General features: G+C 43.2%; 1 protein-coding gene across 3 annotated transcripts; it reads right to left on the bottom strand.

The window, feature by feature from the left end:
- Window positions 1-21,793: 21,793 nt before the first annotated feature.
- On the bottom strand, window positions 21,794-68,284 carry SUCLG1 (succinate-CoA ligase GDP/ADP-forming subunit alpha). Of its 3 annotated transcripts, none has more exons than XM_085848428.1 (9): window positions 68,135-68,284; window positions 48,146-48,246; window positions 32,092-32,208; window positions 30,034-30,246; window positions 27,837-27,894; window positions 27,395-27,478; window positions 26,864-27,015; window positions 26,491-26,679; window positions 21,794-21,955 (listed from the first exon to the last, which is right to left on the bottom strand). In XM_085848428.1, the coding sequence occupies exons 1-9, from the start codon at window positions 68,193-68,195 to the stop codon at window positions 21,929-21,931; spliced, it is 1,002 nt and encodes a 333-aa protein (XP_085704554.1). In that variant the 5' UTR covers window positions 68,196-68,284; the 3' UTR covers window positions 21,794-21,928. The 3 variants fall into 3 exon arrangements, with proteins under 3 accessions (XP_085704554.1, XP_085704555.1, XP_085704553.1); XM_085848429.1 differs by lacking the exon at window positions 68,135-68,284 and adding an exon at window positions 66,949-67,161; XM_085848427.1 differs by lacking the exon at window positions 68,135-68,284 and adding an exon at window positions 63,202-63,313.
- Between the last annotated feature and the right edge of the window lie 3,805 nt (window positions 68,285-72,089).

The following is a 72,089-nucleotide window of genomic DNA, read 5'->3' as shown; positions in this document are numbered from 1 at the left end:
TAACGTTGATGTGCTACAAAAAAGTTAAGTTCAAAACAGGTGAAAAATTAAAAAAAAAATTGAAATTATTTTTTTATTTCACCTTCACTACATCAATAATATACCCCCCCAAAGGAACCTCCATGCCAAATATCAGCATCCTAGTATACATATTAAATGAATGGCAAGCTTCTAAATAACTTGCACCAAAAACTTTAACATTTTCATGCGCACGCTCACGCCGGGGATATCGCTATAGCTCTCATTCTTCGAACAGGCGAGCGAAAAATGAAGGATTATTTATTTGACAAGTTCCAACATACAAATGATGAGATACCATCCCAAGACCCACACATCATGTTGGGAGACTTTGATACTTTTATAGAGTCTTGCTGTGGGGAAGATGATGTGCGAGAGAAGGTGAGTGGTTCACATGATATTGGTGCAGTGAATGATGCTGGAAAATATTTCTTGAACTATCATTGAACGAAGCAATCATTTGCAACACCTGGTTTAGCAAAAAGAGTTTACACAAGCAGACATGGCAACACCTGAAATCCAAGCGATACCACCTCATGGACTTTATAGTAGAGCTTCAGAAGGACAGGGTCACAGGAGGAGATGCACTGAAATTGCAGTGAAACGAGGTGCTGAATGTCAGACAGACCACATACTACTCCGGATCAAGATGAAGATGAACAGAAAAATGGTTTCAGGTTAGAGAGGAGGAGGGACTTGCAAGGTATGATGTGACCAAGCTCTTTGAGAATAGTTGATGTAACAGTGATGAGAACATATGCCTTGTGTTGGGTGAATGGTTAGGGTGGTGGGCTTTGGATCCCAGGGTCCTGAGTTCAATTCCCGCTCAGCAGTTGAATTAATACCAGGTGGGATTAACTCGACCTGTCATCCTTCTGAGGTCTGCAAAATGAGTGCCAGCATGCTGGTATACTGTGTCGGAGTGGTGACCCATCAAGGATTGTGCCCAATAGCCAAGGAGACTGCTTAGGCAGCATCAATGCTCTGCACAGAGTATGGTCCCGATGGATGGATGGATGAGAACATACCAACACACTTTCAGATTACAGCGATAGCAACAGTCACCGACGTCTGGAAGGATAGCAGCTAAGTAAAGGAGAAGTGGTCTGTATTGTGGTCAGCTCTGACTGAGGTGGCCGAGTCGGTACTTGGCACAGAATGGAGAAGCCATTCAGTCTGCTTGTGGAGGCAGCTTTGAGATAGCTTGCAAAATAAACCAACTGTATTCCAGATGGTTGAATATGGGATGCACCGGTGACCAGAAGAGATTTGCTGAGGTACAGACTCACCTGGCAAGTAACAAGGGCGACAAAAATGCTTGGTGGGCAATGCGGAGGAGGCCAAGAATGTTCATTTCGGGGATGGAGGGTGGGGGGGGTAAGAAGGTCTGGCAATGCATTAAAGACTTGCAGAGAGGACAAAGTAGGCTTGTCCCTACCCAAGCAACCATTGTCAAGGTGACCTATGCAAAACAAAGGCAGCGGTGACACTTTACAACTATCTTCAACGTCCAAAGCTAGTACAGTCAGGCAGTGCTGGATGAAGGAGCCAAGCAGAGACCACTCAAATCACAAATGACTGATGAAATCACAAATGATTTCAAATCACAAATGGTTGGAGTGAAAGCAGTCATTAGGATAACACAGGGTTGGCTTCAAGAGCTCACCACAGAGTTGTTGCCAGAATCCCAATGTAGCTTCAGGAGGGAACATAGCTGCTCCAACAAGATAGCCACTGTCTGCCAGCTGTTCGAGAAAGCTTGCGAGCAGAAGTCCAATATCTTATTAGCGTTCATAGTCCAGAGGAAGGTGTGTGACCCAATACCGTGGGGAGCACTCTGGATTGCACTGAGATATCTGGGAGTACCATAACCCATAAATTTAGCATATCAAGTTTTTTGATACAGACATGAAAGATGAGATCTGCCTGGATGATACACTGCCTGAGGTGATAGACATGGATAGTAGACTGGAACAAGGATGTTGTATGGCATCTGCACTCTTCAACCTGCAAATCATTTCTTATTTTGGAAAAGTAGGCGATAAAGATGGAGGGAGTGAAAGGAGCTGGAGTCTATCTCAGATACAAGCACGATGGAAAACTCCACAGGAGAAACACCAGGAATGCAACTGAGACTGTGCTGACTGAATGTCAGTTTGCCAATGATACATCCCTTCTCACCACCACCAAAACAGGAGCCGGAATGGCCATGCGTGAATACACTCAGGTAGCAAGACATTTTGGACTCTCCAAAACCATCGCCAAGGCAATGGTCATGGCAGCTGGTAAATAATTTTCAGAGGATGACAGAATGCCCCTATACATGGATGAAACCAACCAAGACATCTGACAAAATGAACTCTGAAAGGAGGATCACACAGGCTTCCAAGGTTTTCGAATGTCTGCATAGACTTGTCTTCATGGACCAAGAAGTGACAGTTCAGAAAAAAAACAAAAGATGTTCTAAACAAGTGTCATGTCTGTTTTACTGCACGACTCAGCGTGCTGGATCCAACTCAGGAAATTCAATGAATTCCATCAGAGGTCTGTGAGAACCGTTCTTGGCATCTCCATCATGTAGCAGAGGACACACAGGATCACATCATGGAAACATAGGGGCAATACCTCTGGGTGCTCACCTGGTCGTGGCTGGATAAGATAACCAGGGAACCACTGGTAGGCATGGATGACCCACAAAATATGTAACGGAGAAGAAAGTAAATACCTATGGATTTTTTTTTAATGCCATGAACAAGCTTTGGCACATAATGGGTGATAAAGGTTGTGGTCAAGTTTCATGGAAATTGTGTGGTTTCAGAGAAGAAAGGAAATATCTATTTTGGGGGGCGATCCCCCCCCCAATCGACCCCAATTTCTTTAATGGTGTGAACAATCTTTAGTACATCACAGATGATGAAGGTTGTGGTCAATCTTTATTGAAATTGTGTGTGTAGTTTCAGAGTAAAAAAAGGAAATACATATTTTTGGGGGAACCCTACCCCCTCCCCCTTGTTGACCCCTGTGGAAGAAAAATAATTATATTCATGTATTCTCAATTATATTCACTTGTTGAATTATTGCTGCTACTTTATAAATTTAATTTTTATACTGTAGTCAAATTGGTTGTCAGTAATGTTTCCCTTTCCCAACAGTCTTTTGGCCTACATATTGATAAAAGGAATATCTTACTATGAAAAAGGTCTTGCTCGCTGCATAGAAACAGGGTGACCTGGTTGATAACACTGCAAACTTTTGCCATGAGTGTTATTCTCTCCCCTCCCACCCAAAGTGGCCACGTATTGCAGTTCTGAGTTATTTTGCCTCGTGCTTATCAGCTCATCCCGGAGATGAATTTCAAAATGTCTCACCCTCCCATATTTTGAATGTCAAATTGTGTACAAGAGGGATTAGTTCAGGCTTCTGTTTCAGTGAAGTTCATTCAAATGTTTCAGTGAACCATTGAATGTTCTTCCTCAGTATATACAAAATTAAAGTTTCTCCTTTGGTATGCTGATCCACCATGTGGAAAATCGAGTTATTTTCCACCACACTCCATTAATCCCCAATTTTTTTTAATGCCATGAACAATCTTTGGTACTTCAATGAGGGAATGGACGCAACGAACTGGTTTACATTCACACAAGGACATTTATTATAATAAAGCACGTATGCAATTAAACAAGGCAAAACACGTATGCAATTATACAAGCAACAAAAGCACGACAAAAGAACTACCACCGTCTATACTAAATGCAATGCAAACATTTACAGCACACGAAGCACTTAATTTCCTACTTATTAGACGGGCCCACGGACACACGTACGCACACGCACACACCCAAGAAATGGTGGCAGAGGCCTTTAATAACGGGTTCCAGCTCGGAGGACAGGTGAAAAAAAAACCAGAGCTAACAGCTAAAACCCAGAGCCTATCTCGAACCTCTCCACCTCGTGTGGTCTTCAAGTTGTTCGGACCCGGGCTCCAGCGAGAGCGAGCTGGATCCAATCGCCGTGAGCTGCGATCCTTCCCGAGCTCCCGCGAATCCTCCCGCGCTTCTCAACACGTGCTGGTGAGACGAGGCGCCGATCCTTTCTGTCGATGCGTCGCTTCCCTGAGGAACCAGCTCCACGAAGAGCTCGAAGACGGCAGGGTTCTTCTTGCTCTTTGCAGAAGAGGCGGAGGGATGTCTCCATTGTTCGTTCCCTAACTATTAAATCGATTTCCTAATCCTAATCGATTTCTGAACATTTAAACAATGGAAGGTGAGCTATCTAAGGAACAAGCACTTATCGACATAACTGATTAAAGGAACCTGTATGTTGTGTGCAATCGAATTCCAAATTCGATATATATATATATATATATATATATATATATATATATATATATATATATATATATATATATATATATATATATATATATATATATATATATATATATATATATATATATATATATATATCCCTGTGTCGTAAGAGGCGACCAGGGTTGCGTCAGCAAGGGCATCCGGCGTAAAACATGTGCCAAATCACTATGCGGATCACACGGATGATCCGTTGTGGCGACCCCTAACGGGAGGGGGAGGAGGAGGAGGAGGAGGAGGAGGAGGAGGAGGAGGAGGAGGGAGAGGGAGGAGGAGGAAGGAGGAGGAGGGAGGAGGAGGAGGGAGGAGGAGGAGGGAGGAGGAGGGAGGAGGAGGGAGGGAGGGAGGAGGGAGGGAGGAGGGAGGGAGGAGGGAGGAGGGAGGGAGGAGGGAGGGAGGAGGGAGGGAGGGAGGAGGGAGGGAGGAGGGAGGAGGAGGAGGAGGAGGAGGAGGAGGAGGAGGAGGAGGAGGAGGAGGAGGAGGAGGAGAAGAAGAAGAAGAAGAAGGAGAAGAAGGAGAAGAAGGAGAAGGAGAAGGAGAAGGAGAAGGAGAAGAAGGAGAAGAAGGAGAAGAAGGAGAAGGAGAAGAAGGAGAAGAAGGAGAAGAAGGAGAAGAAGGAGAAGAAGAAGAAGAAGAAGAAGAAGAAGAAGAAGAAGAAGAAGAAGAAGAATCTTTGGTACATCATGGGTGATGAAGGTTGTAGTGAAGTTTCATCAGAATTGTGTGTGTGGTTTCCGAGAAGAAAGCAAATACATAGTTTTGGAGGCAAATCTTGGAAATATGGTCTGCCGAAGAAAGATCATGGCTGATGGTGAGGCCCAAAAGTTTTAGTGACTTAACCTCTTCAAGTGGTTTGTTTACGAAGTAGATGGGAAGGTTTACCAGACGCCATTTTCCGGGAGACAGCATTAGTGTGGAGGATTTGTCCGGATTGAAAGGCATATTCCAAGTTTTGGATTAGACCCCAATTTTTTATTAATGCTGTGAACAAACTTTGGTACACCATGGGTGATGAAGGTTGTTGAGGATGTAACATCACCATAGGTGATGAAGGTTGTGGTCAAGTTTCATCGAAATTGTGTCTGGTTTCTGAAAAGAAAGCAAATACATATTTTGGGCGGCAATTCTCGTAGACGCCCTTTGGGCCCGATTTTTTTTTAATGGTGTAAACAAACTTTGGTACATCACGGGTAATAAAAGTTGTGGTCAGGTTTCACCAAAATCGCATGTGTAATTTCAGAGAAGAAGTTGAAAGTTTTTTGTGTACATGATGATGGTTCGTAGAAGAGCTAGAACAAAATGGAGGGAATTAAATGGAAAGAGATAACACCAATAGCAGAATAGAAGCAATTGGCATCAAGGGGAGGAGAAGGATATATGGGGGTGAACAAGCTGATTGAAGTACAGCAAGAAGAAGAGGAGGAAAGCAGGGATGAAACAGAAAAGGCACGAATCCACAATTAACAGATAAAAAGAGGTGAGGGAGAAAGGGGTGGGGGTGGGAGGGGTATCATAAAACCTGGAAAAAGGTCGTGCTTGTGAATGGGATCATTTGGGGTTGAAGAGATCATGAGGATGGATGGGGAATGACCTGAGATAGAGGTGAACAGCCATCTTCCTTGAAGCCCAGGAGTGAATAATGTGACTGAGCAGACTGCAGACGTTGGTTCCACATGTGAGAGAAAACAGTCCTGAACAAATGTGTAGAGATGAGCAGTTAACCTGGATTTTGGGAGTTTAAACAAAGAACAGGGTTACTGGCAGACCATGTGCACCCTGCAAAAAACTGGGAAGGACAGAGCCAAGAGAGGGGCAAAGGGTGAAAGACCAAAATCAATGCGGTAGAATACAGAGAAGCCACCAAGCTGTAGGTGATGTGAAAGTAACAGGCCTAGACACTCAGCTTTATCGTGGGAGATACCAATGATTATGAGCCTTTCAATGGCATCAAGAAGGGCAAGGTGTGAAACAGGGGTGCCAACCCAAATGGGAGAGCAGTACTCCAACAAACTGGGAATGAAGGCCTTGTAGGTTGTCAAAAAGTTCACATTGTCCAAGGAAAGACCTTGCATGATGAAGGATGCTCAGACGGCAGCTGGCTTTGGAGGTCATCTTGGAAATATGGTCTGCCTAAGAAAGATCATGGCTGATGGTGAGGCCCAAAAGTTTTAATGACATAACCTCTTCAAATGGTTTGTTTACGAAGTAGATGAGAAGGTCTACCAGATGCTACTTTCGGAGAGACAGCATAAGTGTGTAGGATTTGTCCAGATTGAAAGACATATTCCAAGTTTTGGATCAGCTCCAGATCTTCTATCAAGATCTGCAGAGAGGGAAGAGGCTGCTGCTTGCCTGTCTGAAGGATGAGAAATGATAGGCAGACAGTGGAATAATCAGCAAAGAGATAGGAAGGATTTTCCAGGGAAACAGAAAGATCATTAATGAAAATGAGCAACAAGACTTGGCCCAATACACTGCCTTAACAGGGAGAGGAGACAAGAGGATTCTGTGAACAAAATGCTGAACACGGGACGATAGAAAGTCAGTGATCCATGGGAGGCGGTGGCTTTGCATGCCATAAGTAGAGAGTTCGGAGATCAAGGCGGGGTGTCAGACTATCAAATGCTTTAGATATGCCCAGAGAGACGGCCCTGATATCACGTCTGAGATAAAGGGCTTCCGTTCATTGGTTGGAGAGAATGTATGATTTGACATCGACTGCATTGATAGATCCCATTACCTTGCTGATAATTGGAAGCAAGCAGAGTTAAGAAGATTCATTTTTACACCATGTTATTGTATTGCAGTGATGTTGGCTAACTTCCAGGCAGACTGTAAGTGACTCAGAGAGAATGATCAGGTAAACAGACCAGAAAGAGGATGAGCAAGAGCAGCAGAGCAACTTTTTGGGACACATGCAATGATGCCATGTGGGCCTAATCACAGAATCAGCATCAAGGGTTTCTAGAAACCTCTCCAACTTTGAAAGTGGGAGATACTATATCCAGTAGCAGTTTGGTATATGAGAGGGTGGGGTACATGTAGGGAGTGAGGGGTTGGGTATGCAAGATTTGGAAGCAAACACAGAATGGAGTCATTCGGCCATCTCATGGGCAGTCAGCTATGGTGTCATTTTAAAGAGGGAAAGGATGGATGGGGAGTATACATGAGAGACAGACTTGACAAGGTACCACCAGGTCTTTGAAGAGGGAGACAGGTTTGAGAGTTCAGCCTTGAAGTCAGCCAGATGTTGTTTTCTGTATTTCCTAAGCGTGGACACACAATTATTGTAGGCTTTGTAAAATGCTCTGAGGTTGCCTTTGGTCGGATTTGCCTTCCATGAAGAGAAGGCAAGTTGTTTGAAGGCAACTGCCTCACCACAGGATTCTGTGCACCATGGGCAAGTGGATAGGTATGATAACTGCAGACAAGATGGAATAAATCTGTACAGAAGGGAAAGAAAGCTTGTGTGGATGGATTCACAGGCAGTCTTAATTTTACGAGAGGTGGAAATGAAGGACCTGTTTTGATATGAGAGAGCAGCTTGCAGGGTACATAGCCAGTCAGCTTCAGTGAACTGCCAGATTCTACAGCGGTGAAGCAGCTCTCTGACACTAGCTAGAGATGTTGACTCTCACACGCACATGATCAGATTTATCTATTGAGGCAGAAGAAGAACAGGAGATATTAGAAAGGAAATTTGTCATTACCAAGTCCAGAAGGGAGGCCGTGCCATTGGGTGAAATTAGAGTTGGAATGTTCACTGGGAGCATGTCGTCTCAAATGGTTAGGTCAACTTGCACGGAGGCCCAAATATTGCATTCCACAGAAGCACCTCTTTGGCTGGCTTTTGCAACTATGACAAAGAGGGGGAGGCCATGAAAGAGATGGAGAGATGTCACCAGGTTGGACCTGCAATACCATCAAGGTCACTCAAGACAAGTGGTTTGAACTGGTCAACACCTCTAAACAGGGGTGGCATCCCATGTACCAATAAGACCTGGAGGAGAGAGAGCAATAAGACAACTGATCCAATCAGCGCCAGCCCAGGTCATCTGTGATGAATGAGGAAGAGCATTTACAAGAGAAGGTGAAATAAAGAAGATTAAGTGTACAACAGAACGTGAGAAACATGCCAGAGAACAGTGTGGAGCAGTGACGTGTGAAGTCTGTCACAGAGAATTCCTGAGCAGAGATGGTCTTGCAATTCATATACCGAGTCCAGAATAAAGCAGTGAACAGGAAGTTGGGTTTTTGCTGTCTCCAAATTGATTGGTCGAGATGATGTAAAATGCTGTAATATTTTGTCCAAGTACTTACTGCTAAACAAAAGGTTTTTGAAAGTGCCAATAAGGCGATTTGTGTTCTACAGTATTCAAGTACAAGTATATAGTACTTGCAGATGTACCTGCACATTGTGTGGAAGGAATCTATAGTTCAGAAAAAGAGTGTTAGGTACAATTAATTAATCACATATAATTTAGCAGGCAATAACAATAATAACTTGAGGCGTGATGCTTTATAACTGCGAGCAGTTATAGCCAGGTACCATCCTCCGCCCGCTACCCACCCCTCCCCCCACGCTGATACAACCACATTTCAATCAGACACCTGACCCGCAACATCCTCTTTATCCAGAGAAAACATCATTTCATTTTTCCCTTCATCCAGCACATGCTCCCATACCTGACCTTACCCAGAGAAGATGTCCAAAGTTTGACCGTTTTTCCAACATGGCTGCCACTCCATGTGACCTCTGATGTCATAATTATAATTTAAAAAAATTCTGCATGAGTAGTCGCACCTATGGTTAAAATTGTGTCAATCGGACAAGTCATTGCTGAGAAAACACGTTGAAGGAAATCGGAGCAAAAAAGGCTCAAAATGGGACAAAATAATGACAAATAGTAATCTTTTAAAATAATCTAAACAGAAACAATAGGGTACCACAGCCTGTAAGGCTAATGGTACCCTAATAATGCAATGATTAACACAATATATACAATAATTAATGTAACATAACAGGCAAAAATACAATACAATAAGGCAATACGACCCAATAATGACTACTCCAGTGCCTCTGCAGTGCAGTACATACTCGAGTATTGTGATACCTGTGCATTAATTTGAAGTGCAAGAAAAAGCAGCCGAGCAACTGAAGATTAATCGATTGTATATTTCAACATGGGGTGTGAGCAGCCAGTTTCATCAAAAACGGTCCGTCGAGAACTCCACAGAGATACCATAGTCGGGTTGCAGTGCACAAACCGCTCATCACACCAGGCAATGCATGTTTGTGAGTCCATTGGTGCAAAGAGCACAGGCAGTGGACTACCGCGGAGTAATGAAACGTGATATGGTCAGATGAATCATCCTTCACCCTGTTCTCGCCAAACGGACGAGTGCACGTGTGGCGCCAACCGAAATAACTCTGCAACCCTGAATGCTCGGTTCCAACAGTGAAAGGTTCTGGTCGTTCTGCAATGTTGTGGGGCGCATTTCCTGGCATGGTTTGGGTGCAGTAATTCCCTTAAAAGGCAAGGCAATGCCAATCACCACTTAAATGGCACTGAGTAATCATCTTCACCCCCATGTTGCAGCATTTTTTTTCCTACCGGGAGCAGTGTCTTCCAGGATGACAATGCCTCCATACAGAGAGCACGTGTAGTTGCCCAATGGTATGATGAGCATGAAAATGATGTTTTCCATGTCATGGCCTTCTCACTCACCAGTTCTGAACCCAATCGAGCATTGATTGAATATTTTGAAATTACACCCGAGACAGCGTTTTTTACCTCCATCAAACAGGTGATTTGATTCACTTTCTCATGGAAGAATGGTGCTGCATCCCTCCTGCAGAATTCCAGACGCTGGTGGACTCTATGCCATGGCGCATGCAGGCCGTGATGGCCGCACGTGGCAGATCAGTGACTGATTAAATGATTTTAAATCGGTGTTTCTAGATTTTTTTGTCTACTACCTGCAATACATGAAGCAAAAACATGTATATGACATGTGCATATAAAATGCATCGTGGATATATTGTTACGAATTTGGAAGCCTTGTGCACACAGACAGACAGCCGTACCCTATAGCTCAGTTATATCGGTAAGTGTGTTTCTAGTTAGGGTCCTGTCCCGAGTCTACTGGGAATTGGATGTTCATGCACTGCAGAGTTATTTTTATAGTTAGGATTTTTACATCAACAACGCCAATAACAACACTCTGCTCGTGGCATTGTCCATGCGAGGCGCGCTTACAAAGTGTTTCGTTCTGGCCTGGTGTCAAATAAGGGTATGTGTCATTTTGCGCCCAATGAGTGACGCGCGCGCAAAGCCGAGGCGTTCGGCCATTGGGAAGCCAGCGCGGGATACTGTTACTCAACTTCCTGTTGGAGGGGTGGTCCTTTGCAAGAAGGCAGAGCCGTGACACGGTCCGCCCAATGAGAGCAGGCCACGCATGAGCGGACCGTGCCTGAGAAGGACTAGGAAAGAGAACACAAATAATTGCGTCTGGTCTGCTCAAGCGCGCAACGCATCTCGCTGGCGCTGGGCGGAACGCATCTCGCTGGCGCTGGGCGGAACGCATCTCGCTGGCGCTGGGCGGAACGCATCTCGCTGGCGCTGGGCTGGACGCATCTCGTTGGCGCTGGGCTGGATGCATCTTGCTGGCGCTGGGCGGAACGCATCTCGCTGGCGCTTCTTCTGCTCTCGTCTCGTCACCAGGCTGGTCTGATCTCGACAAGAGCGCTGGTCTGGTCTCATCTCGACGCGGCTGGTCTCATCCTGGTTCGCTCGTCTCGGCCTAACCGCACGAGGCAAGAAGGTCCATTTCTCTTTCTGAGAATTTGTGTGTACGTGTATTTGTCTGGGGCCCCATCTTTAAGTAGCAACTGAATAAGTGCTTTTGCTTGTACATTGCATTTCATTTCTTATAGTCGGTTTAACTCTGCTCTTATGTGTTCCTTCCCCACCTATTGTAAATAAATATCCAGTTGTTGAATGTATCAGTTCGTTTCTGTGTTTCCTTCATTGGTTTAACACGGTGCGTGTTGGGGAATTTAAAAAGGCCGTTGCTGCTGTAGAAGTACATTTGGACCGATGGGACCACGGTAACCATCCGCTCGGGTTACGCACAGGTCGAGCACGGAAACGACTCTTCCCGTTTGAGCCCCATCGAGGGTGTGAATACTCGGTAGTTCGCCACGTGGGCCTCGAGGTATTTTGAAGTTTGGCAAATAACCCTGTGTCCACGCGGTTTATTTATTGACGATTCACGGTCCTGCAAGGGACCCGTACCTTCGGAGTTATCCGAGGGTAACGATCTGAATTCCGGGTGTTCGGTGGAGTCGACTCTGCAGCTCCATCTAGCGGTTACGCTCGTCGCCGATACCCGGCCCACAACAATATACCTGGGAGCATTCCAATCGCACTGTGCCATGGACTAATACGCAGGCCTAAGGCCTGCTGATTTGTATTGCTTCATGAAATGGCAGTGCACAAATTTATTGGGGTGGTCAGGCCAGCTGTCCAGCCAATTGGTGTAAATCAGTGCGGGGGGGGGGGGGTGGAGTCAAAGCACCTGAACACTGACCCATGTATAATGTGATATTTTCAATGTTTAAAAAGTGTATAAATGAACACTGACCCATGTATAAAATGACGAAATGCACTGAAACTCGAACTTGTTCTGCAATTTATCATAATGAAGTAATGTACCAAGTTTCAGTTGAATATGTTAAAGGGAATGGGAAAAAAAAGTCATGAAAAAAAAACAAACAGGTTGGATGGATGGACAAACAGCAAACCTATGGTTCCCTTTGGTGAAACCAGTAGGAGACAAATAAAATAAAGATTGTAAAGGCTGTAGGACAAAAATAAATTCTGAAGTTTATCACCATTGCTGCAGTGTCTTGTACACCATCTTATATACCACGTGATGTTAGTTCTTCGTACCTGTTGTTTGTCTTTTATGACATCCTCAAAAACAGTAAGTTTCCTGTTTGGAATGATTTTCAATTTTGTTCAACTGCCAGACAGGCAGACAGAATAAAAATATTATCTCACTCTCTTGCGCATGTGTGATCGGGACAAATTCAGAGCCAAAGAACTGATAAACTACAGGTTCATTTTCCAATACCTACTCTGATGTTCAAAAAATTGAAATCAAGTTGCTCCTCAATCATAAACTCACGCTTGTAGATAGACAGACAGACAAAGTCAACCAATTGCTTAACCCCGCCTTTCGCTGTGCACATGTGGGGTAAAAATAAACTGTGGTTTCATCCATCGAAAAAAAATCAAATTTTGCCAAGCTATGTTATTTATGTCCATGGCACAGCATGTTGAAGAGACAAGTATTGCACAACTGCCACCCTGCCCTGTGCTGTGAACCCCACCCGGCATGAGTCGATGACACCCATAAGGGGAGGTGGAAGTGTTGCGTGTAAGGAAAGAGGAGCGGCCCCCTGTGTTGCATGCATATTTAATAAAGGTTCTACATCTTCACACTGTGCTGTGTGGATACAAGACCGAAGTCAGCTATTAATTCGAGAGAATGTCATGGAGATGTCCCATGAGCATGGGTTTCCATCTACCCTTCCTCACACTGCTTTTCTCTACACATTCTTGTAAGGAAGGCCAAGGAGGGTTAATAACCTGTCTTTCACGAACACGTTGGTCAGTACTGATGCTCGATTGAAGGTGGCAAGGTTCCCTGAGATAACTCACCTACACTTTGCTAATGACACCATGGGATCTTGAACATTCACCAACGGACATAGCTCGCAGATGGCTCCTCTGCCTTAACGTCTGATAGATGGCACGCACATTGCTGCATCGCCCTGCATGTGAATCACCTGGGTGGAAGTTCATATCCAAGTCGAGATTCAAACCCAAGCTGGATACAGCAAGTGGTGCATGCGGGCTTCAGAAAGTTCAAAAAGTTTAAAGAACGGGGTAGACTGAAATCCTCGGTTTGCTTCTTTTCTTTTAAAAATATCAAATATACATATACAGTGGGGAGAACAAGTATTTGATACACTGCCGATTTTGCAGGTTTTCCCACTTACAAAGCACGTGGAGGTCTGTAATTTTTATCATAGGTACACTTCAACTGAAAGACGGACTCTAAAACAAAAATCCTGAAAATCACATTGTATGATTTTAAAATAATTAATTTGCATTTTATTGCATGAAATAAGTATTTGATCACCTACCAACCAGTAAGAATTCCGACTCTCACAGACCTGTTAGTTTCGTCTTTAAGAAGCCCTCCCATTCTCCACTCATTACCTGTATTAACTGCACCTGTTTGAACTCGTTATCTGCATAAAAGACAGCTGTCCACACTCAATCAATCAGACTCCAACCTCTCCACAATGGGCAAGACCAGAGAGCTGTCTAAGGACATCAGGGACAAAATTGTAGACTTGCACAAGGATGGGATGGGCTACAGGAAAATAGGCAAGCAGCTTGGTGAGAAGGCAACAACTGTTGGCGCAATTATTACAAAATGGAAGAAGTTCAAGATAACAGTCAATCTCCCTTGGTCTGGGGCTCCATGCAAGATCTCACCTCGTGGAGCCTCAATGATCATGAGAAAGGTGAGGGATCAGCCCAGAATTACATGGCAGGACCTGGTCAATGACCTGAAGAGAGCTGGGACCACAGTATCAAAGAAAACCATAAGTAACACACTACGCCGTCATGGATTAAAATCCTGCAGTGCCCGCAAGGTCCCTCTGCTCAAGCCAGCGCATGTCCAGGCCCGTCTGAAGTTTGCCAATGACCATCTGGATGATCCAGAGGAGGAATGGGAGAAGGTAATGTGGTCTGATGAGACCAAAATAGAGATTTTTGGTTTAAACTCCACTCGCTGTGTTTGGAGGAAGAAGAAGGATGAGTACAACCACAAGAACACCATCGCAACTGTGAAGCATGGAGGTGGAAACATCATTCTTTGGGGATGCTTTTCTGCAAAGGGAACAGGACGACTGCACCGTATTGAGGGTAGGATGGATGAGGCCATGTATCGCAAGATATTGGCCAACAACCTCCTTCCCTCAACAAGAGCATTGAAGATGGGGCATGGCTCGGTCTTCCAGCATGACAACGACCTGAAACACAGCCAGGGCAACTAAGGAGTGGCTCCGTAAGAAGCATCTCAAGGTCCTGGTGTGGCCGAGCCAGTCTCCAGACCTGAACCCAATATAAAATCTTTGGAGGGAGCTGAAAGTCTGTGTTGCCCAGTGACAGCCCCGAAACCTGAAGGATCTGTTGAAGATCTGCGTGGAGGAGTGGGCCAAAATCCCTGCTGCAGTCTGTGCAAACCTGGTTAAGAACTACAGGAAACGTCTGATCTCTGTAATTGCAAACAAAGGTTTCTGTTCCAAATATTAAGTTCTGTTTTTCTGATGTATCAAATACTTATTTCATGCAATAAAATGCAAATTAATTATTTAAAAATCATACAATGTGATTTTCAGGATTTTTGTTTTTGATTCAGTCTTTCACAGTTGAAGTGTACCTATGATAAAAATGACAGACCTCTATGTGCTTTGTAAGTGGGAAAACCTGCAAAATCGGCAGTGTATCAAATACTTGTTCTCCCCACTGTATATGCTTACGTACACAAAAAATATTTTTCATCTAAGAGAAAACTTCTGGAAATTGTTCTGGGACATTCATCTTACTGTAATTCACTGACTGTCTGTTCCGAGGTACCGCACAAACGGCTGAACCGATCGCAAACATTTTTTGGGTGTGTAATCCTGGGACTCCTTAGAGTAAAACTGGCATAAATATCATAACATGACCCCCTTGACGGCTCCCCTCGGGAGTGGGTGCTTCTGGTAAAAGAAAATTCCATTTAAACTCCAAGCATTATCCTCATCACAATTGATACGCTACCAAGGCAATGCTTGCCATCTGTTGTCATCTCATAAACATATTGTTACGAATTTCGGTCCGCCCGGCGTGCGATCGGCCACGTAACTCAAATTGCAACCGCGTCGCCCACCGGAACAGACAATTCAGTCGTGACCCTCCTTGGAACTACCGCCAGGAGCTAGTCACGGGTGGGTCTTTCGACCCCACCACAATCGTGCCAATCAGCCACCCAAGCAGGATAGGGTTGTTCGCCAAACTCGACCTACCTAAGTACCTGCGCGGGTAGTTAACCGGGCGATCGTACCTCGCTGCTGGCCGGCCTAGGACACGAACCGCTTAAGCGGTCCGTTCCGTGCTTCAGTGATAACAGAGCGGTGTTATCGCTGGCCCAGACGGACGTGATTATTTACCGGGTGCTTACACCCTTCTACCAATTCCTTCCGTGATGCAAGATGGAACTTTCAAAGGAAAGGACGCAACGAAACGGGGAACAGTTCGACAAGCACATTTATTACGCACTCAGACGCACTGGGAATCCTCCGTCGTGCAAAGTCCTTCCTCGGCCCTCTTGAGCTCCTGACCACTTACAAAGCTTTTGTCCGTAGCCTGATGGAGTACTGCTCTCCCCTCTGGGCTGGTGCTCCTGCCTCCCACCTTTCTCGGCTTCACGCTGTCGAAACCAGGGCATTTAAGATCATCGGCATCTCCCGCAATGAAGCTGAGTCTTTGGGCCTCTCACTCAATCACCGCAGGTTGGTCGGTGGTCTTTCTGATTTCTACAGACTCCTCTCCAGCCTTGCCCCCCCTGCTCTCTCTGCGATTTGTCCTCACCACATTTCCACAGGGCGCTCAAGGTCCCCCAACAACCCCCTTCTGGTAAAACTACCAAAATCACGAATCACTGCTCATCTTCACTCTTTCATTCTTCTTTTTTCCGGCCTTTGGAATAAACTTCCTCACTCTATTCTTTCCCATTCTTCCCTCCAGGCTTTCAAAACAGCTGTTCACCACCACCTCTTATCTTCCCCCATCCAAATCCTCGATCTTTTCTTCCCCCGATAATCCACCCAAGCCCACTTCCTTCAATTCCCCTGCTTTCCTTCCTGAAAGTCCCTGTAATGTCCATCTTCTCTTCGCCATGTTCCCCGTCCCATCCCCATCCCTCTCCCTTCCACAGTTCACCTAATGTGTCTGTTCCCCACTGTTTTGTCCCTTCCACTCCCGCCCCTCTTGACTCATGCCCCCTTGCTGTGAGTTGTGTGTTTGCTCTCATACGAGCCTCGACAAGGTATACAAAAAAAAAAAAAAGACAAGCACGTATTCACAGCCATACAGTAGGAATGCAATTTACAAGCAAGAGTTACAACCGAATAAAGCAATGTTTATTTACATGCACTTAAACAATTCTACTTACGGGACTCGGCGCCACAACACGCATTCAAACAAAAAGCAAGAAAAGACCCCCTCATAGACAAGGGAGTCAGACTGGGCCTGTGGGCCTAATGCGCGTGGAACCTGGATGAGCAGCCAGGTCCACGAGACCGAAGGATCTTACCCGCGCCCTCGTGGCGCGATGGCGGGCAAGCCGTGATGTCAGCGTAGCTGCACCTGGCTTCGTGCCCCTGGCGTGATCAGTGAGCTCTCTCCGGCGCTCCCCGTCTGCCTTTCCCGTCGGCTTCAAGCTCCGTCTCCCGACTTGACTGCCCCGCCGACACTGCACTCGACTTGACTGCCCCGCCGACACTACTGCTGCCACTCCACTGCTCCCACTTTTCCGCGCTCTCCAGACCCTCCAGACTGCCACTCTTCTGCCACTTGACTTCTGACACTGCTGCTGCCACTCCACTGCTCCCACTTTTCCGCGCTCTTCAGACTGCCATTTTTCTGCCGCGAGCTGCATTGTGCTCATGCTTTTATAGGCCAAGGGAGGAGCGTATATGCAGATTTCTGGATCACAGCGGGTTCGGAGGCGGGGCCATACCACCCGACGCTCAGTCATTGGATGGATGAAAAGGGGGCGTGAAGCATTCCTGATCCGCTTTTCGAGGCGAAAGGAACGCATTCACAGCCCATGGCCCGACGTGTGGTAGAAAGGCGGAGGTGGTGGGAGTTTGCTGCGGTGGTTTGGGAAGGGTGTTGGTGGTGGCGATTTGGTTGCTGGCAGGCGTCGTTTGAGAATGGCGGTGAAGCGATGTTTGTGGGGTGGAGTTGTGGAGGTAAAGAGGCAAAGGTGGTGGTGGTTCGGTGTAGTTGTTTGGTGGCGTTGTTGGTGGTGGCAATTTGGTTGTTGGGGGATGATTGGTCCAAAATAATGAGAAAAGAAAAACGGCTATCTCAAAGGATCGCAGCCCTGTGAACACGGAAATTCCCTCTAAACAACGGTGGGGAAATCTAACTACACATATACTTATCGTCATAACTGATCTAAGGACCCTTCATGGTGTATTGCGAATTTCCACAGCCGTAACAATATAATTGGCCAGTTGTTCCTGCAATATGTATAATTTCATACCTTGTTAATATCTGATATGGGTTTCTGTTAGATAAGCAACTACATAATGTGAAATGATGGAACTCCAACATTAAAGTAAAAGTAAAACACTGAAAAAAAAAAAACATTCGAAAACGTTTTTCTATCGATGTTTAAAATTTTCAATCTTGGACACAGCTGTATATAAACTGAACAATTTCACTTTGATACAACAATGTTGTTGTGTTATATGCAGCCTGTGGCTGCTGGTTGCATAATTTTCTGGAAGTGCAGTTGTGTCACTGATGCAGTGCCCCTGTTACCAGTAATCTGGGTACTCATTTTGCTGACATCAGAAAAGTCACAGGTTGAGTCAACCCACCTGGTGTTATTTCAACAGGCCTACAGAGGCTTGAACTCAAGACCCGAAGATCTTAAGCCAGCCACGTTAACCATAAAGCCAACACCAGGTATCATACAACAATGGCAAGTGCATTGCACTCTATCTGTAATATTATCACATTAAGAAGCAGGCAATCATGTTAAAGTTTGTTTAATTTGCATGTTTTATGATCACCACCATGCTGGTTATTCCGAAATTTGCTTTGGCACGACAGCTTATTTTGCTTCTGCAGTCCAGTGCATTCAGATGCTACATAATGAAGCATGCCTTCACTTTTTTGACCGTCCTATGTGATATTGTTGTGGGTCGGGGGTCGGTGGCGAGGAACGGCCGCCAGTTGGAGCAGTAGAGCAGTCTCCCACCGAACACCCGGAATTTAGGTCGTGACTCCCGGACAACTCCGAAGGTCACGGGTCATTTAAGGATCGTGCTCGCCAATTCTCTGACGTGGGGTAGGGTTAATAGCCAAATTTCAATATACCTAAGTACCCACATCGTCAAATTAGCAGGGAAGTCACACCCTCAATGGACTCTGTCGAGCCGGGTCGCTCTAGCGACCTCAGTCCAGTGTAACTGAGCGGAATTGCCACAGTCCGTCGGTCCAAACGACAACTGACAGCCAAATCGGCTTACTGGTTATCAAGCACGAACCGTGCTGGGTCAATATTAGAAAGCACAACAACGAGCTGGTACATTGAACAATCGGGGTTTATTTATAATGGGGCAGGGGAGCACAAAAAGAGCAGAGTTAAACTGACTATCTAGAAGAAATGCAAGTAATATACAAGGCACTTAAACAATTGCTACTTATAGACTGGGCCCACAGACACACATGCACACACCCAAAATAAATGGTGGCCAAGGCCTTTATTTGGCCCTTCAGCTCGGGAGGGAAGGCGAGCTGAGGGCAAGAGTCTGTACTTGCACCTGTCCGCCTCATGCAGTCTGGTCGAGCTTGTCCGGTGGCGTGACTCGAACCCACCGCCTCAACGCAGCACCAAACACCAGGGACGAGGGATAGAGCGACGGACGCCAGCCAGCATGAAGCTGGACGAGGCAAGAGACAAGTCGAAGTCGACAGGCGATCAAGGCCAAAAAAAGCTTCCACACGGATTAGACGACACCAGGCGAGGCAGACCCAGACAGCCCGACAGAACGTGCCGATCACTGAACCTCTCTTGAGGTGGGAGGGATTTCTTCCCTGGCCACTCGCCTCCTGATTGGACGGTTGGGTCGGGCGATTCGCTGGCCGTCCCTCATTGGACAGGCCCACTGTAGGCAAAGTAACTCCCACCCTTCTGGGTGGAGTCCCGATCTGAGGCGATGAGCCTCCTGATTGGACGAAGGGCGTGCCCTTGCCCTCGTGGGTGGAGTCGGCTCTGGATAGAGGGGTCCCACCCACGTCCGCAGCCAGAAACACGTGTGCTATGGCGTCGGTGGAGCAAGGCAACGGTGCCGCTGTTGTTGTAAAAAAAAAACCTAACTAAAAAATAACTCGCAGCGCACACACAAAATTTCCGTTAGACACAGGGGATGGATTCTAACTATACACATATACTTAACGAAATAACTAAACTTTGGGACTGCTGACTGTGTGCAAGAGGCTTCCAAATCTGTAACACTATCACCTGCTGGATTTTAAAATATCCCACAGTAACTTTTACAGAGGATACACCTATGCCAATACCAGATAACCAGAATTGGTGTTGTAATGGTGAGAGCATCCTCTCCGAGTTTGTGAGGTCAGTGGTTCGAGCCCCATCCGAGTCAAACCAAAGACTTTTTAAAATGGCACATGCTGCTTCCTCGCTTGATACTCAGCCTTTAAAAGGATAAGAACATGGACAATCCCCATAGGCTGGCATCCATGGGGAGGAGGAAGTTTCTCCTTCAGAAATTCCCCACTGAGTGCGGTGAGAAAAGTGGCGCCACTGTTGTGACGTCACTGGTACACAAAGTATATTGGAAAGTGACGGCATTTTCTCCAAACTCAGTGGCTGTGTCTGTCTTGTCCAACAGTCTCGTGTTGGCGGGTATGTTCGTTTGTATGTCCATGTGTGTTTGGCAGCTTCACCAGGAGCCTTATACCATGTTAAAAAAAAGTTTTTTGTTTTTTTTAAGCCTAAAAACGTCTGTGTGGGTCAAGTGTCTGGTGACATCCCTCAGGTCCTTTCCTCATTTGAACTCTTCATTTATCTAACCTCACAGCAAACGTAGGCCTCCAACAAAATAAAATTATATCTTCCGATTTAAATGCACCGTTCAGTAATAAAATCCCTCCTGCATTCAAAGCATTTGACGGCAAACATCCTCAAGATGCAAAATTCCCAACCTTACCCGATCATGGAATTGTAACGAATTGCCAGCTTAATGTCGCCATCACCTTTGCATCCTTTGAACCACTGCACAGCAGCAGAACCACCTTGTGGACAGCATGAGAGTACTTTTAATCAATATACTGATCAGGAGTACATGTTACATTCATCTGGTGAACTTTTCTCCAAAACTATTAAATCAACAGTGTTGCAAAAGTTTTTTGTTCAATATCGTTGCGAACAGAGTGGTCCATATAGTATACATCGATGGCAAGTTAAGCTGGTCAAACACTGTGGCCATTCGTCCATTACAATTTCAGGGCAATTCGCCTCAGTCTCACTGGGGCGTAACCCAAGAGTCGCCTCGGGTTTGCATCACAATCGACCAAATGTTTGCTTGGATTAAATTCATCCACAAATGACTTCTCTCACCCGAATACTGTAAATCAGTGCTGAGTATGATGTCCTACAACATAAGCAAGGCCAGTGAGGAAATGCCACACATTTGATATCTCTCGAGGCAGGGTGAGTTTAGTAAAGCTGTCTGTGAGGGTTGAGTAGAGCAGTCTGCTAAAAACAAATAAATAAATAAGCAAGCACATTCAATCATTGTATGCCATGTCCAATTAGTTAAGAGTTGGCTGCCATAAAGCATTGGCCCAACGTTTTCACAAACCAGCTGGCACAGACTGACGTTTGACTCAGAATCACCACTCTGAGCAACCATGGTAATTGAACCAAAACCTGTGAGAGAAATGCAACAAGACTTTATCCACTCGACCACCAAACCGCTTGAGCACCTTCCATACGTTTCTTGTTCAAATTTTATACAGGAATATGAAAATGCAGAAAAACCGTGTCGATGCATTTGAAATTCGCTTGGAAAGCTCTTCCAGTTTGCACCAGTGGATGTTTGTAATGCTGGCATCACATAAATGTGTCAATCCTTCCTGAACAATTGCCATGGACACGTGAACCTAGTGTGTGGTTGGCTTAAGAGATGCAATTCTTGACTCGCAACTTATAATACATGAAGACACGGAAACATTGTGCAAGAGGTCAAGGAGAGTGAAGCCTTAACGGGTGCTGTTGTGGTGATATCAAACGTAACTCAATAATCTGTATAATCCTGCAATACACAAAGCACACCTCAAAGCCTTCCTGGTCTAGTGTTCGGCTCAACAGGATGAGAATTACAGCTGTTTGACCTCCACTGCCGATGCCAAGGAGTAAATTTGTTTTGTGTCACAAAAATAATTAATAGAGAGGAAATTGAAACTTCTAAAACATCATTATCATCACACTAAGATGTGGCATCATGCCAAAACAGGCAAGTTGAATAACACTTTTATTTTGTGAAGTAAAACAAAAGCTGGTAACCGTTGCCTCGTCAAGGAAAAGTGCCACATTTCTTAAACATGCAACAATTGATGGAATCACATGTATTTGGTGTTGGTTGGCAGACGTCACAGCATCTTCATTTTCTCGAACTCCTACGAATGTTAAAAACAAAACAAAAACAAACAAACAAAAAAACAACATTCAGAGCACAATAAGTAAAATCAGATAATCCTTCATATTCATTCTTATTTTGTTCTACATTGGCATTTTACTCCATTGCACACAACAAACATTGTATACACTTTCAGGCCTTCCAAAATAGCAAAAAAGAAACTTCATAAGAAATATCTTCAGTGAGATAGGATCAAAACATAATAATAATTAAAAAAAAAAACTTCACCGACCTGCAGCTGCCGCATTGGTGCAGAATCATTAATTTTGGTGATCAAGCTTGGAGAAATCATTACAAATCATTTGTTTGAGGTAATCTTCCATTTAATTGGAAATCTGCCAACATCACCACACGACATTAAAAAGTGCAAAAACTGATCCCCTTAACTGCAGGCCTATCAGCTTACTTCCAATCATCAGCAAGATCATGGAATCCATCATCACAGTTTATATGAAAACCTTTCTTTTGTCCAACAACTTCATCTCAGATCACCAATTTGGATTCAGACCAGGCCACTCCACCTTGGACATGAACTGGTTCGACTCGCACAACAATAGATGAAAACCCTCAATGTCACATGAGATCAGGGCCGTCTCTGGACATATCGTGTGCTTTTGATACAATCTGGCATCCTGCCTTGCTCTCCAAAATGTCTGCCTATGGAACTCCACTCTTGGATTACTGACTTCTCGACTCTCATAGCCGTGTGGCACTCAACTGAATCCTTTCATCTCCTCTCCCCATCAAGGCTGGAGTTGCCCCCAAGGCAAGGCTCTGAGCCCAGTCCTATTCCTGATCATCATCAATGATCTCTAACTCTGGAAATTCCTCCATTTGCTGATGACTCCACTCTGTGCCATGACATCTGTCATCCTTCAGACAGGCAGGCTGCAGCCTCTTCCCTCTATTCAGATCTTGACAAAAATAACAAGCTGGTCAAACACCTGGAATATATACTTTGACAAATTGTATGGAACCTCATCCCGAGCAAGCCAGCTCACAGAGAAAGGTAATTTTTTCTCGTCAGTCTGGCAGGCAAGCAAAATTGAAAATCATTCCAACAAGGAAACTTGCAGATTTTAAGTGTGTTATAGAGGACACAAATAATGAATGCAACATGTTAAATAAGGTGGTGTGAAAGACACTGCATCAACGTCGGTAAACTTCTAGGAATTTTTTTTTTCTACAACTTGTACAATCTATTTAATTTCAATTGAATGATATACTTGAATACCTTAGAACACGTCAACTTTTGAGCACTTTGAAAAACTTGGATTGGAAAAAAGTACTTGGATAAAATATCACGCCATCTCGACCAATCAAACGTGCCAGTCGTGCTCTCAGCATTGGAGAATATCGAGATTTTGACAAAATCGTGGCTCGTAGGAAATACAGACAATGCTCGGAAACGCAAAGCAAGAGTTTTAAAAGACCCTTCCTATGGCCTTTTTCTCAAGACTGCTCGTTAAGTTGTTCTATGAACTCTCTACTTTATTTATTCAGCAGAACTGTCTCACGAATGGTTAAAAAGTAGTAAAAAGAAAAAAAAAATGCGAAAACATGCTCACCAAGTAATTAAATGAACAAATGAATGGCCCGCCAATGAAAAGATTTGGCAAAACAGTTACGTGAAAGCTTCAAGCAAGAGTGGTGGAAACTGCAAAATCGATTTGAAAAAAAAAAAAATCCTTTCATCTAATTCAAGAGGCAAACTGGACCAATGAAGAACTAGATATCTGCAATCACAAAGCGATAGCCAATGGTATGTCTCCCCCAACCAGAGGAGACTTACCCTTGGCAAGCAGAGTGTAAATTAAGAAAACGTGTCCCCATCTACAATCTATCCATAATACTCAACATCATGAAAATTAGTCAAGTTGTAATCAAAAAAGGTGTTTTTTGTTCATGAGGTCAAAATCTGAAAAAGTAGGTAAAGCACACAAATCAAATATCAGGTACACAACAGCAGTGCAGGAAATGCTATGATGTTGTAAAAGCATCTTGGAAGGCGAAATAGTCTTTGAGATTCCACATTGGCAAAATTTAAGCTCTAACAAAAAAAAATAAAAAACTAAAATGTTTTTTTTTTCATTTTTTTTTGACCGCCATTTGACGGTGAGCCGGAGCGGTATGATGTAAATCACGTGTAAATAGGCCTTGCTCTGCACTATCTAGAGAGGGCAATTTCATTCCAATCGGACAAACCTAAGTTGAGGAGTTATGGTGAAAAATGTTAAAATGTCTATAATTGGGTCATGGCCTCAAATTAGGTCAAATTTCTCAATCCGGCAAACTTTTTATTTCTATTGTTGATGGAAATTTTCATTCCGAAAGAACCAACTATATCTGAAATACAGTTCGGAATTTGGCAGAAAGGGAGAAAAACCTAAATGGTGGCTTAGCACTCCTTGGCTGAAAGACTGACCTTCAACATGGAGGGATATGATGTAAATGAATTGTAAATGTGCCTTGCTCTGGGCTATCTCGAGGACAATTTCATTCTGATCAGACACATATTAGTTGAGTTTTGGTGAAAAATGTTAAAATGTTTATAATTGCGTCATGACCTGAAAATGAGGTCAAGGTCAAAAAAATTACGTCAACCCCGTGTACTTTCTTTCCCCATTATTGACGCAAAATATCATTCCAAAAGTCCCTGCCAGCTCCGAGATACAGCTTGGAAATTGGGAATGTTGAAAGTGAAAAAGAAAAAAAAAAATTCTAAATGTTGGTTTCATACTCCTTGAGGTCTAAGAAACTCTGTGGTACGATAAAAAAAAAACATTGGGGGCACCAATTGTAGAAACAAACCCAACAAGAGCAATGAGCCTTCCCGTATGCTATATATCAAGTTTAGTGATTTCTCTATCCAAAGTTAATACACTCAGGCTGACTTGCACAAGGCCCACTGGAATCGAGAATAAAAAGCAAGAGGAAAAGTGAAGAGGTATTTATCAAGTGGCCAAAAATGGCAGGTAGAAAAAAAATGAGCTCAAACAAGGCTGCGACTGGTTCTCCTAGGTTTCCTTGTAAGAACGCCATGGAACTGACAAGCAGGAGCAGACTTCGAATATTCCTTCGATACGAGAGAGATAAAACCAAGAGCCGTTTGCCAAATCAAATTGCTTGTCTTGGAGTGAAGTTTCATGTGCTGATCAAAATCAGTTGGAGCATAATCAGCAGTGGATTTTTGCAGTTGATTCACCAATGGATTCTGGGAGTAGTTTGCAAAATATGAGTTAGAGTCAATATTTTCAGCACTATGTAATAAAAATCCAAATAAAGGATGGCCTTTTAGCTCAACGCCCAATGGAATTGTAGGTTGTGATACTGGATTGTCAGGTGGAAGGTTTAATGCAAGTCAACATCCTTTACTTGACAGTGCAAATCCCATGGATTAGAAGGAGGATCGTGTCCAAGCTAATGGCTTGTGCTAAATCTTCTCAAACTCCATTTTGGGTGAATATTTTGCTAATAAAACTGTGAATGCCGATCAAGTTTCATGATTTCTCCACCCAAAGTTGACACGCTGGGGACAACTAATTAACACAATGCAATAATATTTCTAACATTTTAACATAATTTAAGTGTACTCAGCAAATTATTTGCAATTTGAAAATGTGCGAATAGTCCACAGAAATAGGAATGTTTGAAAAAGTAAGCAAAAGCAGCTGTTTTAAGAGCAAAACACACACACACACACACACACACACACACACACACACACACACACACACACACACACACACACACACACACACACACACACACACACACACACACACACAAAGCGATAATGAACCCTGCTTCCTCATTGTCTGAGGTCGCTCACCTGCATGTATATTTTCATGTACGGATGCTTTTCGATAGTTCTGTGATTTTTTTCCTCCGGTGTATCGGCTTCAATGTCCATCGGCATGCAAAATTTATGCTTTATATGTCACCCAGAAGGTACCGAACATGAGTAGTCAGTCAATGAATGAGTGGTTAAAATAAAACACAAAACACAAAAAACACACGCACACGCACACACACACACACACACACACACACACACACACACACACACACACACACACACACACACACACACACACACACACACACACACACACACACACACACACACACACACACACACACACACACACACACCTGTCTGACATTCTGTCCCACCCAGGACCATGGAAACACTTCATGGGGGAGAAAAAAAATTCACTCAAAACCACTTCAAATTAATCCAAACTGACTGGAAAATTATAAAATTAGACACAAATGAACCTGGGTGGCAGAGCACTGCATCAATCACTGAATAATTTTTTTCTTTGCTGTTAAGAAATACATAACCTCCCATTTTTGAGCTTTTTCAACGAGCACAAAAATAAAATGCTTTCTTTTTTTTAATACCGTGGTATTTTTTTACCACGGGCTTCTGCTCGTCAATATTAAAAGATATCGAAATAAAAATTATTTTTTTAATTAATAAACCAAAAATGTGCATGAATGAAGCCCCACCTTATACATCATGCTGCCAAGCTGTGCAGGAGACTTGCTGATCAAGACACCAGCTGACTGCAAGGCCTCAATTTTCTCTTTGGCACCGCCCTTTCCACCTGCGATGATGGCTCCTGCATGGCCCATGCGCCGACCCGGTGGTGCAGTCAGGCCAGCGATGAAAGAGACAACAGGCTTGGCCTTTGGGCCCTGAAGAAATTAAATTATACATCAACCAGGCAACCGAGGTGGGGCAACAAAATATTTGAATGTTTTAAAAAACATAAAAATCCTTCAACCACAAGGTTCATCCAAAGGACATTCAGGTAAATGATGAAATTCTTCAAGATGGCTCAACAATTGCATGGGTTTACAACAATGTGCGCTCACTCACAGTGTTGTTCTTCCTGAGGAATTCTGCAGCATTTTCTTCAGCTCCACCACCAATCTCTCCAATCAGAATGATGCCCTCGGTATTGGGATCATTGAGGAACACATCCAGACAGTCGACAAAGTTTGTCCCATTGAACGGGTCACCACCAATACCTGCATGCAAAAAAGGGAATAGTCGATAAAACGATCTGTTGCAGCACGCACGCACCACAATAGATGTGTCCACAGAACAAAAAAGCTCTTAAAAATAAGGGAATGACATTGGATGGTATCATCTTTCATACGGAAAGAAAAACATGAAACTCTTTTGAAAGATGACTTTTGGTCAAACCTGCTCTCAAAGTAACTGTTTGTTACAGCTGGTAAGCAACCAAGTCCAGAAATCTAGACCAATGAAGTAGGAAAGCCTTTTTTCTTCTTCTTCGTCTTCTTTTTTTCAATACATATTTAATAAGTTGCTTTATCAAAACTGAGCAGTCAATGCAAAAATAGAATATTAAAAAAAGGAGGCAGAAGCAATGTTTCCACGCACCAACGCACAGGGATTGGCCCAATCCAACTTGTGTGGTTTGGTATACTGCCTCATATGTCAAAGTCCCAGACCGAGACACGATTCCTGGCATAACAAAGTGATGGAAGTAACCATTAGTGCAGAACAAAAATAAATAAAGAAGCACTTCAGAGAAGTAATCCTGAATAGATAACTGATTTCTGAGGAAGATAGTCAGTTAATTTAAGCAGGTGCTGAATTCACGCTGAAAGGCATCACAGTTTTACAGGGAAGGTGACAAGGCAATTTGAATTTTAGATTTTTTAATATCTACTCTTAAAAAGGATATTATATTTTTTTAATTTGCACTATATTTAAATAATGCAGTAATCGAAACATTTTTGGCAACCGCATTAATTCTATCACTTTATCAAAATAAAACATTCGCATCAAGACCATATCGAAGATTGGAATGATGCCTCACCTATCCGTCCCTTCTTGTGGATGTGTCCCGGCATTATACCGATCTTGCACTCATTTGGCTGCACAGACATGATGAGATAATGATCACATAAAGGAATGAGTAAACACAAGTGGACAATTAAAATCGGAGTACATTGAGATGGACTCGTAATTGAGATTCCGTACACAGATTAAAAAAAATAAGGTTTCTGAACATGCCCAACATGAAAAAGGTCATGCACAGAAAAACGTAGCATTTGAACTAAACTACCGGCACAACTGAGGCATGGAGATTCTTGCTCTCAGCTCTCGATTACAAAGGATTCACCACTTCACGGTTGCACAATCAGCATGCTGTAGAACCAATATGTCACTCTTGCAAAGAAAAAAATATATACATATATATATATATATATATATACACATATATATATATATACATATATATATATATATATATATATATATATATATATATATATACACACATATATATATATATACATATATATATATATATATATATATATATATATATATATATATATATATATTATCAATTAGGCCAAGGTGATCATATTATGAAAATAAATAAATAAAATAAAAACATGGAATACAGCTTGTATGAAGTTTTGATGTTTACCAGAAAACAATAGTAAATGTCATACTTAAAAGTATGCAGAATCAAGTGCAGATTTTACATCTGTGCTCCGTCGTCATTTGATGCTGTTGTTTGAAAGATTATCGCAAATGAAAACCCTTTCTTTCAGGAAGATGTTGTTACTGGCCTGCGATTGAACACAACGCTGTGTGGAACTGTTTGATCAGGCTAAGATGTCATTGCAATTTAAGACTAAACGCGTTTTGCGTGTGGCAGCATTTGACAACCATTATGTCGGACAAACCGGGGGAGAGCGTTTGTTAAAAACGTTTAGGAAATAGTCATTAGGCAAACATTTTTCCATCAGTTGCGATGACTACTAAAGATTCACAAAAAACTTAGTTGACAGAGCATGAGTCACAAGATAATCTTTCATTAATATCATGTCCACCGACAATTTTCAGATGTTTATTTTCTCGTCAGCATTGTGTGTGTGAGACCTCAAGTCATGAAAATGTATCAAAGATATATTTTGCAATTTTAACCGAAATCATAAAATTGTCCAATATTGAGCAAGAAGAATTCTTCGTCTTTCTTTTTTTTACAACATCAAAGTAATGCAGCCAGCACACACACACACACTCACACACACACACACACACACACACACACACACACACACACACACACACACACACACACACACACACACACACACACACACACAGACACACACAGACACACACAGACACACACAGACACACACAGACACACACAGACACACACAGACACACACAGACACACACAGACACACACACACACACACACACACACACACACACACACACACACACACACACACACACACACACACACACACACACACACACTTTCCCGACTGCATGGATCATCAGCTGGACACAGTTCTTCCTCAAGGTTTCGATCCTTTCAACCCAGAACCTCTCCAAACAGCGGATCCACAACCTTGGTCACGGATCCACATCAGTAGATTACCTACATCAGTAGATCCACCATCTCAGTTGCGTCCAGGCAGTCAGTCCACCCATGATTTTCACAAATACACAAGAATCATGTAAATACATAAGAAACATAAGCATCTAACAGTACAGCATGCACGCACACATGCACACGCACACCTGTTAAATTTGAAAAACAGCCATTGAGCTTGGTGGGAAGTGCCATCACTTCCCAAGGTACTCGAGAGCCCAGCGACATCACAAAAATGGTGCCGCTTTTCTCACCACACTCAGCGGAGCATTTCTGAAGGACAAATTTCCTCCCCACCATTGATGCCAATCTATGGGTATTGTCTGTGCCCTTCACCTGTTAAATGCTGAACGTCTGGCAAAGAAGCAGCATGTACCATTTTTAAAGTCTTTGGTGTGACTTGGCTGGGGTTTGAACTGCCGACCTCCCAGAGTCGGAGTGGACGCCCCAACTATGACAACACCAAGTCAAATGAACTAATCTCTCCTTTCCACAGTCATCTATGAGAAAATTGGTTATGTAAATCTGAATGGGTTAGCGGAAACCCTTTTACGAAACACATTTTTAGGTCACGCAAAAATTTCAATTTGTGCAGCTCTTCTACACTTACACTGATCACTCCAGGACAATTGGGTCCTACAAGACGCGTGGTCGACTGACGCAGGAGCTTGTGCTTTACTCGCACCATGTCCTGCTGGGGAATGCCTTCTGTGATACATACGGCCAATGGCATCTCAGCTTCAATCGCCTCAAATATAGCTGCTGCTGCAAACGGCGGTGGTACGTATATGACCGTTGCCTCAGCACCTGTCTTCTTCTTGGCCTGATGAACAAAAAAGAAAATCACACCTTTGCTTATAAACTGTTTCGGAAGAATCATGTTAAATGTTCTCATTTCTGTACAATATGCACAAGCAAATATTAAAGGAAAGTGCATAAAGCCCGAACAATGCTGTCTGCTGTCAAGTTATTACAGTGGATAAGAGCTTTGCCATAGCCACAAATAAGTATCAGGATATGGCTTTTGATTTGTCATGATTACTCAAACTGCGTATAATGTGCATCCTCTATACCAGTGTTTCTCAAGGTGGGGCGTGGCAATATTTTGGTGGGGCATGAGGATTCAGAATTAATGAATTAAGATATGATCGCTTTCGAGAGAAAGAGAGAGAAAGCTAAGAGAAATTGACTGGAAATCATGAAACGTGGTGATTTAAGGCTGAAACTGACAAATTGGTTCCTCAAATCAAACAAATCTGCAGCCAGCGCCAAGGGCAGGGCTCCCATTGAAGTGAGTAGCAATTGAATAAAATTTGCAATAAAGTTTTTATAAAGCCTTTTGAATACATATGTAGTATATACTGCAGTGTCTCCAATCATGGTGGGGCGTACAATTTTTATGAAAATCAAAGTGGGGCGTGGAACAAAAAAGGTTGATAAACACTGCTCAATAGTCATCGACCTTATTTAGACGATTTGTTTTTCGTCCACAGAACAAGTAAAATAGATAAGCTCACTGATAACGAGTGTACCTGCTTTCAGATACCAGTTGGAAACGGCCATGATAATATGCCTAAGTCAGTAGCGCCATCTGATGTCAAGATACTGAACTAGCAGACAGTGCCTTCTAGTGTAGTACAGAGGGCAGCACACATTTGATGTTGGACTCCACATCCAGATACAGGTTATTATTACAAAAAGTAATACCAGAATCATAATTCTAAAATCAAACTACTCGGTTAACTTATGATCGATCTCTCATATGATGGCTCAAAGCAAAATTATGCATTGAAAATAAATCTTAACCCAACTAGACATCGACATCCATCCATCAGGACCATACTCTGTGCAGAGCGTTGGTGCTGCCGAAGCAGTCTCCTTGGCTATTGGGCACAATCCTGGATGGGTTGCCACTCCGACACAGGATACCAGCATGCTGGCACTCATTTTGCCGACCTCAGGACAACAGGCAGAGTCAACCTCACCTGGTATAAATTCAACAGTCGAGTGGGATTTGAACTCAGGATCCGAGGATCCCAAGTCCACCACCCTAACCATTAAGCCAACACCAGTCATCCATCGACTAATGCGTGACAATAACTTGATCTCCAATAATATTACAGTGCATGTTCCCATCTTGCACCAACAGGGTGGATAAAGAAAAAAGTTCATTTCGACACCTTCTCCTGTGGGGTCCCTTTCCTCTTCATGAATAAGATTTCCACAGCAATACCAGGAGGCTAAAATGACTCTCTCACTTCTTTACTCACTTATGGTGCTGTCGTTTTATGCTCCATTACAAGACCAAATCCATAAAGAGGAACTTAAATATAACCAAAACAGGATTCAAGAAGTAAAATTTAAACTTGAAAAGGTAAATGTGCAAAATGTGTATTTCTCTCTATTTATGCATCCAATATTAATAGCAAAACATTACACATTGCCAAATAATACCTGCAACTTTAATATTTTTTAATACCCCCTTTGGCAACCCAACCATCAGGGTTTAGCAAATCAAAACATCGATACATCAGATGTCCATGCCTTGTCAACCCAAACGTTACTGATAACATTAAGCTTTGTGCAACATATGATAATCTTATGGCCATGCTGTCACGAGCAACAAAAAGGAAAAATTAAAACAGAAAAATATTTGCTCGACACTCACGTCTGCAACATTATCGAAAACAGGTAAACCCAGATGGGTTTTCCCTCCTTTCCCAGGTGAGACCCCACCAACAATTTGTGTCCCATACTCCAGAGCTTGCTGGCTGTGAAAAGTTCCCTGCAACAACACAAGAAGATTCATTTGCACTGCACATCAGGAAGAGACTCAAAAACTTCTGGTTAATGATAAAAGTCCAAACAGAAATGATAAAAAAAAAACAATTGTACAGCACCATTTTGCATCAAAATAGATGACCAATGGTTCTGTAGCTCACGTGGATAGTTGCAAAAAAGTGGAGTGACGAGGGGGTCAGGGTAAAAATAAGAGCTGGATTTCGAATACACATATATAAGGTTAGGTAGTATTGACGTGAAGTTCACAGTCGTGCGACTCCCGACTGTCTGAGACTGTTCACTTCTGGTATTATGAAGTCACTTCCTGTTGTGTCAAAATTGGCCTTATTCAATAAGGTGAAACTCCAAGGTGTCTGTAATTCATATTTTGAGATATTGCCTGGTTTCCATATTATGACGTCAATGGTGGCCATATTGTGTTTCGGTTCAGCTTCATTTAATGAAATCTTCCCATTCGTACTTGATCATATATTTTAAGTTTCACATTGATTGGTTGAGCAGTTTCTTAGAAGATGAATTTTAAAGCTTTTTCTTTAATCCATTATGGCTGCCATACCACATGACGGATGACAAAGTCGTCAAAAACAATATTTGTCTTGGGTAGTTGATCACAAATATAAAGTTTTCGCATTGATCAGTTTTAAGCGGTTTGAAAGAGGAAGATTGTTTAAGGTTTTCCTGTAATTTAAAATGGTGGCCAAACTAGATTGAAATTCAAGTACTTTTGGGATATTGAAACATAATGATGACAAAATTATAGGTGGAGGGGGTTAGATGTCATGACCAAATTTGAGTTCTCCCACAGCAGAGATAATTTTAACCAGGTTTGGTCACAATTCCATCAGCCAGTTTGGGGAAGAAGTTGCAAGTATTGATGAATGGACAGACTGACTGACTGACTGATGACACGCCATTCCATCAGCTCACCTAAACGATGTTGCAGGTAAGCAAAAAAACAGACATTTTATATATATATATATATATATATATATATATATATATATATATATATATATATATATATATATATATATATATATATACATATACACACACAAACATATACATACATAGATAAATATACATACATACACATACATATACATACATATATAAATATACATACATACACATACATATATACATACATACATACATACAGGTAGAAGACATTTTCACAAAGATCCACCAATGCGACGCACCATTGCTCGCATCCGAGATAAGTTTGAAACAGATGGAACTGTGCATGACGTCCATAAGGAGCGTTCAGGAAGACCACGGTCATCAACTACCCCTGCAAAGGAAAGTCAATTGCTGGAAACCATCCACCGATCCCCACGGAAATCTGTACGACAAATGGCTCATGAGACAGGAATCCCAAAATCAAGCGCCCATCACATTTTGAAGCGAATTAATTGGAAAAGTTGCATTCCAAAATTAATCCACACTCTAAATGAAGACGATCCTGACCGGAGAGCTGAATTTTGTGAGTGGTACCTGGACAAATGCGAAGAAGATGCAGCATTTCCATCCAAAATTGTTTGGAGCGATGAGGCCAGCTTAAAGTTAAATGGCTCAATTAACCGACACAATTGCACCTACTAGGCTCCTGAAAATCCACATGTTACTATGTAACACCATTTAAACTTACCAGGGGTGACTGTGTGGTGTGGGATATCAGCATTGGGCATCCTAGGGCCATTCCTTTTTGACCAAACTGTCACTGGGGATGTTTAGGCCTAAGTCACATTTGCTCTACGGCGAGGATACGGCGGCCGTACGCCCTCCGAATTGACAAAAACGTGTGGCGGCTGTAGAGTTTCTGCGGTGGCCTCAGGGTGGCCCTACGCCATTTGGCTGTATTTTACAGGTCGTAGGGTCGCCGTGTAATTATAACGCGGAGTTATAACTTTTTTCATTTGTACGTTCGCCGTAGCAATTCGACAAGCCGAAAAAAATAAATTAACCCATTCGTTACCGTCCGACTGGCCGCACGTTCACCTTAGGGCCCCCTGTGGTCGCCTTGCGGGCACCTTGAGGCTACCTTGTGTCTGCTTTGAAAATTCTATGGCCGCTGCAGGGCCCCCTTAAGGTCACCGTGCAACATCAAATCAAAGACCGAACGGCAACCCCACGCTTTCGGTCTCCACAATTTCTAAGACCTAAGGCCTAAGTCACATTTGCTCTACGGCGAGGATACGGCGGCCGTACGCCCTCTGAATTGACAGAAACGTGTGGCGGCTGCAGAGTTTCTGAGGTGGCCTCAGGGTGGCCCTACGCCGTATGGCTATATTTTACAGGCCGTAAGGTCGCCGTGGAATTATAATGCGGAGTTATAACTTTTTTTCATTTCTACGTTCACCGTAGCAATTCGACAAGCCGAAAAAAAAATTAACCCATTCGTTACCGTCCATCTGGCCGCACGTTCACCTTAGGGCCCCGCTGCGGTCCCCCTGCAGTCGCCTTGCATCTGCCTTGAAAATTCTATGGTCGCCGCAGGAACACCCTAAGGTCACCATGCGACATCAAATCAAAGACCGTACGGCAACCCCACGTTTTCGGTTTCCACAATTTATAAATATGCCGTGCAGCTCCCCGAAAAATAAAAACATATGTGACTGCTACATTGTGTGACCGTGGAAATACTGCGGCCGCCGTGTAATTGCTCGTGGCTGTAGATTTTGGAGACCCCATGGCTGCCATGGCAAATGTGACTTAGGCCTAAATACGCCGTACGGCTCCCCGAAAAATAAAAACATATGTGACTGCTACATTGTGTGACCGTGGAAATACTGCGGCCGCCGTATAATTGCTAGTGGCCGTAGATTTTGGAGACCCCACGGCGCCGTGGCAAATGTGACCTAGGCCTTACTTAAACTTGCTGCAGGAATCCGTCGGTCCACGTGTCGAAGAGATATTTGGTGATGAAGAGATTTACTTTCAGCAAGATGGAGCACCTCCCCACTCCCACCGCGATGTTAGGACCTATCTCGAAGCAACTTTTCCGAACAGATGGATTGGGCGAAAAGGTAGTGTTGAATTCCCTGCGCGTTCCCCAGACCTCACTCCAATGGACTTTCTTGACCAATTTCTTGACCAAAAAATGATAATAATAATAATAATAATAATAATAATAATAATAATAATAATAATAAAAAATCCAATCCCCCAACACATTTCTAGCATTTCCTCTGACAATGACAAAAAAACATCTCCAAAATGATTTATTCAGCACAAAATCATGTTATCTGGTAAGGTGGTACTGGAACCGAACTCTAACTTGGTGAATTGCACTTCCGAGCCAGGTTTGGCTGTCAACTCGGCAAATAACTGAATATTTTGTCACATGAAATGAAGCAATTGCAGTTTTTGCAACTCATGTACACGGGTAGAAATGTGCATTGGAACATGATCACATGTTTCTCTTTGTGAGGTTCAAAGCAAAACATTACCATAATCTGACACTGTAACTGTTAACTGTCTGGCTCTGTTAGACATGATCATGAGTCTCGTAGTACGACGAGCTATGAGACTCAGATCAGCTGCTGTGGTTGCTGTTGTTGTTTGTGTGCTCCTTCCATGTACTTTTATATTGCTTTGAGATTACTATGCACCGCTGTCTATGTAAATTTTGTGTGCCCCTTCCGTGTCCTTCTAAAAGGTTCCTGCTTTTATAGAATAATACATGTTTCCGGTTATGTATGAACCTCTGCATGCATATTTCATGAGCACTTCTTCAAACTCAGAAAGAAGCTTTCAAAAACAGGCAACTTCGTAATTAAAGAAACGCATTTTTGTTCAAAGTAAATCGATTACAATGAGCCCTCACCCTTCACAGTGGGTTAGGTCTCTACGATCACTGCGAATGGCGAAACCACGAATACTGAAACTAAGGCCTTATGAGAAAAAAGGGGGGGGGGAATAGGTTACTGACACAAAAATAACCATATTTCAAACAAGAATAAATGGTTATAAAAGTGCAATAAACATGTGATTAATATCTATGTGCAACGTCAAATAAATGCAGAAAATAAAAGCCTTTCACTGAACGTATTGTTTGCGGTTGGGTCTGCCCAGTTGCCCGGTGCGAATCCCGACAAACCACATCAATGCTGCTTCTGCTGCTCTGAGCTGGATCACGGGCCTGTTTCCAATGATACTGAGCTCCAATGGACAAATCGAGTTCATCAGTGTGACGGCTGATGAGTGCCGTGCATCCGCTCATGCTAATAGCGACCGAGCAAATTGCCGGATGCAGGCATGGTCTTGGACTCTGCGCTATTTGCCCAAACCCAATCGGTCCTTTAATGGATGTGTATAACTCATCCAGCGATCAGACACTCAAATCACACAGACACCAAGTGGTTTATAAAGTGTATTGAAGGAACATTGGGCAAGAATACAAAAGGAAGCAATAGCAGTAAAAACTAACCCAAAAAACCAATACACACCCCAAGTCTATGAATGAACAAAGTTACTTAATGATCCAAAGCCTGCAGGCCTCATTCACACCTCAGGAATACCACAAACTGTGACAGGTGGGATGCAGCCTAGTCCGCTGGAGACACGGCTTGGCAGTCAGTTTGTGCCACAGACTAAAGCTGGAATGAAGAAGGGTGGGCGCGGTCTGCTCGGCGTGTGGCTGTCAGGTTGCGTTAGGCAAGGCTTGTTTCGAGGAGACCCCGATGCAGTTCAAGTGCAGGATTCTCTGTAAGCTCGGCATGAATCTGGCCCCGTGGAGTTGCGACAAATCCTTGTGTAGAAATAACCCCCGCCCTCAGTCGAGGCTCAGTCAGTCCCTCCCTGCTGAGCCGCTATTAGCCTGCAGCTCAGTCTATAAGTGGGCCGACCCTTCCCCACGGTGGTGCGGGGTCGATCGGGATGGTTGTGGTCGATGTTTTCCTGCCTATGCTTGTGCCGACAGCCTGTCAGCACACATGAAATAACATTTAGGACAGATTACAGAAGGAAGAACCTTAAAAAAGGTTGTCAATGGATGGTAGTTTTTGACACACACTGGCGGAAAGGGGTTGATTTGGGAGGGGGGGTGGAGGGCGGGGGATGGGAGGAAGATGGCATCTTTCTATACATATAGCATTGCATATCACACCAAAATAACCTAAATTACACTAACACAATATGGGTATCACAATACTATGCAAGGTTACCAAGAAGAAATTCTTAAAACAACCTACAAGTAAGCAACCCAGACGTCATGCTGAGCGCTTCTATTAGAGCAATCTGAAACAGTTACATTTAGAATTCCTCACATGTCATTATTAAGCTATCTTCTCACACGTTCTGTCTCTTATCTGCTGTGGATGCAACATTGCAATCAACGAGGGCAAGTCCCAAACAACCGTTCCTTTCAGAATGACCCCATACACACGTACCTTTCCATTTTTCCTTCTCTGCACCTCAACTGCATTTCATTGCACCTCTTCTGACCACACACCTTAGACATCCTCAGTTTTCCTCCCATCCTCACCCTCATAAGCAGCTGGGAAGCGTGGGCCAGTCGGCCGTGCCAGGTATAAAAGAGGTCGCCAACACCTCGTACTTTTTCTCTCTCTCTCTCTTGCTCTCTAACTTTCCCCAGGGTTTGTTTCTGATGGCGTCCATCTTGGTACCAGTTAAGAGTGTGTAAGTTTGTTATATCGGGATAATTCTGCACTGTCCTTTATAAATATTTGCATTCCCTTGTTAATAATAAACCTGTGTTATAAATGTACTTAGCTCGCAGCATCTTTTCCCTATTGGTCCAGCACAGTCTGCTCACAGTATACCCGAAAGTTCTGCCCCACGTAATTTGCTCATTAGCTGGTGAGTACTCGCAGCTCCGGTCGGCTACACCTGATCCGGTGAGTAATTAGAGTCCGCATCGAGGGCACGAGACTCCCCCCCTCCCCCCCCACCCCCTTGGTGCAGCCATCCACATGCAAAGTATTGCAAGGTGGTGTAACCCCGCAGGATTGGCAGTACTAATTGGCACTCATGGTTGCTAAGCAATCCGCCGGAGCACAAACTTATTTGTGCCCGATAGCCTCAGGATAGTTCTGGAGGAACCTGAAAGCTTCCCTTCGTGGCCAAACTCGAACCCTGGATCTGTAACAGCATGAACTGTGATAAAGCATAACGCTTTTAGAAGAGATGCCAACCTTGTCAAATATAAGCTTTTTAATTGGTTGACACATTAAAAGCCTAATGTTTTCTTTTAAAATAATTACAAAAAAAAACATGGCAACACTCAAAGTCTCAGACCAAACAAAGGATACCACAGCAACAAACCGCCATGCACTGTTTTAGTTAGGAAAGAAAACCACAGAATCTGCCAGCCAATCTCTCTTAATTGGAATATGAAGGACAACATATCTCTTTGGAGAAAATATATGATAAAATAGCCAACTGTTTTTTATGTGAAGGTTTGCAAACCATTAAAACATTCCATTCAACTGCATTTTAAACTCTTTGGCAAAAGTTCCAATCAATAAAGAACATCCAATTATTTTGCCTTTTACACAATGCTCCTTTATTCAGGTGAGATGCTTCAGTTTGAAAAAAATTAATGAGAACATTTGAGAATTGCGATAGTCATCGTCCTCCTACTTCCTCCTCCCTCATCTCCTCAATATCTTGCTTCTTCAACATTTAATACAGGACATTCTTGGTTAGTGTGGGGGGAAATTTTATATTAATGTATTTTAAATTGCAACAAATGGAGTTTCAGAAATGTAACTTTTATGCTGCAAGTTGAATTGGCTGTCATTTCTGGCCAAAAGACTTTTGCCCTAAATGATAAGAAATGTGTTGTTCTGGAGCAGAGTGACCGAGCTAATAAATGAACCTTTGCTTAGAAATGTACGAAGTGGCTTTTCGTCTAAAGGACACGTCTACAGTCTGGGTGAATATCCCCCAACCTCTCTCTCACGAAAGTATAAAATGCTTTGAAATCTAAAATTGTTTTCAGTGCAAGCACGTGAGGAAGTATAGTTTCTCAGTGGCTTGTACTCCTTGGAACTGACCAAGTACAAAGTTAGAATAAAACTCTCTGATGTGATGTAGAAGTGAATTGAATCAGGTTGGTCTAACTGTTAACTAAAGTAAGAATAAATGAAATAGAACCAAATAATATTGCAATCAAATGGGGATTCTTAAGTTCATTGTACAAGGGTGAGAAGTGTATGGTGTATAATTAGGAAATAAATTGTTTCACAAGGAAGGACTTGTGTGGACATCAGTTTTATCAGTGTCGATAGGGTTTTTGTAGGATTTTATAATCAAATCGGACAAACGTTAAACTCTGTCTGAAGTCAAATAGGATTCCACAATCTGCCAGTTAGAATCCTTCAGGAGGACAACGATCACAACAAGGTGGGTTTAAAAAATCCACATCACTACTTATGAAAAGTTCATCCAATTATTTTACAAACAACTGCAGACAAACAATTGTTCTAATTTCAAATCTATTCGTCAAAGTTAAGCAGTTTCTCAAACAATCAACATGTTTATTTAAAACAAACGTGAGTGTGACCAAGAATACTCCCTTGGGAGCTATCCAGTCAGCCCCTGATCATATCTTGTGAAGTGCGCTTCCAAGGATGTGTTTTATCAGGTGTTTGTTTTGAAAACCTTTCAACAGCATTCTGCCTCTCATGCAGGCAATATAATTGGTTGACACAATAAATTCCGAATGTTGGATTTTACAATAATGACCAAAAATTTTTTTTAAACATGCTGGCTGTGCTGGAGTCTCAGAGACAGGCTACTGAACCACCTGTTTGGGTGGTTACCTTCTGGGGTCCGCACAGGCACCATAGCCAGGCATGGCCCCAAAACAGCACTCAAGAGTGGTCCTCACGTCAAACCATTATCGATGCCCAGGTGCTACCAAAGCAGTTTTTTGCAAGGGTTATGAATGGGTGGTTTGCTATTGCCATTTTTACCCCATGGGGTGGAAGACCCCACCCACGGGGTCTCTTTTCTTGTGTACAGTTCTTTTGAACGTCTATTTTTCCATTATTCGGGAACAGAATTCAATGAAAATTGACAGGCATATACTGGACACATATGCGCAGGTATTAACTGAGCCCAAAGTGCGATTGTGGCCCTTCAGGCCAAGGAATGGCCCATTTTCTTAAAATTATATTTCTCGGTTATTAGTGAACGGAACCGAACCAAACTTGACAGGTATATTCTAGAGACCATTCTGCAGGCATTATCTGAGCCCAAAGTACGATTCCGGCCTTTTGGGCCTGGAAACGGCCCTTTCGGACCATTTTCTTAAAATTGTTACTTCTCGGTTATTAGTGGACATATCTGAACCAAACTTGACAAGTATATTCTGGAGATCGCTCCCCAGGGATTAACTGAGCCCAAAGTGCGATTCCAGCCCTAAAAAAACAACAAAACAAAACAAAACAAAAAGCCAACAAAGGGAAGCCAATTCCGTTGTTGTGGCATCAGGGTCACGGAGGTACTACGAGGGAGGGGAAATCCCTGGTTTCTCCCCGGACTCACCGGGAATCGAGGCCGTCACACACAAATAAGTTCATTGCGCAGCAGGTCGCTAATCGACCGCTTATGCCATTAATTTAACCGCGTGAAACAGTGCCCTCTGTCGACTGTTGAACTGGGCACATGTTGTCGACTGTCTCTGTCTCTCTTTCGAGACAAAGAGAGACAGAGAGATTAATTGCTCCCTTTTTATGGAGCCTGAGCAAGGGAGGAGCAAAAAAAAACATTAGATCAAAGATCCTGTAGGGGGTCCCGAGCTCCCCCATAGGCGCATCCAGTCACCCCATGCAATTGCCATGCCCCACCAAGCTTCAGAAATGAAAATGGATTCAGTTGTCCTTGAGCTTAGCCATGTGTTGGAGCTTCGTAATTAACATTGGGAGAGGGTCTTCGGGAGCGCTCTCCGGCCCGGAACGTGTGCTGGACTCCATTCGAGCGTGGTTATTTGGTGAGACCGTGGAGGTATCCGCATGTCCTCGAATGTACCCCAGCGAATGCTTGAGTCTCGAGTTAAACAACGATATACCCGATTTTCATTGTCCTCATTCCTTCAGCACTCTCAGAGATTGTGGTGAGCGTCCGGGGGGGGGGGGGGGGTTGATGGCAGTTGTGGCAGTTATAGGGAGTTGAGGAAAGCGTTGTGGCGTTTGTGGAAAAGAGGTTGGGGTAGATGGTCGTAGGTTGTTGTGGGGATTTTTAGAAGGTGTTTAGAGTGGTTATGGTAGCGTTGTAGCATTGTAGTGAGCATAATAATGGTCTGAAGTGAGGCGTCAGTTGAGTTCTGGCGGGCAGTTTGAGCGGAAAATGGCACGTGTATGCAAATGAGCTTCAGCTGTGTCTTCTCAAGCTCTTGGTATTGTTACCTATCTGCATGCGTGCTTGCATAGTTTGTGTACGAGATAAATTAAAGTAAAGAGATGGAATAAATGAAAGAACAAAGGATTGAAGACCCAACGAAAAGCCCTACGCAATGCATCTTTCCCATTTACCCAATGGACATATGGAAATGGCTAACTCAACAAATACGAATGAGATAACCATCTTAGGATTGCTATATGTTGGGTGCCATTGCCTCAGAGGAGTTTCCGGTTGTACAGAACCGCAACACCGTATTTACCAACATAGACAGACCGTCTCCTGCCTGGCAGACGTCTAATCCCGGTAACATGCTTGCAAACTTTTGTACCCGGCTAACTTCGACAAAAATACCTCATAAAAAAAACTACCATGGGAGAAATTCACATAATTGTGGCCATGATACGTTAGCATTGTACCCCATCTGGATGAAATGGGGTTACAAAAAAAACGAATCAGCACATCGGAATAGCAACTCAATTCCCCATAGTCATGGCATGCGTTTCTGGCGATGAAAATACGGAACACTCCATATGGGTCATTACAAAAATAAAGATTGCCGTAGACATACGGAAGAATTTCACCCACGGGTATTACGAGAGTAACTAGAAAGAAATCATTTTATTTATAAAACTAGTACACCAATTCCCTATGGAAGTGGCAGGAAGGGTCATGTTATTCTCTGCTCTGGGGTACATCGATTTTATAGTAGATCTAAAGGCCCGGTCACACCTTGACGTTTTAGCCAACGTATGCCGATTTTTGAATTTTTTTTCTAAAACGCTGGCACACGTTGAATACGTTATGGGTAAGTTTTGATAACATTGAGAGCATGCTGAAAAATACTGCCATACGTCGTGTACGTTGGCTTTAAACGTTGTACTTTTTGGTTGTCCTCAAATTTTTTCATGCTTGAAATTTCACGACGTATGCCGGCGTATGACTCACACGTTCCGCTACGCTGGCCACAAGTTGTATGCACGGTCTGCGATCGTTGACAGACGTCAACACATGCTACTTGTAAGTTAATCATAAGTTGAGACACGCCGAGGTAATGTTTAGCAAACCCGAAACTTATTTCTAATCTATGATTAACGTGTTGTTGGCACGTTACGCGATCGTTGCCACACATCGACAGACGTTACTTTTAAGTTACTCATAGGCTGAAAGACGTCGGCTGAAAGAAAGGCATATATATATATATATATATATATATATATATATATATATATATATATATATATATATATATATATATATATATATATATATATATATATATGCTGAAAGACGTCGGTATAATGGATCGTCCTTGCGTCAGCGTCCACCGCCACGGCTAGGGCACTTATTTGCAGCATTCTTCAAACTTTCTTCGGCATGACGAGGATGTTCACACTTCGATGTATAGCTTGGCTATGATTCCAATTGTCCATCGGCAGCGTCTATTTAAAATAGTCGAGTTTGAGCGTTTTAACACGTTCAGAAGAAACGCTTCAAATTTCCAAACCCCAGCGTCAAAAAACAAAGGCGAGTGACAGCAATTTAAATCGTTCATTGTAAACAATGAAAATAGCTGAGTGGTACCGTTTAAAAGTCGTTGAGTGTAAAAAAAATCCAATTGTTGAGCGCAAGCGTCTACTTTCAATAGTGGGGTTTCAGTGATTTAGTACGTTCAATAGAAACGATTAAAATTTCCGAGCGCCAGCGTCAAAAAACAAAGGCGAGTGACAGCAATTTAAATCGTTCATTGTAAACAATGAAAATAGCTGAGTGGTACCGTTTAAAAGTCGTTGAGTGTAAAAAAAATCCAATTGTTGAGCGCAAGCGTCTACTTTCAATAGTGGGGTTTGAGTGATTTAGCACGTTCAATAGAAACGATTAAAATTTCCGAGCGCCAGCGTCAAAAAACAAAGGCGAGTGACAGCAATTTAAATCGTTCATTATAAACAATGAAAATATCTGAGTGGTACCGTTTAAAATTCGTTGAGTGTAAAAAAAATCCAATTGTTGAGCGCAAGCGTCTACTTTCAATAGTGGAGATGCAGCCATTTAAATCGTTGAGTGGCAGCCTATGAATAGCAAACCCTACGTCACCGGCAAAGATAAACTGCCGCACGATATGGATAAGTTAGGCTATCGTTGGGCATAGTTTGTGAACGCCGGCTTCACGATAATTATTCGTTGGTATATCGTATCTATAAGTAATCAAAGCGCTCTATGCACATTATTAGTTCATTGTGCATTTGTCCAACCCGTTATGAATAGATCTAAATCGTAAAAACAAGCTATAGCTCATTGTTGAAAAAGCCCCATAAAAAATTAGCCACGAAGAACTTCGAACAATGGTGAAAAGATGTCTCCTACCCGTGGACACGCGGACGCAAGGACGATCCATCATAACCCACACCCTCCCCCTCACACTGCCAACATGAACAAACTACTACTAATACTAATACTTATACTGATACTGATACTGTTACTGCTGACATGGACATCGACTCAAAAAGGACTCGAAAACACTGTTGGGTTCCCCTTTTATGAGCAGCATTTTTATATACCAATTCCCAAAACCGCTGGGAACACGTCTTTATATGGCAGTTGTAAGCTAGAAACACGTTAATTTATTTTTTTTGTCGACCGGAAGACGTCATTGGAATACGTCTACATACATCGATGTGTGTTGGGACTACGTAAAGAATTGGTTCAAAGCACGTCAAACATAAGTTAGAAATAAGTTTCGCGTAAAAAAGACATTACCGCGACGTGTTTCGACTTATGAGTAGCTTATAAGTAGCCTTTGTGGACGTGTGTAAGCATCCACATATCGTGTGTAAAACTTATCCCCATCGCATGCGGAACGTGTGTCATACGCCGAGTACGTCGTAAAATTTTGAACATGTTTAAAATTTCTTGACGTACTCTACTTACTACGACGTATGATAGCGTACTTTAGCGTTCTACTCACGTATACCAAACTTACTCATACCGTATTTAACGTGCCCCAACGTTTTAGACACATTTTTCTTAGGTCGGCATACGCTGGCAAGATCGCCAAGGTGTGACCGCGATGTTGACACTTCCATTTCTACAGCAGTTATGATTCGAATCGTTGTGCGTCAGCCTTTTAATAGGCTACGTCACGACATCGTCGGAGATGCGTGCAACGCGCTATGCCTAAGTTAGACTATCGTTGGGCATCGGTTGTGTAGGCCGACAACAGGTTCAGCATTCGTTGGTAAAAGTTATCTATAACACAACGAAACGTTCTGTGTCTGTTACCAATGCGTTATACATAAGACCAAGTCGCTATGAATACGTCCGAATCTTTGAAAAAAAAAAAAACATCAAAAGTTCAACGTAAGCCAGCGTTTTACATACATTTTAATACGTTGCCATCGCTGGCTAAAACGTCAAGGTGTGACCGGGCCTTAAGCTTGGGTCCGTTAATCTGTTTGGGATGTGTTAAGCAGATATAATGCTTCAAGAATGTCAGGTTTCCTCCCTTTCAGTTTTGTGCTAAACAAGTAACGACTGTTTAAAAAGGTATTCATAGGTGTTTGTGATGTATAATATTTTTACTTCTGGTAGGAGTACACTATGAAACACCACGATAAGCTATTTGTACACGTTAATACGGCATTTGTCGAAGGAGCAAAAAGAACAAAAAAAAAACCCTTGTGGAAAGGGTGGGGGGGGGGGGACAGGTGCATTATTGGTATTAATAATTTTGTAATAACATTAATATTATGTTATTATCATTGGTGTGATTACCCTCGCCAAAGGAGAGGGTATTGCATCTGGGTCCGTTTGTTTGTCTGTCCACACAGAGTGCAAGTGTGTGTATCAACAATTACATTGGACCCTTTAGAGCCCTAACAACCCAAATACCCATAAAGACCATGAAGACCATGAAAACCCTAAAACCATTTGAGCTCTTTCCCCTCCCCTCCCCCCCCCCCCACCAAGACCATTTACCATTTAGACTCTTTGACCCCTCTCTCACCTTCACACCTTTCAATACCCTGTAGATACCTTGTATATGTTTGAAGACCCTTTAGACCCCTTAAAACAATTCTGACCCTTTAGACCTGAAATTAAACCCTTTAAGATCCTTGAGACCATTTCAAGCCTTTCGCCCAATTTTAGACCTTACAACTTTTCAGACCTTTGACCGTCATGCATTTAGAACTATACCATTTCGACTTTTCATTTGCAATCAACGACCTTTCATTTAGTAAAACCTTCCATTTATTTGTCACACAAGACAAGTCCTGGTGAGGGTCTGCAATCTCCGATTGCTCTTGTTTGTTACTGTTGTTATGAGAAGCGGCCTTGGAAAAATGCCACGATAAGCTCTCTGTACACCTGAACATGGATTTTGCCCAAGGCGGAAAACCCCTTTGGGGATGGGGGAGGAAATCAAGTCATTACAACCGACATCATGTGACCCACGGTCCTCCTGTCAAGTTTGGTTCCGATTGGATAAGTAATGACCAAATGTGTCATGGTCAGACAGACAGAAAGACAATAAATTATGTATCGTTACGAATTCGCGCCCGCCGGCGTGCAATCGGCCGCGTAACTCCAATCGCAACCGCGTCGCCCACCGGACGGACAATTCAGTCATGACCCTCTTGGAACTACCGCCAGAAACCAGTCACGGGTGGGGGTTTAACCTCACCACAGCCCAGTCCACATTCAACCCACGTGAAATAGGGTGAATCGCCGAATGTCGATATACCCAAGTACCCACACGGGTAGCCTAACGAAGGGCTGCACCACGCCGCAGGTCAGCCTGGGACACGAACCGCTTAAGCAGTCCGTTCCGTACTACAGTGATAACCGAGCGGTGTTATCGCCGACCTCGACGGATCCAATTCTCTTTACCGGGCGTTCAAAACCCACTACACATTCAACGATGCAAGATGGCTTTTCAAAAGGGAAATAGGACACGACGAACAAGGTACATTGCACACAAGGACATTTATTCACGATACAGCACAACACAAGCAAGGGCAGTCATGCAATATGCAAGCAACAAATAGAATGCAAAAGCAATACGACCGACTATAATTATTATTTACAAGCACAGTCACTTACACAGGTTTTAGCTTAGGGAACATGGCGCCACAGCATGCATACCAAAACAAAAGAAAACCCCCCTCACAGGCAACGGGGTAGACGGGGTCCGTAGACCTTTATGGTCGTGGGCCGTGGATGACCGAAAAGGCCCACGAGACCGTGCAGGTTACCTGCCCCGTGTTTAGTGGTCGTCAAGTCCCTCTCCCACGACTGTCAGCGTGGTCGCGCCTGGTTCCAGGCCTCCCACTCGGCCGGCGAACCCTCTCCGGCACCCCTCGTCTGGACATGCAGGTCCACCCCACAGCCGGCTCTGCTGCGCCTTCCGACCGTGTCTCCACCAACTGGCCACTCACAGGGCCACGAGCGCAGGAACCAAAAGAGAAGAGAGAAGAGGCGAGCCTCGAGCATGAACCAAGAAGAAGCGTAATGGATCACAGGGCGAGAGCATGAACCAAGAAGAAGCGTAATGAATCACAGGGCGAGAGCATGAACCAAGAAGAGAGGCAGAGCGAAGCCCCAAGGGGTGACCAGCACCACGAGACCAAGAACGAGAGCCCGCGAGCCTCGTGCGTGTCCGCCCTTTAAACGCGAGGCTCCGCCCTTCGCCACACCCCACTTCTGGCTCCACCTCCCTTCGAGAAGCTTCCCGAAAAGGGGCGTTCCTTACTCCCGACCGCCTCACGCCGTGCATCCACCAATAGGGAGCTAGCTGCCCCACCCCTTTCCTTCACACCAAGCGCGGGGGATTCAGGCGGAAGAAAAATCCGTGCATTCGAGGCACTTCCTTGTTGTTTCCCTCCTTGCGTTCTCGACGGTTTCCCACGCGGAAACCGTCGTAACCTGGTCCGTGGAGGATGGCGTTCGGAAGCGGGCATAGTGGCGAAGATGGTGGTGGTTGTTGTGGGGGTGGTGTGAGCGTGATTGGCATTGTGGCATAGTTGGTGGTAACGGTTGTTGGCGTGGAGGTTTGTTGCAATGGTGGCTCAAAATAACGATAGATAAAGAAAAACCCTATCTCAAAGAGTCGCAGCCCGGTGAACACCAATAATTCCCTCTAAACAACGGTGGGGAAAGCTATCTGAACACTCACTTACCGGCATAGCTAATGTAAGGAACCTTTATGGTGTTCTGCGAATTTCCACAGCCGTAACAGTATATTAGTATGAAGAAAAATAGTTTTACTTCTCTGTGTGTATCTTACTGGTGATGGTATAACACAATAACCAAAAATAAGAGTTTTTACAAATGCGCATGGAGTTGTAATCATACCAGTCATGGCACAAAATTGATAGAATTTCAAAAGTGAAGTGATGTCTGGCAGCTGTCAAAGTAATGCAGTAACGGTATTACTATATTACTTTCAGAGCAAGTAATAACGGTAACAAAATTTTTTTTGCCATAAGGATACCAATCATTGCATACAAGCCAATCACAAAGTGATAAGCTGTTATTTTGAATCGGCAACATACCTGTTTTCCTGTGAAACCTTGACATATCACCTTTGTGTCCTTGTTAATGTACATGTTGTTACGAGATGCAGTGTAGCAATGTCGAGCACTTTTCGTCTCACCTACAAACAAAGGGCAAACTGCGTGTTGGAACAAGTGGCATATATAGAGTGTAAACAACCAAGAGGAAATAAAAATGTGGATAATATTTACAACAGCATCACAAAATGAGTTTTAAAACAATGTTGGTCGACTTTAGATATAGTCCCAACCTTTTTATATGCACCAAGGAGCGGTTTGGGTGAAGCTGTCTTTTAACAGGGAGCATGAAAATGCCAATCCCAAACTTTATGCCCATTCCAAAGGGCATAAACAGTCACCAAAAGTAGAATAGCAATGCATGTAGAGAATAAAAGGTGGACAGGCAGATTATCCCCTTATTAAAAGGATGAATGAGCAAGCCAAGTTTTTACCACCATTCTAAGTCACCTGAGAGGAGTTTGGTTTTTCAGAAGCTTGGAATCCAAACTATTAATCTTGTGGTCTTAATATATATCAACATAACAAATTTCAACATGCAACTGCTGTCCATACCAGTCAAGTATCCCCACCACCCACAAAGTTAAATATTCCACCATGCAAAGTTGAGGGGGGGGGGAACTAAGAAAAAACATCAGATTGAAACCAAAATGTTGCTCAAATTTTTTTTGCATTCATATGAAACATGAAACGGATATTTAAACGAAAAAAAACTTTGCAGTCTCACTTTATTTGCCAATAAACATTGAACAAACTCAAAATATTTTAATAATTCAATCTGCATTTGTGTTCACTCAACTAAACATCACCATATCACCACCCAAAGTGAGGAGTTATGTTACATGTTGAACACACAGCAGCCACACCTCAAGAGTATCATCACACGTATATTTGATCAGGTATTACCGTGTGAATGAAACCTATTTGTATTTTCAGGATGATGTCTGAAAATAAATGGAGGTCCAGATATCAGAGATAGATGAGAGTAACGATTCACTTTCTCCATACCATACCACACAATTTTAAACGTCATGAAAATGCTGCAGAACGAGCAAAGCTCGCTTGAATCACACGCTATGATTAGGCTTTTATCCATATTAGCAAGTTGGCCATACCTGCATGGGATTCTAAACGGGGTAGGGATGGAGGCAGAAAAAATGCAAATGGCTTCTTCTTTCAACGAGCTGGCAAAGTGAGAACAACAATTCACATTTATTGTCACAACTGATGCAATTTAACCCTTCGAGCACAGTCAAGATGATTATTAAGAAGTGGAAGGCATATGATATCACCAAGACCCAACCTAGATCAGGCTGCCCCTCCAAACTGGGTGACCAAGCAGGGAGGAGACTGAAGAGAGAGGCCACCAATAAGCCAATGGCAAGTTTGAAAGAGCTACAGGCCTTTAGGGCAAAGACTGGTCACTGTGTGCATGTGACAACAACATGCCAAGCACTCCACAAGTCTGGCCTGCACAGTAGGATGGCAAGAAGGAAGCCATTACTCAAGAAAGACCACCTTGAGTCCCATTTGAGGTATGCGAAAAAGACTCTGCAGATTCTGAAGCCATGTGGCAAAAAGTTTTGGAGTCTGATGAAAAAAAAAGAGGGAACTTTTTGACCGAAATGCAAAACGTTACGTTTGGTGCAAACCCAGCACAGCACATTACCAAAAGATCACCATCACACTGTGAAGCATGGTGGTGGCACCATCATGTTATGGGGATGTTTCTCATCAGCAGGGACTTGGCACTTGTCAGGATAGAAGGGAAAATGGATGGAGCAAAATAATCATCCCATGGGAAAACCTGCTGTCCTCTGCAAGAAAGCTGAAATGGGGATGGAAGTTCAGCTTTCAGCATGACAACGATACGAAACACAAAGCCGAAACTACACTGGAGTGGCTAATGAACAAAAAGATAAATGTCCTTGAGTAACCCAGTCAGAGCCCAGACTGAAATCCAATCAAAAATTTGTGGCATGACTTGAAGATTGCTGTCCATCAACATTCCCCATGCAACTTGACTGAGGTTGAACAGCTATGTACAGAAGAATGGGCAAATATTGCCCAACCAAGGTGTGCAAAGTTGGTGGAGACCTATCCCAACAGACTCCCAGCTGTAATTGGTGTCAAAGGTGCTTCCACCAAGTATTAACTCAGGGGGGTGGACAGTTGTCCAACGAATATATTATAGTTTCGTATATTTACCTAATTTTCTGAAATAGAGTTAGATATCAGGGGTGTCACTATCCCTATTGCTGACCCTCCAATCAACTGTGATCCACCTTCGTTTGTGGTAATGCATTCTGCGGTGAACCGGTTGAAATGGGGGTAAAGCTTCTGTGATCTGTGGCATCCATACTGAGTTTCTCAAGACTGGTGGAAATGCTGTACTCATGTCATTGCATGCACTTCTGTGCTCTGCCTGGAACACAGGCATCATCCCAACTGACTGGGAGAGGGGCCTTGTTATCCCTCTCTGGAAAGGGAAGGGCGATTGCCAAGACTGCAACAACTACCGAGGGGTGATGCTGCTTTCAGTGCTGGGCAAGGTTTTTAAATTCTCAATAGGGTCACCACCATCTGCTTGAGCAACATCACCCAGAGCAGTCAGTCTTTCCACCGAAGAGGTCAATGATTGACCGTATGTTTGTCCTTAGGGTCCTCACCAAACACAGACGAGAGTTTCAGGAGGAGCTGCTTGCGAACAATCTTGATCTCTATGAAGCATTTGATTCAGTGAATCAGGATGCCCTCTGGAGGATTCTTGGTCTTCATGAGGTGCCACCAAAACTGATCAATCTGATGTCTAAACAATACTCTGGAACTGATAGTGCTGAGAGATGTGGTGATACTATCTATCTCCAACTCATTTCCAGTTGTTACTGGAGTTTGTCAGGGGGTGTGTACTGGCCCCCATTCTTTTCAGCGCTTGCACGGACTGGATTCCGAGGATGTCAGAATGATCAAGCTGCGGTGTAGTCAAGATCACTGATTTGATTTCGCAGATGATGCATACATCTTTGCGGAGATTCTGGATATCCTTTTGGAGGCCCTCAAGGTGCTGAATGAGGAGTCCGAGCCGCTGGAATTACGGGTTTCCTGCGTCAAAACTAGGATCCAGGCTTTGAATGACATCTTCGATACTGCTATCCTGTCTGTACCTGTTTGTGGTGAGGATGTTGAGGTCACGGAGAGATTCACTTCCCTTGGCAGTGATATTCATGTCTCTGCTGGTTGTGAGCCAGAGGTCAACAGACCTCTGTGTCGGGCCTGGAGAGTTATGGATTCACTGGATTATGGGGCGTGGCACTGTTGGTACCTGCGCAGGACGATGAAAGTCCGAGTCTTCAGGTCCTTGGTGCTTCTAGTCTTGCTCTACAGACGTGAGACTTGGAATCTGACCAGGGATCTGAGACAGAGACTTAATTCCTTTGGTACCAGGTCTCTTCGGAGAATCCTTGGCTTTCGCGAGTCAGACTTTGTGTCCAACGAGAGCTTGCCGAGAGACACTCAAATGAGATGTATTACCTGCATAGTCCGTGAGTATCAGTTGCGGCTGTAAGGACATGTGACTCGTTTTATTGATGCTGCTCCTGCTCACCAAATTCTCTCAACGAGGGAGCCTCATGAGTGGAGGAGGCCAATCAGCCGACCACGTGCCTCATGGTTACAGCAGGTTGATCAGCATCTCAAGATGGTGATGGGTCAGGCATCTGCCTGGGGGATGGCCAGATGGAGGCCCCTGGAGTACCGATGGAAAGTGGATGCAGCAACATACTGCTCCGGCGCATGCTCCCATACCTGTCCTGACTTAACCTGTGTACCGCAATTAGCACGGATAAAAGAAAGAAAACCAGAGAATTGTCTGAGAAGGTCAGACACAAGACTGTAGCCAAGTTGGGACAATCTCAAGGTTACGAGTTTGATTACAAGACACCTTGATGTTCCTGTGTCCACCGTATGAAATATTAGAAAGTTTAAGACCCATGGAACTGTAGCCAACCTCTCTGGACGTAGCTGGAAGAGTAAACTTGATTGAAGATTGCAGCGAAGGATTGTTCAAATAGTGGAGAAAGCACTTCGATCAACTGACAAACAGATTCAAGCTGACCTTCAGACACAAGGTACGACAGTTTCAAATCGCAACCTTCCGTCGCCAACTCGATGAAAGAGGATTATATGGTAGGAAATGCAAAGGGATTCTTCTGCTGAGATACAGAAGAAAGCCTGACTGGAGTTTGTCAAAACACACTTGAGCAAGTCAAAATCCTTCTGAGAGAATGTCCTGTGGACAGATGAGACCAAATTGGAGCTTTTTGGTGAAGAACATCATCTCTATGTTAACAGAAAACAAAATGAAGCCTTTAAGAAAAGAACACCCTCCCTCCAGTCAAACATGTTGGAGTTTCAGAAATGCTTTTCAGAAAATGTTTCAGAAACAGCACAGGTTGCTGTGCTGCCTCTGGCACTGGGTGCCTTGAATGTGTGCATTGCATCATAAAATCAGGAGATTACGAAGGCATTTTGGAGCACAACGTTCAACCCAGTGTCAGAATGCTGGGTCTCCGTTCAAGGTCATGGGTCTTGCAGCATGACAATGACCACAAGCACACTTCAAAGATCACCCAGGAATGGTTCAAGACAAAACATTGGACCGCTCTGAAGTGGCCAGCAATGAGTCCAGATCTAAATCGCATTGAACACCTGTGGGGAGATCTGAAAACAGCAGTTGAGGGAAGGCACTTCAAATCTGGGAGAACTGGAGCAGTTTGCACAATAAGAGTGGGACGAACTGCCAGTAGGGAGGTGTAGGAAGCTCATTCATGGCTATAAGAAGTGCTTGACTGTAGTCATTTTGTCCAAAGGCTACAATACCAAATATTAGATTTCGGTGAAGATCCAGATCCGACTCCTCGGATTTTTTAAGTGATTCTTCGCAATTGAGAGATCAGGCTAAACTAATACATGGCACGATATCTCAAAAAGTTGTGGACAGATTTGGATGAAACGTGGTGGACAGTTGGGTGTGTGACCACGACAAATTGATTCGATTTTGGTGAAGATCCGAATCCGGATATGGATACGAGATATATTTAATTTTTAAAGTGATTCTTCACCATTGAGAGGTAAACACTAAACGATTATATAGCATGATATTTCAAAAATGTATTGGGCCCGATATATTCTTGTGGATCAGGCATTACACGTGACAGAGGTATGTGCTCTACCAAGTGCCCTTCTAGTTATTTTCTGATTTAAAAGGATATATTAAAGGTCCCATGACACTCAAAAGTACTGAAATTGCATATATGCATATATATATATATATATATATATATATATATATATATATATATATATATATATATATATATATATATATATATATATATACATATATATACACACGTCCTATAGGAGTTTTTCATCATGATTTCTGATCTGACAGTTTTTTCACAATACTCGTTCTGTAAAATGTAAAATTAAAAAAAACAAACCTCTTCGGGAACACCCCTAAAAATTCTGCCGAAATCTACTGAACGACATGTAACCCACATGACATCATCTCCAGAACAACAAAGGCTGCACATAAATTACTTGGGTTGGTGGTCTACGTGATTGTATTGGCTTCCTATGTGTTTCCACATTCGATTGGTTGACTCAAACGCTTCTTCATTTCTGCTTTAAAAAAATCAAACATTTGGTTTTGAATAATGGATGACATGGACTTTGACATCTGGTAGCGACAGTGAGTGTGAGATAAATGAAGAATTTTGGTCTGAATCAGATGGAGAATTGTCGGATAACATAGTCGCGGGAGGTGAAGTTCAGGCAGCTGGAAATGGAATACGGCCTTACCAGTTCGAGCCCGAAGCAGGACAAGTAGAGGAAACTGGCGATGAAATTCCCGGCGTTCATGATGATCGGGAGGACATTGAAGGAAGACTTAGCAATAACAACTGGTTCGACGAAATCCTATTCGTAATTCAATCATGTAAATTCGACTTGTATACTGCTCGATATCAGAAATATTTTAGTGATGTGACGTGACCAGCACAGCGGACATGTTGCTCTGTGGCAAATGAATCGTAAGCAATGCCAGCCCATGTCATCGGCCGTATCTCTCCGCGCATAAAACGAAGCAATCTCGCTGTCCGGATACGATGAAAACTTGTGTGCAGGACACACCTTGCGACACAATTGTCTTGAGTAGTCCGATAAATCTGACGTTCTGTTGCATTTTTATTTATTTTATTCCTACTGTCGTCACGTAGTGCCAGTAGAAAACAATGAAGAAAAGAGAATAATCAAAGAAAGCGACAGCACGTCAGATTTATCAGACCAGTCGGACGGACGACGGATTTATCGGACTAGTCTAGACCCCAGAGTTGACAAGTAACTTGTATTAGCATGCACAAAATGTATAAGTCAATGCGTAAGAGTCCCGAGGCTATGAGGCCGTGTAATAGAACAGATACATTTGTCTTTCATAGCTGTGCCAACATATTTTTCCCTGATCATTTATTACAGCATTTTGGCAAAATGTTAATGAATAGCAAGCCAATGGAAGCAGTACCTTCACGTTTGAATAAACCCATGTATGTCGAGTGCAGCCACACCTGGCTTGCATGTATGTCGAATCGTACCTATCCCAGCAGGCTGGTTTCAACTAACAATTCAATAAGCTGCAAAATGTGGGTGCAGGTTTTTCACCGTTTGATTTTAAAATTATCTCCTTGCGCCTTGAAATGATGCAATATTAATCTTTAGTATTTTACTTGTATGTCCCTGTAAGTTTCTTTTTTAATGGAAAGGTTCAACAGTCACATTTTACATTTTGTGGACATGGTATAGCCCTTTAATGTGCATACATGTATTGGATCTGTACACGACTACGACAAGGTAGTAAAGGGATAAATAATTGCCTTGTGATTGTTGTGCATACACGGCTCAGAAGCAGAATTTCTTTTCTGCGAAACAATCACAGGAATTAAGACGATCAGTGAGAGAGCAAACAAATGTGCACAATGCATTTGTACGTACTTTATACGGCGCGTGATGTCTCATCAATCGACTGAGCGAGTCGCGTTCTGGAGATGACGTCAACGGTCATGTGACCTGCGGTTCACTGAATTCAACTTTTTTGAGGGGCGGGGCATAGCAAGTTGTGAAAAGCACTACAAATGTTCGAAATATTAGTCTAATTATCCCATTGTTGATTTTAAAAAAATTACCCCGTGTGGGGGTGACGGTCATCTCTATAATACCACAAGTTCTCAATGTTCAGTTATGACCGAAGACTACTGCGCAGTTCGACTGCGCAGTTTGGTTAAAGATGACTAGGCATTTTGGCGCGCGCACACAAAATTATATTTTGAAAATAAATGCCGACGTTTACATTTCTAGTTTTGAAACTTTTGCACCTTCGGCGGAAAATGTATAAATACAAGTCTGAAGACGACGATGGTCCACGAGGGGTATTTGACGATGTAGATTGTTTCAGAAGTCAAGGATGAGACAATGTGATAATGTTTGACCAAGTTATAAAAATGATCAACATGATGTGCTACAAGTGACAGGTTATTAGCTGCAAAATGTCGCAAGCCAGGTTTCGTTCAACAACTTTAAAAATTTGACCTTTGCATAACCTTTAAAGTTCACAAAACAATGTTGTGGACATTAAAATAAGGAAACAGGATACGTGCTATAGCTTCATGGAGTTAGTTCGTCGAAGGTCGAAAACCCGGTTCGATTCCCACAACTTTGAAAATTTGACCTTGTGAACTTTAAAGGTCAAAGGTCAAGGATTATGACCATTGGTGCAAAACTTCCTCTGGAGCATTCCAGGAACAATATAACATCATATAGGCAATATGGCATTTCGCACTCCTCGGATTATCCATACTTTGATGAAATCAGCGTAAAAACAAACTTGAAGGGGGCGCCACGGGCAAGGTGTTCGAGATAGAGCAAAATGGTGCAAGACTTTAGGTGGGGAATGACCTCAAGATTATGCATAAAAAATATTGTCATCCCAGCTCTCAAAGTTTGGGCGGTTGTATGATTTTTGTCAAAATTCGAAATTTTCTAAGTTCGTGACCTTGTGACGAAAATGAAAAATCGAGCTCCGTGGGGCTATGCTGGTGCCATTGGGCTAACAAAATACTGAAACCTCTGCCAGATTCGACAAACCCCCTAGGAGAAGATGCAAATTGAAATCGGCTACCCCCTAAAAAACACAATTCGCAATTTTCTAAGTTCGTAACCTTGTGACCTTGACCTTGTGACAAAAATGAAAAATCGAGCTCTGTGGGGCTATGCAGGTGCCATTGGGCTAACCAAATACCAAAACCAGTGCCAGATTCGACAAACCCCTCAGAGAAGATGCAAATTGAAATCGGCTACCCCCTAAAAACACAACTAGATAATGATATAAACCTCCCACCAAAATTTTATCAGGATCGGATGAAAACCCACGGAGCTTTGCTCAGGACAGACAGACAGACAGACAAGCCGGTAGGCGGACATGGGTAGTCGACTACCCAATATAACCTGATGCGATGGGCCCGTTCGATGGGGAAAGGCCTGAGGATTAAGCACAAGAAAATTCATGATTCTAGCTTCAAGGGTTAATGCTGCAGATTGTTTTTTCGTTAAAATACCCCCACATTGAGGTTTTTCGGCTGTTGCTAGGCAATGGAGGGGTCCATGGCAACAGTTCTTTCTCACACATAACTCGGACATATCATGAACCTATCATACTAGTTTCATGTATATCTGACTCAGTCTCTGAGATATAACAAACTTCGTTTTTTTTTATTGTTTTCGACCAGGGTTCATTCAAAGTCTATCTTCTCCGACAGTTTCCATAGGATCCGGCTGGAAATTTTTGACAGTATGGCTGAATGTACTGCCCACAGTTGCTCATGGCCCGATTTTTGACAAAATAATTTTTTTTATGATTTTTCAAAAATTTTAGTCCCGTTGCTAAGCAACGGTGGTGTCCATAGCAACGGTTCTCATTTGGACACAACAAGGTCATGGTATGAACCTAACAACCAAGTTTCATCGAAATCGCCATTGTATTAATGGAGCACTGGACCGAACAGACAGACAGACAGTCAAACAAGCCGGTAGGTGGACATGGTTAGTCGCCTACCCAATATAACCTGATGCGATGGGCCCGTTCGATGGGGAATGACCTGAGGATTAAGCACAAGAAAATTCATGATTCTAGCTTCAAGGGTGAATGCTGCAGATTGTTTTTTCGTTAAAATACCCCCACATTGAGGTTTTTCGGCCGTTGCTAGGCAACGGAGAGGTCCATAGCAACGGTTCTTTCTCACACAGAACTAGGACATACCATGAACCTACCATACCAGTTTCATGTATATCTGACTCCATAGTCTCTGAGATATAACGAACTTCGTTTATTTTATTGTTTTCGACCAGGGTTCATTCAAAGTCTATCTTCTCCGACAGTTTTCATAGGATCCGGCTGGACATTTTTGACAATATGGCTGAATGTACTGCCCACAGTCGCTCGTGGCACGATTTTTGATTTTCGAAAAAATAATTTTTTTATGACTTATCAAAAATTTCAAAGTCCCTTTGCTAGGCAACGGTGGTGTCCATAGCAACGGTTCTCATTTGCACACAACTAGGTTATGGTATGAACCTACCAACCAAGTTTCATCGAAATCGCTATTGTATCAACTGAAATCGCCATTTTAAATACTGATAAGGGTAGAACAAATCTCAAAAAAAATATTTTTTTTCCGACTACATCGACTACTCAACATAGACGGAAAAACTGATAAGGGTAGAACAAATTTCAAAAAAATAAAAAAAAAAAACATTTTTTTCGACTCCATCGACTACCCAACAGACAAACAGACAGACAGACAGACATACAACAATAACGAATATAGTGATCACTTATTTTTTTCGTGAACCAATAAAAGGCTAAAAATGTGTTTTATATTTATATTTCATTTCTCCTTCCTTCCTTATTTGCGAATCGCATCGGCGTTTTTGGCCATCTTCCAGATCACGTGACGATCAAACGGGAAGGAAATTAAAAAATCTGTCCGGTTAGATACAAGATAATATTTTTTTTACGATCATAATCAATAAACAGTTGCCAAATATCTTGTAGAATGGCAGACTAGATAGGTTTTGAAAATGGCGATTTTTATAACTTACGTGACCTCGTCCCTGACCTTGAACCTGGACAAACGTTATATCGTTGTGCAACACTCAACGACCTCTACCCACATACTAAGTTTCATCAAGATCGGAAAGAAAAATTGTTGACGGACGTACGGACGGACGTACGGACATTTGGTCCGGCTTTATTAGGTCATCTCAGTAGAGATGGCCTAAAAAGAAACATGGGTGATTTCTTCACTCGGCAGGTCAAGTTAATATATAAATAACCAGAAACTTTTGAGTGTCATGGGACCTTTAAGTTCTGAATCAAAAACAAAGGTTCTGTAATATTAACAGTGAAACAAAGAATTGTGGAGACCAAATACTTTTGTCAATTAAAACTTATTTTTCGAGAAAATTATGAGTTATTTGAAAAAACTGCAAGGGTGCCAATATTTTTGGCCACGACAGTACGTGCTGTCTTCGACGAGGAAAGCATTGACGAGGATTTCCTCGGGTTTTGCTGAAAAAGCTTCATGAAACCCAAGCGGCCCTTTTCAGGGCCACAAATCCACAAGAAACATGTATGATACCGATATGAATCCCTTTTCTTTCTTTTTCAAGGAACAAAAAAAATCCTCTCGATAATATTTAAAAAATTAAGAAAGAAAAATAAAAAATTTCTTGGTATCCTCTCATCTCTCTTCCACTTCTTGAAAATGAGAACAAGACTGTTAGACAAAATTGCGTGGATATGCAAGCGTGTTGAAATCTCCGTCACTTTGTTCCGTACAACGTTAATGTACAAACGTATGTAAATCTAAATCAGAAAATAAAATGATCAACATATTCATTTATTTTGAGGGTGAAAAACATGGCTGCGGTGAATACAACAGAAAATTTGGAATATAAAATTGATAATAATATTAATAACACTACATGATAATTGGGCAATTCAAATAATTATTGTCCACAAGAAACACCTGCTCCCTTGAAAGGGAGGGGGGGGGGAGCGAGTCATCCTTAATTTATATCCCCATGTTTTCTGGGAGGAAAAAAAACCCAGGGGCATAATGTAACACCTCCCCTATCTGTTTGTCTGTTATACGATCTCCTCCTAAATGGTTGTGCAGAAATTCACCAAACTTAGTAGTTATCCAGTTATATATAATAAATAACCATGATTCTATGGAAAAGTAAATGATTCTGCAGAATTGACTTCACGTTACCAATAAAAGTAACATTGTAGTGTCCAGGTCAGTTCACACCGACGCTGGGCGGGTGAGCTGAACTGGCAGTTTACTCCCTCAGACGACGTTCTGAATTATGGCTGACACCACACACGCGGGTCCTGAGGAGACACAATAAACCTTAAAGATTTTAAACCCAAAGGGATTATTTCCCGAGCCACAATGATAAAAAGAACCAGAGATGATTTTATTGTGACGGAGGACACGCCGACTGTTGGGATAGGGAAGAAAGGGGAAATACCGAATCGATAATAAATAATTATGTACAATGAGGGAAAGGAAATCTAAAGCAAGTAGGTGCCACACTCCAGACGCAGTTACAGACAGGAAGGGGAAAAAAAACCGGGGGACTCAGCTCTGGAGCAACTGGGATGAGCAGGTGATGAGGAGGGACAAGAATCAGGACGATGAGGCAAGCAGACGATGGGGAGACGAACAGGCAGTGATGGCACACCGCAGGCTCCAGGGATGGGGCAGGGCACGAATGACGAAACGGCAGAGGTGGCCGAACAGACAAAGGATGAAGACAGACACAGGCAGGCAGGACGACCTCCTCAGATAAAGTTCAGACTCTATTCTCCTTATCAGTCTTTTTCCCCCCATCATGTCCCCCATTCGACTCAGAGCAACTCCTGTTTTCCTCCCATCATCTTTGCTTCAGAATCCCAACTGCCAGTTTGGCTCCTCCCTCTCCTCTCCTCTCCTCTCCTCTCCTCTCCTCTCCCCGGGCAATGCTCCGGCCCTTTGGGAGACGTCAAAAACTCTGTCCCCCTCTCGGGGAAACTCTCCGCCCCTCCCAGGTGATCCATCGCTCCGCCCCTCGGGAGGCATTCATAGCTCCATCCCTGCCTCTTTCATGCCAAGTCTCTTGCCCCCCCCCCCGGTAGAGGTTGACATGGAGGTGGGACACAATTTCCTTAACCATAATCCCTAACTAATTATTACCACCACTATCCCCCTCATGGTGTACAGGCAGGCAAAAAGACAATTCTTAAGCTGACATTTCCCTACTTATACATCGCAGATGGATATCTACTTGCACACAGACCATGCTACACAATACATTCCTCTTTGTTCTATGGGAGGGAACCGTTACCAACCGTAATATATTGTGCCAAAGCAGTCAGTTTTGGCACTACCTACTGGGGTGGGGTCAAAAAAAGTCAAATGCCAAAAAATGCAATCATGGGCACATTTTTAAACTAGAAGGGCATTCGGTGGAGCGCATACCTCCGCCATGTAATGCCTGATACACAAGAACATATCGGGTCGAATACATTTTTGAAATATCATGCCATACAGTACTCTGTCGTTTTTAGCCCCATCTCTCAATGGTGATTAATCACTGAGAATTAAATAATTCTCGTATCCAAATCCGGATTCGGATATTCACTGAAATCGAATCAATTCGTCCTTGCGACACACCCAACCTGTCCACTAAGTTTTGTCCGAATCCATCCACAACTTTTTGAGATATCCTGTACACAAAGAGAGACAGACAAACAGACAGAAAGGGGGGTGAAAACATAACCTCCTTCACCTTCGGTGGCGGAGGTAATGAAACCTTGCAGATGCAATCAACATTGAGGGACACTTGGAATATGTAAAGTTTTTTTTTTTGGGGGGGGGGGGGATTTGACCTCCGGTTCATGCTCCAGGGGGTGGGGACTTGTGGTCACTGGGGTGAAAAATTTTTTGATACTGGGTCATTCCTGGTGGAATTTTTTGCCACTTTTCAACTTATCTTTAGGTGGGAAGCGTGGAGATTTGCGATGGCGAGCCATTGACTTCACTCTAATTGTGATTAATACCACAGCAGAGTGCCCACCCAACGGCTGATATTGGTCCAAGCGTGCAACACGCTCTTCTGACGAACACTTTTATTTTAGCCATGTATAGGCAAAAGACAGCTGCCTCTGTCGCTACCGAAAATAAAAATAAAAACAACCCGGGTTACGTACATGAAGCAAACACATGTACTGCTTATGTGCATATATAATACATGGTGGATAATTCCAATTGCACTCACCCTCCCCCCAAAGTAATAAAAATTTGAAATTGTCACTGAAATGATGAAAGAGTGCCAAGGTGTGCTGAGAGTGTTTTGATCTTCTTCAAAACTTGATGGAATCAAACAAAACTTCAGGAAAAACACCTTCAGGATATCCTGAGTACTCTCCGAAAGTGTCAGCTTCCTCGATCAAATCCTCTCGGAGTCGAAGATGAAACATACAACATAACACTTTCCCACCATTATATAAAGATAGTTTTATTACAAATTGTCAGTAGTTCCTATCCCGCATGGTTCTGCCCACAGTGATCCAAGATGTTGATCATATCACGAGTTTACTTTGAAAATCAAAAAAAGAAGTTAAATTCATCAGATTTGCGACAATGCAGTTGATCAGGAAAAGTAACCTTGAGGGAACAGGTGGCGGAAACAGGTTCTCGAGAAAGGCCAGATCATTCTAAAAACAAACACTGAATTGACCGAGAAAAGAAACTCCCCGTGAACGATAAACTAACTCAAACTTCTTCTCTTGTCGATTCGCAAAGACAGAGACAGACAAACAGTTTTAGTACAAAATTTGCTGCAGCTGTGCTTTAGGAGTTGTTAGCAGATGCCATCTCGGCAAATGCCGGGGGAGAGTCTGTTTAAGGAATTGTTCCTACCAGTCTGCTTGCATGTATGCCAAGGAATTTTTATACATGGTGTAGTGACAATTTTTTGAAAGTTAAACACTCAAATGATGAAGGAGATGATTTTTCACTTTAGGAAATCCAAACCCAAGTTAACCCCCAGTTATAATCAACAATGTTGAAATTGAGACAGAACCTGAATACTTATGGGAGGGAACAATCATTGATGACAATCCATTGTGGTCAAAACATTGTAAATCGCTGGTTTCCAAAGGACAACAGTGCCTATACTTTGTTGGGCAACAGAAATCATTGAGGGTTGATAAAACTATTATGCGGCTTCAGTGAGTGAGTGTTACCTTGTACACTTGCGGTCCATTTTTTAGTGGGGCCATTTTGGTATTTGGTTTAGTGGTGTCAACAAAGGCGATTTAGTAAAACTTCAGGGTAGCAAAACAGGCTGGAAAGATCCTCAATGGAAAGATAGCCAGAAGTGCAATTTCTCATTAAAGAGTTTTCATGAATGCTAAACCCATTATGCAAAAAGTACACATCCACGACATACATTTTATAAGCAAACGATGTCTGATAGGTGCTGTAAAGGTTTTTGGTGTATAACCAGTAAATTTTGACCCCCCCCCCCAACCCACACCAAACTGCCTGTACAGCCACGGACGGGCAGAGGGCTTCCTCCGAAAGGGATTGGGGGAGGAAGGACACAGCAAGGGATTGGGGGAGGAAGGACATAGTGTTACGGATTTGGAAGCCTTTTGCACACAGACAGTCAAGCAGCCACCGCAGTTCAGATATTTCAATAAGTATGTGTTTATAGTTAGGGCTCCGTCCCTTATGTCAAATGGGAATTTCATGTGTGCGCTGTGGGTATATTTTTAGTTGGGGTTTTTTACAACAACAACAACAACAACAACAACAACAACAACAACAACAACAAGAGTGGCACCGTCGCCTCACTCCACCGACGCCATAACACACGTGTTTCTGGCTGTGGACGTGGGCGAGACCCCTCGCTCCAGAGTCGACTCAGCCCACGAGAGCAAGGGCGCACCCTTCGTCCAATCAGGAGGCTCATCGCCTCAGCTCCGACTCCACCCCAGAAAGGCAGGATTTTCCCCCTGTCCAATCAGAGAGGGAAAGACATCACCCCACGAAACCCTGTCCAATCAGGGCAAAATTACCACAGAAGACCGATCACCCCACCTCGCGCGAGGGAGAGGTATAGTGATCGGCACGTTCTGTCTGCTGGCTGGGTCTGCTTCGCCTGGTGTCGTCCGATTCGTCTGGAAGCTTTTTCGGCCTTGATCGCCTGTCGCCTCGTCCGCCTTCGTGCTGGCTGGCGTCCGTCGCTATCCCTGGTGCTTGGTGCTGCGGTGAGGCGGTGGGTTTGAGTCCCGCTGAGCCAGCTCGGCCAGACCGCACGAGGTGGACAGGTGCAAGTGCAGACTCTTGCCCTCCCGAGCTGAAGGGCCAATTAAAGGCCGCGGCCACCATTTCTTTTGGGTGTGTGCGTGTGTGTCCGTGGGCCCAGTCTACAAATAACAATTATTTAAGTGCCTTGTACATTACTTGCATTCCTTCTTGATAGTCGGTTTACCTCTGCTGTTTTTGTGCTCTCCTGCACCATTATAAATACCCCCCACACCCCCCCCCCGAATTGTTCAATGTACCAGCTCGTTGCGTTTTCTATTATTGACCCAGTACGGTTCGTGCTCGAGAACCAGTAAGCCGATTTTGCTGTAAGCTGTCGTTTGGACCGACGGACTTTGGCAATTCCGCTCGGTTACACCGGACCGAGGTCCCGAGAGCGACCTTTAGTTGTTGGGTGAGATTGGTTGGATGAGTGAGTTTGACTGGCATGAGGTTGGTCCAATCCTGGTCCACAACCACCCCCATCCCCCACTACCACCTACTAAAGGCACAACGACCACACACACACACACACACACACACACACACACACACACACACACACACACACACACACACACACACACACACACACACACACACACACCACCACCTCCCCTGATGGTCGTTCATTCAACCAATCTCACACGTCAAACTCACTGATCCAACCAATCTGAACAATCCAACTCACTCATCCAAACAACCTCACCCATCAAACTCACACATCCGCCTTAAAATTAACTTATTATTTCATATTGCTAAAAAAAAAACTTTTGAATAAAATATGTGGCTTTCTCCTGTGGCTAATCATTCTAAACCTGGATTAGCCACAGTGGCCAATTCCTTTTGAAAGCCAGAGCACACCCAGGCTGGCACTCATTTTGCCAAACTCGGAAGGATGACAGGCAGAGTCAACCCCACCTGGTATCAATTCAACAGCCGAGTGGGACTTGAACTCAGGATCTTATGATCCCAAGCCCACCACCATAACAATTAAGCCAACACCAGGCATAAAGCAATGGAATGGGAGGGAAGAAAGCAAGGGATGGGAAGGAAGAAAGAAAGCAAGAAAGCAAGGGATGGGAGGGAAGAAAGAAAGCAAGGGATGGGAGGGAAAAAAGAAAGCAAGGGATGGGAGGGAAGAAAGAAAGCAAGGGATGGGAGGGAAGAAAGAAAGCAAGGGATGGGATGGGAGGGAAGAAAGAAAGCAAGGGATGGGATGGGAGGGAAGAAAGAAAGCAAGGGATGGGATGGGAGGGAAGAAAGAAAGCAAGGGATGGGATGGGAGGGAAGAAAGAAAGAAAGAAAGCAAGGGATGGGATGGAAGAAAGAAAGAAAGCAAGGGATGGGAGGGAAGAAAGAAAGAAAGAAAGCAAGGGATGGGAGGGAAGAAAGAAAGAAAGCAAGGGATGGGAGGGAAGAAAGAAAGAAAGCAAGGGATGGGAGGAAAGAAAGAAAGAAAGAAAGGGATGGGAGGGAAGAAAGAAAGAAAGCAAGGGATGGGAGGGAAGAAAGAAAGAAAGCAAGGGATGGGAGGGAAGAAAGAAAGAAAGCAAGGGATGGGAGGGAAGAAAGAAAGCAAGGGATGGGAGGGAAGAAAGAAAGCAAGGGATGGGAGAGAAGAAAGCAAGGGGAGGGAGGGAAGAAAGCAAGGGATGGGAGGGAAGAAAGCAAGGGATGGGAGGGAAGAAAGCAAGGGATGGGAGGGAAGAAAGCAAGGGATGGGAGGGAAGAAAGCAAGGGATGGGAGGGAAGAAAGCAAGGGATGTGATGGAAGAAAGCAAGGGATGTGATGGAAGAAAGCAAGGGATGGGAGGCAAGAAAGAAAGCAAGGGATGGGAGGGAAGAAAGCAAGGGATGGGAGGGAAGAAAGCAAGGGATGGGAGGGAAGAAAGCAAGGGATGGGAGGGAAGAAAGCAAGGGATGTGATGGAAGAAAGCAAGGGATGTGATGGAAGAAAGCAAGGGATGGGAGGCAAGAAAGAAAGCAAGGGATGGGAGGCAAGAAAGAAAGCAAGGGATGGGAGGGAAGAAAGCAAGGGATGGGAGGGAAGAAAGCAAGGGATGGGAGGGAAGAAAGAAAGCAAGGGATGGGAGGGAAGAAAGAAAGCAAGGGATGGGAGGCAAGAAAGAAAGCAAGGGATGGGAGGCAAGAAAGAAAGCAAGGGATGGGAGGCAAGAAAGAAAGCAAGGGATGGGAGGCAAGAAAGAAAGCAAGGGATGGGAGGCAAGAAAGAAAGCAAGGGATGGGAGGCAAGAAAGAAAGCAAGGGATGGGAGGGAAGAAAGAAAGCAAGGGATGGGAGGGAAGAAAGAAAGCAAGGGATGGGAGGGAAGAAAGAAAGCAAGGGATGGGAGGGAAGAAAGAAAGCAAGGGATGGGAGGGAAGAAAGAAAGGAAGGGATGGGAGGGAAGAAAGAAAGCAAGGGATGGGAGGGAAGAAAAAAAGCAAGGGATGGGAGGGAAAAAAGAAAGCAAGGGATGGGAGGGAAAAAAGAAAGCAAGGGATGGGAGGGAAGAAAGAAAGCAAGGGATGGGAGGGAAGAAAGAAAGCAAGGGATGGGAGGCAAGAAAGAAAGCAAGGGATGGGAGGCAAGAAAGAAAGCAAGGGATGGGAGGCAAGAAAGAAATCAAGGGATGGGAGGCAAGAAAGAAAGCAAGGGATGGGAGGCAAGAAAGAAAGCAAGGGATGGGAGGCAAGAAAGAAAGCAAGGGATGGAGGGAAGAAAGAAAGCAAGGGATGGGAGGGAAGAAAGAAAGCAAGGGATGGGAGGGAAGAAAGAAAGCAAGGGATGGGGGGGAAGAAAGCAAGGGATGGGAGGGAAGAAAGCAAGGGATGGGAGGGAAGAAAGCAAGGGATGGGAGGGAAGAAAGCAAGGGATGGGAGGGAAGAAAGCAAGGGATGGGAGGGAAGAAAGCAAGGGATGGGAGGGAAGAAAGCAAGGGATGGGAGGGAAGAAAGCAAGGGATGGGAGGGAAGAAAGCAAGGGATGGGAGGGAAGAAAGCAAGGGATGGGAGGGAAGAAAGCAAGGGATGGGAGGGAAGAAAGCAAGGGATGGGAGGGAAGAAAGCAAGGGATGGGTGGGAACAAAGCAAGGGATGGGTGGGAAGAAAGCAAGGGATGGGTGGGAAGCAAGAGGGTGGGAAGCAAGAGGGTGGGAAGCAAGAGGGTGGGAAGCAAGAGGGTGGGAAGCAAGAGGGTGGGAAGCAAGAGGGTCGGAAGCAAGAGGGTCGGAAGCAAGAGGGTCAGAAGCAAGAGGGAGCATCCAGTACATTTGGTGAGAAGTTAGTTGTTTACAAGCAAATACAAACGCACCGAGGCCTCTCTTGCAATAATCTCCATTCACCGTTGCACATGGCGTGAAACAGGGTTGTTTTTGACTGCTGCGCAGGATGTTACAAAAGGTGCCTTTCCAACGTGCAATGATGGCAAGCTTTTCAACAATTGACGTCTCAGTGTGAAGACAAAGGTTTGCCAGATGTAGACAGGAGACACTCTATGCCGATATTGGCTTAGTTTCGCATTCCATTTGTGTGTGACCTGCAGAAGAATGCAAAGGACAGGCATGTATGGTGGGTGTCAGTGCAGTGAGGATCCTCTTCAGCAGAAATGACAAGGACCAGCAGAGGCATACGCCAAAATAAACCATCACTTTTAAGGTGTGAGAGAAGCACCACCAGGACTTTGTCATTCCCCACCAGGACGTCGTCATTCCCCACCAGGACGTCGTCATTCCCCACCAGGACGTCGTCATTCCCCACCAGGACGTCGTCATTCCCCACCAGGACGTCGTCATTCCCCACCAGGACGTCGTCATTCCCCACCAGGACGTCGTCATTCCCCACCAGGACGTCGTCATTCCCCACCAGGACTTCGTCATTCCCCACCAGGACAAGTGTACAATCATTGTACAAGAGGTGGAGCCAGCCTCGCTCATTGGGTTCATCTCCCACGAGCGAGCCTCTTGTGCTCGACGCTCTCTTCAAACAAACCGAACTTTCCTAACGACGAGTCATTCTCGAAAAAGGGGCCAACTGCCGATGACGGTTGTTTAAAAAGAAAGACAATCGCACAGAGGCCTCTCTTACTAACATCCAACAGCTCAGCCGAAGAATCATTTCATGAACCAGACTAAAGGTCAAGACGATAAGAGCAAATAATACATTTTCTGGTGAAAGGTCAACTCGGGCGGGCGGGATTGCATCGAGTACTGAGGACAACAAAAGTTCGTCAAGTGACAAGTAAACGAGTTTTTTTTTTTGCAACTTTACAACGACACAAACAAAAAAAACCGTTAAATTCACCACAGAAGGAAAGGTGAAAGAAGAGGATAACAGCACAAACACTTTCCACAGCATCAAAATAACCATCGCCATCTATATATAAAACTATCAACCCACAACAATAGTACCAACTATAAGTAATATATTTGAAACTTTATCTCGGGATTCATTGACACTCCACCAAGGTATTAAAAAACCGAGTCATTCGTGCGACTCACGGAGCAGCCAGCGAAGCGAACAACGCGCACCGAGCGCCGCCATCTTGGATATGTGAACCATCGCCTCAGACAAAATATCCAAACCGGCTCCACGAATTTACCTCATATCGTAACATAACATGTGGTCAATGAGTAAGTGAAATGGAAGTTTTAAACTCAAAACAACGAAACACTTGTACATCCTCATCATAATGACGAGGGCGACGGAGCAAGTTGCTCACAACCTATACACCGCATAATTTGTCTCGGTGGAATAAACATGATGTTTTTGCCAACATTGCAAATTAAATTATGGATCGTAATTAGGATTATATTTGTATTTTATAAAAATGATGACGCGTGAAACTTTAAGCTTTATATATAAAAAGGAAATTGATGGAGTGTTTGCTGACGTGTTTGATTGGACAGTTTCATGTCTGACTCCAGTCTTCCTATGCATTTGATTGAAATTTGAAGAACATTCGCATATGAGGTCGCTGAACTCAACCACCTATTAATTTTGAGGTAAACATAGGCAAAAAGGTCAATGTAGGCCGAATTTCGAAAATCCACAATTTTCATCCAATTAACTTGAAATTTGAAGACCATTTGCATATGCGGTCGCTGAACTCAACCACCTATTAATTTTGAGGTAAACATCGGCAAAAAGGTCAACATACACCAAAAGGGCAATGTAGGCCAAATTTCTAAAATCCTCAATTTTCATCCAATTAACTTGAAATTTGAAGACCATTTGCAAATGCGGTCGCTGAACTCAACCACCTATTAATTTTGAGGTAAACATCGGCAAAAAGGTCAACATAGACCAAAAGGGCAATGTAGGCCAAATTTCTAAAATCCTCAATTTTCATCCAATTAACTTTAAATTTGAAGAACATTTGCAGATCAGATCGCTGAACTCAACCACCTTTTAATTTTGAGGTAAACATCGGCAAAAAGGTCAACATCGACCAAATTTCTAAAACCCTCAATTTTCATAAAATTAACTTGAAATTTGAAGAACATTTGCATATCACGTCGCTGAACTCAACCACCTTTTAATTTTGAGATAAACATCGTCAAAAAGGTCAACATAGACCAAAAGGTCAATGTAGGCCAAATTTCTAAAATCCTCAATTTTCATCCAATGAACTTGAAATTTGAAGAACATTTGCATATCAGGTCGCTGAACTCAACCACCTATTAATTTTGAGGTAGACATAGGCAAAAAGGTCAACATAGACCGAAAGGTCAATGTAGGCCAAATTTCTAAAATCCTCAATTTTCATCCAATTAACTTGAAATTTGAAGACCATTTGCATATGACATCGCTGAACTCAACCACCTATTAATTTAGAGGTAAACATAGGCAAAAAGGTCAACATAGACCAAAAGGTCATTGTGCACCAAATTTCTAAAATCCTCAATTTTAATCCAATTAACTTGAAATTTGAAGAACATTTGCATATCAGGTCGGTGAACTCAACCACCTATTAATTTTGAGGTAAACATAGGCAAAAAGGTCAACATAGACCAAATTTCTAAAATCCTCAATTTTCATCCAATTAACTTGAAATTTGAAGATCATTTGCATATGAGGTCGCTGAACTCAACCACCTATTAATTTTAAGGTAAACATAGGCAAAAAGGTCAACATAGACCAAAAGGTCAATGTAGGCCAAATTTCTAAAATCCTCAATTTTAATCCAATTAACTTGAAATTTGAAGAACATTTGCATATCCGGTTGCTGAACTCAACCACCAATTAATTTTGAGTTAAACATAGGCAAAAAGGTCAACATAGACCAAAAGGTCAATGTAGGCCAAATTTCTAAAATCCTCAATTTTCATCCAATTAATTTGAAATTTGAAGAACATTTGCATATCAGGTTGCTGAACTCAACCACCTATTAATTTTGAGGTAAACATAGGCAAAAAGGTCAACATAGACCGAAAGGTCAATGTCGGCCAAATTTCTAAAATCCTCAATTTTAATCCAATTAACTTGAAATTTGAAGAACATTTGCACATCAGGTCGCTGAATTCAAATACCTATTAATTTTGAGGTAAACATAGGCTATATGGTCAAAATAGACCAAAAGGCCAATTTGGGTCAAACTTTCTAAAATCCTCAATTTTTATCTGATTTAATTGAAATTTGAAGAGCATTTTCATGTTAGGTCGCTGAATTCAAACACATTAATTCTGAAGTAAACACAGGCCAAACGGTCAAAATAGGCCAAAAGGTCAAATATGCCAAAAGGCCAATTTGGGAAAATTTTTCTAAATCCTCAATTTTCATTCAATTGAGTTGAAATTTGAAAAGGTATTGCATATAAGGACACTGAATTCAACCACCTATCATTTTTTATGGTCACCATAAGTGAAAAGTTCAACATAGACCAAAAGGTCAACATAAGCCAAATTTCTAAAATCATCAATTTTAATCCAATTGACTTGACATTTGAAGAGCATTTGCATATCAGGTCACTGAATTCACCTATTAGTTTTGAGGTAAACATAAGCCAAAAGGTCAACACAGGCCAAAGGCCAACTTGGACAAAATTTTCTAAAATCCTCAATGTTCATCTGATTGACTTGAAATTTGAAGAGCATTTTCATGTCAGGCTGCTGAATTCAACCACCATTTAATTTTAACGTCAAAAGGTCAACATATGCCTCATTTCTAAAATTGATAGATAGGGCCAAAAACTAAATATATCACGATATCTCAAAACGTTGTGGACGAGTTATGACAAAACAAGGTGGAAGAGTTGGATAGGTGACAAGAACGAGCAGATTGGGTTTTGGTTTGGATCCAGCCCATCAGTGGGATACAAAACGTGACCTGCTCCACCTGGCAGAGGTATGCGCTCTACCGAGTGCATTTCTACTTTGTGCTGTTTTGCCAAGTTGTCACTCTATGAGTGATTTTTCATTTGTCTGTTTGTCAAACTATTTTTGGCCACAGTTTTCAAGCAATCGTTTTGAATTTTTTTAGTGTGTGTGTCGGTGACCGGCCAAGGATAGCAATGCTAAATTTTCGTGAAGATCCCAATCCAGATCCAGATCTGAGAATTTTTTAAGTGATTCTTCACCATTGAGAAGTAGGGTCAAAAACGATATAGTAGTGTATAGCATTATATTTCAAAAATGTATTGGGTCCGATATGTTCTCGTGGATCAGGAATTACGTGGCGGAGGTTTGCGCTTGACCAAGTGCCCTTCTAGTTATATCTCAAATATTATATATATATATATATATATATATATATATATATATATATATATATATGTATGTGTGTGTATATATATATATATATACATATATATATACATATATATATATATACATATATATATATATATATATATACATATATATATACATATATATATATATATATATATATATATATATATATATATATATATATATATATATATACATATACATATATATATATATATATATATACATATATATATATATATATATATATATATATATATATATATATATATTGTTGTGGTTACCAGATTCGCAAACCACCATTCAGGTCCCTTAGGTGAGGTATCTCGGTAAGTGCATGTGTAGTTAGGCCCAAACCCGTTGTCTAGTGGGAATACATGTCATTTATACGTGCTGCGACTCTTCAGGATAGCCGTTTTTCTTTTACTATCTTTATTTTGGACCAATCGCCACCATCACAACAACAACCACCAACCACAACGCCGCTTCACCACAACCGCCATGACCTTTACCGTCACAACTCGCCACCATCGCATCACCGTCATCTCGCGCCACTCATGGGCACCGATGCTGGACTCGTGTAGGGCGCACGTTGAACAGCGTGTACAAAATCACGGATTTTCTGCTTCAAAAACGGATCCAAAACGACACACGCCCACTTTTTGCCGTCCAATCGGTGAGCGAGGGGCGAATTGGCCCCGCCCCCAGGGCGATCGATATATGC

The sequence above is a fragment of the Eptatretus burgeri genome, chromosome 12 (assembly GCF_056783735.1).
Source record: "Eptatretus burgeri isolate ZD-2024b chromosome 12, Ebu_testis_v1, whole genome shotgun sequence".
NCBI lineage: Eukaryota > Metazoa > Chordata > Myxini > Myxiniformes > Myxinidae > Eptatretus > Eptatretus burgeri.
Note: the sequence above shows the minus strand (reverse complement) of the source record. Positions and strands in the feature narration are given on the sequence as shown.

Coding starts and splice junctions, on each gene's coding strand:
- SUCLG1 (XM_085848427.1), bottom strand. CDS start 63,298: ATGAGCCTCCTGATTGGACGAAGGGTGCGCCCTTGCTCTCGTGGGCTG. Junction 32,209..48,145: donor AAGGTTTCACAGGAAAACAG/GTATGTTGCCGA, acceptor GTGTTGTTGCAG/GGAACTTTTCACAGCCAGCA. Junction 26,680..26,863: donor TCCTCAGGAAGAACAACACT/GTGAGTGAGCGC, acceptor TAATTTCTTCAG/GGCCCAAAGGCCAAGCCTGT.